Here is a 72,089-nt window from a genome sequence, read left to right as displayed (position 1 = left end):
ATTTAGCAGCACCAAGCAAATAGATAAGATCAATAAGGGTCTTGTCATAGTCTGTTTCATAGGAGTCCCAAGGAACTCACTATGTGACTTAGAAAGTGATTGAACCACTAACTTTCTTAAGACTTTGACACCTAACTCTCCCGGCTTGTCAGTATGTGACTTCATCTCCAAGATGTGATCACACCTAGACCTTGCCTTGCCAATAGGGCTTGAGTGACCTTGAACTTGTGGGTTAGGGAGAATAATTGGAGGAGGTGGAGGAAGTGAAGTTCCAAGATATTTAGGAAGATCATAGATGTCTGAACTAGACATCTTTTGCGAGATATTCAAGATAGTTGATTTAAAGTCCTTAATATAACACCCAATATGAAATATTAAGGCTAGGACCCAACAAAATATTTTATAACTTGGAAGAGGGATGTCGTAATCCAAGCTATAGAATATCTGAAGGTAGGTGAATGACGATTCACCAATTTCCACCATGAAAAACGAAATAATTTATTAGGTTTTAATTGGATTTGAAACTCCTAGATCTTTTGAGATTCATTGAACTTTTCAATGGCATGTTTCAATATTGAGTGTGCCCTTCAGGTTTTGTGACTGGGATGCCGAGGATCACAAAACAAGGTGTGAAGTAACCATGCAAATTACTTGACACCCTTAAGTGTTTACCCCTCAATCGATGTGTCGGTTAACCACACACGCTCCATCGATACTATGATAAACATTAAGTTACCCTTTGCCTACCTTGTTAAATACGAGTTATTGTACCGGTTAACCACACACGCTCCACTAACCGACTTAAACAAAGTGCAAAGTGTAATTTCATGGATTAGCACCTTATTCCCATTTTCCTAAGTAACTAAGATTGGGTATTTATAAAAGGTTTAGTTACTTAGTATTTATCATTAATACTTTTAATGATGGGAGAATTATAGTTCTTGTCCTACCCGTTCGGCTAACGACCCTCCACCGGTCAAGGAAGCGGTGGGTGAGAGTGAACACCCATTAAACTGCCATTTTATAGGCAGTAACCTTATACCCCCTTATAGACCGGCTTCGTGAATGAGGCCTACTAACGGTAAGACTGGCTTTACTCTTATACATATATATAAATATTATTAACTTATAATATTATAAAGTATAAGGGTTGAATTTTAACTTTTAAAATTCTAAGGTCTAGTTTGGAATTAAAGTATACATGGGGGGTAACTTTACAAATTTCAAAACTTGAGGACAAGTTTTGAAGCCTTTCAAAACTCTTGGCTTTTTCATAACTTATGAGTTTAATTAAGGTTTAATGAAAAAAAAATCAAGTTCCATAACATGAGGACAAGTTATGGAAGACATTAAATCATTTAATGATGACATTAAAAATAGAGACTCTTCTATTTTCATAACCTATGAGACTTAATGACACTTTAAAAAGAAAAACTCTTCACTTTCCATAACTTGAGGACAAGTTATGGAGTTCATATAAAACATTAAGATCAAATATTCCAATTTACACAATAATCAAATAATTTTTCTATGATCTAGATTAAACTCATAAGTAAAGATAATTCACATCAACAATTTTCAAGAAATTAGATAATCATATAAACTAATACAAATCTTGAAACTTTGACAATTATCCTTTGAAGACTTTTGGACTTCATAACCTAAAGAGTTAATAAATGAGACATTTCACATCTATAACTTGTTTCAAAACTCTTAAGATCATAACTTTAAAAAAAAAACTTTTGAGTTCCAAAATATTATGAAAAAATTTGTAACTCCTTAAAACCACTTAGATCAAACTTTTAAAATAAATAAAATAATCATACCATTCTATCTTTTAATAAATTGACCTAATTCAACTCTTGTAGTAAAGTTACTCAAATTTTACAAATAATTAGTTTTTCATAAAATCAAGTAATTATCATAAAATATGACAAACTTCATGTTTTTTTTTCTTTTTTTCATCAACTTGAAAAAAAATACATTTGCATCAAATATAATAGAAAACAACCCATGGCTCTGATACCACTGTTGGGTTTTGGTATAATACAACATCCTATGGTGCACATACAACCCTAAATACCTTGGATCTATGTTTTCACTAATTATACATGCAAATGGTTTCCAAGGCATTAAACCTATAACTAGCATGCATTTGACATAAACCATAGAATATACTAGTTAGGGAAACATACCTTTTATGTGGCTTGAAGTCTTGATGTATTTGGCCTTAAGAGCTTAGCACCAATAGTTTGAAATGCCTCAAATGGAATCACAACACATATAGGACAAAGGTGGCTCTTTAGAGAGAATTCCATGCACTAAAACACCTCCATATTTCTCTAAGAAAAGAAGTGGTGATTTTGGCTATGGAGTAACCTATTTATATGTAGGATTCCAAGGGTCATGGGTATAACCCATAATCCATACCCATGGGTTTTATGATCCATGGTTCATGTGGCCCAACTCTTTATGTATCCATACATAAACTTGGTCTAACATGGGTCATAAGCCCAACACATATAAATATAACTAATTATCATAATTAGTCCCCATAGATTTAATTAGTCTCTTTTGATCACTAAATATAACTCTGGATGCTGCTCCCGCATCTCACGCTCCGGCTCCCAAGTCAACTCTGACCCTTTACGATGTTGCCATTGGACCTGCACCAGAGGTACCTCCTTGCTCCTCAGAAACTTGATCTTCCGATCCCTAATCGCCATTGGCCTCTCAATATAGTTCAGGCTCGCATCCACCTGAATATCTTCTAGTGGCACCACTGTCGACTCGTCGGCTATACACTTTCTCAGCTGCGACACGTGGAAAGTGTCGTGGATCTGACCCAACTCTGCAGGTAACTCCAAACGGTAGGCTACACTGCCTAACCTTGCGATCACCCTGAAAGGACCAATATATCGGGGCCCCAACTTGCCCCTCTTCCTGAATCGAATCACTCCTTTCCAAGGAGAGACCTTCAGGAGCACGAAGTCGCCGACCTGAAACTCGAGCTCGGACCGGCGCTTGTCCGCATAACTCTTCTGACGACTCTGAGTGGTCAACAACCTCTATCTGACTAGTTGAATCTACTCTGTCGTCTAAAGCACGATCTCAGTACTACCCATCACACGCTGCCCTACTTCTCCCCAACAAATGGGGGTCCGACACCTCCTACCATAAAACAGCTCAAAGGGTGGCATACCAATGCTCGAATGATGGTTGTTGTTGTAGGAAAACTCTGCCAAGGGCAAGTACGTGTCCCAAATCCCGTCGAAATCCAACACACATGCTCGGAGCATGTCCTCGAGCGTTTGAATCGTCCGCTCACACTGCCCGTTAGTCTGTGGGTGGTATGTGGTACTAAAATGCAGTCTCGTACCCAATTCCTGATGAAGCTTCTTCCAGAATCTGGAAGTGAAACGTACATCTCGATCTGAGACAATCGAGATCGGCACTCCATGTCGCGATACCACCTCCCTCACGTACATCTCTGCCAACCTCTCCGCGGAAGAGCTCTCACTGATAGCAAGGAAATGAGCGCTCTTTGTCAACCTGTCCACAATCACCCAAATTGCATCGACACCTCTCGCAGTCCTTGGCAATTTGGTGATGAAATCCATGGTAATTTGTTCCCATTTCCACTCGGGAATCTCTAACGGCTGCATCTTACCATGTGGACGCTGGTGCTCGGCCTTAACCCTGCGACAGGTCAAGCATCTTTCTACAAACCATGCGACATCCCTCTTCATACAGGGCCACCAATACTCCCTCTTCAGGTCCAAATACATCTTAGTGGCCCCGGGACGGATCGAGAACTTCGATCTATGAGCCTCTTCCATCAAAATGGTATGCGTCCCGCTCACAAGCAGTACCCATATCCGACCCTGAAATGTCATAAGCCCCCGGCCATCGGTAACGAACTCCGATACCAGCCCGACAACTCGCTCTTTCTTCTGGCTTTCTGGCCTCATGGCCTCATCCTGGCCCCCACGAATAGTGTCCAACACCGGAGTCATCACTGTCAATCTCAAACAAACATCTCGCATCGGGGCGCCCTCCGCCCTTAGGCTCAGTGCATCGGCTACAACATTAGCCTTGCTCGGGTGGTACAGGATCTCACAATCGTAATCCTTCACCACATCCAACCATCTCCTCTGGCGCATATTCAGGTTGGGATGATCCATTAGATACTTCAGGCTCTTGTGGTCCGTGTATATGGTACACCGAACCCCATACAAATAGTGACGCTAGATCTTGAGGGCGAACACCACCGCCCCCAACTCCAGATCGTGGGTGGGATACCTCATCTCATGAGGCTTCAGCTGCCTCGATGCATATGCTATCACATGACCCTTCTGCATAAGCACCGCTCCCAGCCCAGATATCGCCACGTCACAATACACTACGAAGTCCTCCATCCCCTCCGGGAGGGCTAACACCGGAGCTTCACATAGTCTCTGGCGAAGTGTCTCAAAGGAGGCCTGCTACTCTGGACCCCATGAAAAAGCAACACCCTTCCGGGTCAACTTGGTGAGTGGCACGACGATCTTGGAGAAATCCCTGATAAATCTCCGATAATAACCAGCCAACCCTAGGAAACTCCTGATCTCGGTAGGTGACCTCGACTCCCAACTCATCAGTGCCTCAATCTTGGCCGGGTCGACCAATATCCCTTTCTGGTTCACGAGGTGCCCTAGGAACTGGACCTCTCGCAACCAAAAATCACACTTGGAGAATTTGGCATAAAGCCTCTCCGGTCTCAGAACTCCGAGGATTTCCCTCAAATGCTCCTCATGCTTCTCTCTGAATCTCGAATACACTAATATGTCGTCGATGAACACGATCATCGAGCGATCCAACATCGGTCTGCACACTCTGTTCATGAGATCCATGAACACCGCCGGTGCGTTGGTGAGTCCGAAAGGCATCACCACGAACTCGTAATGCCCATAACGAGTCCTGAATGCTATCTTCTGGATGTCCTCATCTCGCACCCTCACCTGATGATATCCAGACCTCAAATCGATCTTGGAGAACCAAGATGCCCCTGCAACCGATCGAATAAATCGTCGATCCTCGGCAACAGGTAATGGTTCTTGACCGTTAGCTTGTTCAACTCCCGGTAATCAATGCACATCCTGTGTGAACCATCCTTCTTATTGAAAAAAAGAATAGGCGCTCCCCATGGCGAACTGGTCGGCCAAATAAACCCCTTCCCCAGCAGCTCCTGGAGCTGCGACGATAACTCCTGCATCTATGGAGGCGCAAGGCGATAAGCGCAGCCCCCGGAACCAAATCGATACTGAACTCTACCTGCTGCTCCGGAGGCACACCCGGCAACTCTTCTGGAAATACATCCAAAAACTCACGCACTATCGGGACCTCATCAACTGACTTTGGTCTCTCTGAATCAACCCTCGCATCCATCACATATGCTACAAATCCCCTACAGCCCTGCTGTAGACTCTGTCTCGCTCTGGCGGCCGAACAAAATGTTGACCCAAAATGTGTACCCTCGCCATACACCATAAGAACTCCCCCACCGGGGTATCGTATGGTCACCAGCTGTCTCTCGCAGTCGATGACCGCTCCCACTTTGCTCAACCAGTCCATGCCCACGACGACACAAACATCTCCCATCGCAATAGGAACCAAATCAATCGAAAACTCGACGCCGAAAATCTCGAGTACACATCCTCGGATCACTTCGTCGGCATACACCATCCTCTCATCAGCAATGGAAACTCTCAGAGGTCGACTCAACGCCTCTCGACTAATACTGATGTGCTGACTAAAAGCCAAAGATACAAAAGACCGACTCGCACCCGAGTCAAATAACACCAAGGCAGGTACAAAATTCACAAGAAAAGTACTTACGCATAACATAAAATAAACACAATATCCCAACATCAAAATAAATACAAGAAAGGATACATACCAGCCACGACGTCGGGCGCAGCGCGAACCTCCTCCGCAGTCAACTGAAAGGCTCTCCCTCGTACCTTTGGTACCTCGGCCTTCATTGGCCGGCTCTCAGCAGCTCTTATAGCATCAGGGGCAGATCCCTGAGGTGCTCCTTGGGCTGTCCCTTGCAACTGTGGACACTCTGCCTTGCGGTGTCCGGTCTGGTTGCAGTGAAAGCATACTACAAACCCCTTGGGGCAATCCTTGGCCATATGCCCCTCCTTGCCACATTTGTAGCAAGACCCCGCTCTACACACCCCATCGTGGCTCTTGCCGCACTTGCCACAAGTGCGGCCCTTCTGACTCCCAGATCTCGAATCAGCGGGCTTAGCCCGCTTGGCTGCTGGCTGAGACTGCGTCGGTCGTCGATCCTTCCCCTGAGACTCAGCCTCCTCCCTAGCCTGAGTCTCCAACTCTATCTCTCTCTTCCGGACATTTTCCTGAAGCTCAACAAATGTCCGGTACGTTGAGTTCGCCACGAACTCCCGTATATCCCTCCTCAAAATGCTCAGATATCGGCTCATACGTGCCTTCTTGGAGGACACGTGCTCTGGGCAGAACATCGCCCGCTCATGGAACATCCTCGTAATCACTGTGACAGACTCAGTACCCTGCTTGAGGGTCAAAAACTCCTGGGCCAAATGCTCCCTCTCCACCTGGGGAACGTACTCATCTCGAAACATAGCAGTGAACCTCTCCCAGGTCACTGCAGCAAGCTCAGCAGGCGTATAGTGCGCCGTCACAAACTTCCAGCAGTCCTTCGCTCCTAAGCGGAGCTGGTTCAACGCGAACCGAACTCTCAAATACTCAGGAGACGAGCAAGTAAAGAAACACCCCTTAATGTCTGAAATCCACCTCATCGCTGCAATCGGGTCTTGGGTCCCATCAAACTCCGGTGGTTTTGTGTTGTTGAAATCCCGGAACAGCAACGCATCACCACCCTACGGTCTAGCCGCAACTACAGTTGCAGTGGCCGCAGCAACAGCAACATCAGAAAGAGCAGCGTATCTCTCGTCAAATGTCTCTATCAGGATGGTCTTGATAGACCCAAACATCTATGGAATCTCAGCGCGGATGGCAGCAGCCACCTCATCATGAATCATCTGGAGGAGCTCCTCGTCGCTCACACCCCCTCCACTAGTCCCTGGTCTGTGGCGCGTTCCCACCATGATACCTCTCTGAAATACAACACAAGATATCAAGGACTCGCTCGAGTGTGCACACACTCGATACCCCCAATCCTACTTGGTTTCTGGTACCCTAAGGATTCTTACTTGGGTTGCGCACTGACCCGGTGCCTTCGGTAGTACGGGCCCAATACTACCGACCACACCGACTCGACACTCATTCCAAGTCCTCCTCCCAGAGTCCCAAATTTCCAAGCACTCTACTCTCTTAAACCATGTGCTACTCACTAGCAGATATCTCACAAGCACCTCGTTGTTATCTAAACACTCTCAAACATTTCTAGCAGCAAAAGCCCCTAGACTAAGGCATCATATATCAGGCCACTCTAGTCCTAATAAGAATACCTAATCTACTCTAGCATGCATATCATAATTCGTCATATAGCATAACATAACATATCTGATAGCACTTATTGTAAGGGTATTTTGGGAAATCACCGTTCGGGTGCTGGCTGATCGTACACACGACTCTGCTCTGTTTGTCTCAAAACTCTTTTTACTCTTTTCAAAAATTTTACTTTATTATCAAAATTTTCCTCAAATCCTCAGTTTGAGTTCAGATACCCCCGAAGATGCATCTGAATCCCTCAAACCAAGACTCTGATACCAACTTGTAACACCGTAAACAGTTAAACAATTTTTTGCATTTTAAAAATCATATAATTTCATTCACATCCACATTTTAAAACATTGTATCATCATTATCTTAATACAAAACCCCAAGATCAAAACATATAAACTCCAGTGTGCGTGTGTACGAGTCATGCCGGCGCCTTCCCGTGATCATCGCTGGTACCTGAAACACCACACATAACACTATAAGCATATTTGCTTAGTGATTTCCCCAAGATACCATATAAACACATATCAGCCACTCAAGGCTGTAACTCTGTTGACCCTCTAGTCGAATATCTCCGTGGGACCCTCTTGGTCCCATAACTCTGTGGACCCATTGGTCCTAACTTTGTAAACCCTGAGTCATGCATATCAACATATCACAATAAATCACAACACATAATAACATGCAAATACCCTGACATATAACTCTAAAATACTCTGTCACATAATTTTGTTACCACACTAGGTAAAGTATAGTGAGAAGACTCACCTCAGATGTCTCGGTAAATCTCTGACTCGGTAGAAATATGATCTAGCCTCTGCCTAATCACATAAAGTAAATATTCTCATAAATATAACTATCGGGACTAGACTCAACCCTCTCTAGGCACCCTCAGCAGGCAAAAGACCATTTTACCCCTCTTTTAGCTCAAAGGCCACATTGTTGACCAAACCCTAAAAGCCAACAAAATTCGATGGTCAAACTTTGAACCGACTTCTCGAGTGCACTTGGGCGACTCGGCGAGTCTACACGTATCCACTAACTCTTTAGTCCCGCTTGGTACGTCGAGTTCCTCCCCTTGCTCGACGAGTCACACCTGGCATGAATCGCGGGGCCACCCCGACTCAACTCGCCGAGTCTCAAGAACAACTCGGCGAGTTTCGCCTTGAACCCCAGTCCCATAATCCCCCTCTGACTCACTGAGTTATTTCCCCAACTCGGCAAGTCTACTCACTGAGTGATTTACGGGAAACCCTAACCCTCATCGCCGAGTCTGATCTTTGGACTCGGCGAGTTCATGCCATGCACAAACTCCATAGACCTCCTGAGGTCAGATCTGTTCCTTTAATCCATAGATCTGACCTTCCTAAGCATGCTAATCACGTAAAGTTCAGACCTTGACACACATATAACATCTAGATGGTCTCACTTGGTGATTTAGCCCCAAAAATAACATCCTAAGTTCATGGCTCCCAAAATAACTCATAAAGCTCCAAGGGTTAAGGTCTCTGGACCTCTTTGAGTCCAAATCTAAAGCATAAACTCGAGAGGGGACCAATTGCTCCACATATCCATCCTCTAAAGGGGGTTAGAAAACCCTAACTCTAAGAATCAACACCAATCTGAAGAAGGTCCGAATAAATACCCCAAGATGAAGTCTATGAACTCTGAATCACCAGAATCGCACCTCCTTCAGCCTCATCTTGCCTTGGTCACCTCCTTCTTGCAATTACACCAACAAAATGATCAAGAATGGCCTCTCCTTCCTCACAAACGCTCTAGATATCTTAGGGTTTCTCTCTGGGTTTGGTAGCTGCAAATGACGACCCTAAGGGTCTTTAAATAGGTCCCAAACCTAGGAAATTGGGGTTTCATTAAACAGCGTGGACTCGTCGAGTCCACTCATGAACTCATCGACTCCAGTTGTGAACCCGGATACGAATCCGCGACCATACTCGGCGAGTCTAAACACCAACTCGCCGAGTCCCCTCCCAACCTCCAAAAAGTAAAGGAATAAAATAATATACCTGAGAATCCGGGTGTTACAGATTAGGTGTAGAAAAGGATGGAAAAATAAGAAAGTTAAGAGAATAGAATTAATGTTATTTGAATGGGGTGAAGAGTGAATAAGGATGAAATTATTTATAGTTGAAGATTAAAAATTTGAAATTTTGAAAAAAAAAACGGTTATATTTTTGAAATTATGTATTTTTTGGAAAGAAGACAATTTTTGAAAAAAAAAAAGTTTGAATAATAAAGAGGTAAAAAAATTCTCTCTCATCGGTGAACCATCATTGAGTTGTTGAACCGAGCTCGACATGATGAGGCCTCGACACGGTATTCACCGAGGTCATCGAGTTCGTAGCCGAGTCCACATCCAAAGGTGTGGCAATCAGATGCAACGTTGACATAAAACCCACTAGCCTAAAAAGGGGTAATTCCAAATACACCAACAATTGATTGAGTTGATTTCCAAATACACCAACAATTGATTGAGTTCATATATGTCAGTCAACAAATTTGACTATTTTAATTCTATTAAAATAAAATTGGCTTTATTTAAAATTGGAAGATATTAATTTTCAATTTACATTAAGCGCCACTTATATTTATATCAATTTTCAAATAAAACTTTATTCTTTTTAAAATTTAAGTTTATATATATATATATATATATATATATATATATATATATATATATATATATATATATATATATATAAAAAGAGAGAGAGAGAGAGATATAGATGTAAGTTTAGTTGAAACAAAAAATATTGTGAAAATAGGAATCATTATGACTTCTAAGACAATAATTTATTTTTATCAAAATAGTGTTGTCGTGTAGACATGATGGGAGATGGGTAATATTTATATGTGATTATAAATATAAGTATATTCATATATAAATCCACCACCTTTCATCTGCCAGCAACCACTACCACCGCTACCAACCACCACCACTGTCGCCACCACCACATCTATCGTCGTCATAAACACATTTACCACCTACATACACCACCACCACCAACCACCATTGCCATCGCCACCACCAACCACCAACCACCAACCACCGTCATCGTCATCAACACATTTACCACCTACAGACACCACCACCACCAACTTCGTCACACCCAACCGGACAGAGAATTGAAAATAACCGATATAGTGGGAAATGAAGAATCGAAAGCATAACAAATAATAGGAAAAAATTAATTGCTTTATGTTTTAAAAAAGTAGCAATGATAAATTATATAATTTGTTTGACAACTAAACAGGAAAACGGATATTATGTTTTATATAATATAATGAATTTTTTTCTCTAAATCTAGAAGTATGATTGTAAACAAACTGAACGATCATCAATTCAGTCGTATTCGTTTATTTGTTTGGTTAAACTTAAACGAACATATATAAACAAAATTACATTCATGTTCATTCGTTTTGTTTATAACTTTAGTTATTGGAGTTTTCATTTTACTATTATAGTTATACATTCTTTTATATTTAACAAATTTAACAAATCGTCAAACAAATCTTTTAACGAATATTAATTCAATAAAAAATAATTTTATAATATTAATGTATTTTTTAGCGTATGTAATCGATTGTGATTTCTTAGGTTGATATACAACTTTTATTTGTTAATTATTTTAAAATTACTAAAATGAAAAGATACTAAATATAAAATAAAAACGGTACGTATACTTATAATACTAGTATACTAATTTTGAAGTAATACACGAAAACTCTTTTTTTTTTTTTTCAATTCCACCATCTTGTCATTTTTTATTTGTTTATTTTTGTTTATTTTTATTTTTGGTGCTTTTAACTCCTTTTTAATTTATATTATTACTATTATTATTATTATTATATTTTCACATTATTATTATTGTTATATATTTCACACTAAATTTTAACATTCGGACGACATTATAAATTCGAACGGCTATCTAAAATCGGTTTTTAAATATTTTTTATATTTTGATATTATTATTATTATTATTATTATAATTTTTGAATAATATTTTATAAATCGGACACTATAAATTTGAACGACTATATAAAATCGAAACAAAAACAAAGTTTGTCCCTTTTAATTGTAGATATTAATTGGTATGATATTACAATTGCGTGGTGCTAATGTAAGTTCAAAGTGTGTCAAAAAAGAAAAAAAAAAGGTTTTTAAAATTGTTGTATATATAATTTTTGTAAAAAAAAGAAAAAAAAAACGATGTCAAATCAAATGTCAAAATTTGATTTGATTGACTTTAAGGGGTAAATATGGCTAGGGGTTGGCTAAAAAAACACCATATTTTAACATATAGACATTTTAATAAATTCTTAAAATATTTTTATTAAGAAGATACTTAGGCTGTGTTTGACGCGCCACAGCTAACTGATAAGCTAACTTATTTTTCGAGCTTTTTTGGACGTGTTCGGCAAAACTAGCTTGTAGCTGGTAGCTTGTAGCAATTAACGGGTAGCTTGTATCTTGCAGCGTTTTGTTAAACGCTACGTGAAGTAGCTTTTGGATTTAGTGCGTTTTGATTAAACTAAACGCTAGAAGCTTGTAGTGTCAAACGAAGCTTTTTGTTTTAAACGGAACGTTTTGTCAAACGCTATAAGCTCCCAAACGCTCCGTGCCGAACACGTCCTTTATGTTGTCGTGTTTGATAAGCCAAAAAGTAGCTTATAAGCTGGTTTTTTGAAAAACTACTTATACTAGCTTTTTAGGAGCTTTTTTAAAATTTTCCAAATACACCCTTTAATTAATTATAGAAACACATACTCTTACACGTCTTTTTATGTAATTTTATATATTTCAGCTAGTTTTACAAAACGTTGTTTTTTATCAGCTAGTTTTTCAACTATCAACTAGCTTTTTATCTAACAGCTAGTTTTTCATCTATCAGCTAGTTTTTCAACTAACAGCTAATTTTTTAGTTAGGCTGGACGGAATCATAGCGGGAAGAGGGGGCGGGAACCTTCCCGCATGATGGAACACCGGACCGTCGTTGCGGGTGGCGGAGGTGCTGGAACCGGAGAGGGGAAGATACCCCCCGTTCTCTCTTCTTCTATCATTGGCCTGAACAAATTTTTAAATTTTTTTTTTTTTTTTTGTGAAATAGTCGTTGATTAACGGTAATAAAATATCTTTTTTACCAACGTATATATGCATTTAAACCCAAACTTTTGTTTTTGTTTTTTGGTTTTTTACCTTTTTCAACACTTATAAATGCTTAACTATTTACCTTCAATCAACATTCAAACAAACCCTTTATTCTCTCTATTTTCTTCTCAAAAAAAAAAAGAATCCCGATAATCAAACCCCAACTTTCGATCGAAGGAAAAAAAAATCATGGTTCGAGTTTAAACATCCCTACTCGAAAGATTTTTGCCATCGATTCATCACCACAAGGAGTTTATCGCCCCCAACTCGATGCTCCCATTCAGTCCCCACTACAATTTCAATACCAAAATGTTGGACAATATTACCTGATCAAAGTTCCAAATGATACACCGCAAATGTTTTCAAACTTTGTTGAGTTTCCGGATCAACAATCGCCAAATCAATCTCAACCCCAAACCCAAACTCAAACTCAAACCCAAACCCAACAACAACGCTAACCTGTCAATGAGTCGGATGACTCGGAAGAATAAGAGAAGGTTCCCAAAACTTAACCCACACCACCCCCACAAAGACGTAAAGGGAAAAAACAAGCGCGCGAGGGTGTCGCACAACCGGGAAGACAAAAGCCGACAACATGACTTCCACAAGAAGAGCTAGTTTTGGTCAAAGCTTGGGCTGACATTTCTGAGGATTCGATTCAAGGAAATGCACAATCGGGAGAGCATTTTTGGGTTCGAATTTTAGAGTACGGTTTCGGGAGGAGATAGGAAAATGTGACGACTACCGTATGAAACACCAACTGAATTCGAAGTTTCGAGAAATAGCAATGGGGTTTAAAAAATAAACGGGTTGTACAACAACCTAAAAACCCAACGAAAAAACGGCCAATCAGACGAAAAAATACTTCAAGAAGCTTTGCAATTTTACCTTGAGGAAGTCGGAAAACCATTCAAATGGCATGATTGTTGGAAATTATTGGTTCGATGTCCTAGGTGGAAAAAATACAAACAATATTTTATTTTTGGAGTCCAACAATCAAAGCGAACGAAAACGGGTTCTAGTGGTTACACAACTTCCTCCGATGCTCGGGTCGGTAAAGATTTAAATCAAGACGACGAACTCGAGCTAGAAGAAATTGTCCACCCGATGAGTAGGGACAAAGCAAAGAGGAAGGGGAAAGGACTTCTTCGGGTGCATCGAATTTCAGCTTGGACGTTGACGAAATACAGAAAATAACAACGTCGTTTGATCGATATAATCTTAATTTCTCCAAACGTTTGACGTTCGACAAAGAAAAATAAGAAGCAAGGAAGAAAGAGCGGGCAATGAGACAAGAAATGGAGGATATGAAGTTTTTGATGGAAAACATCGATCATCTCTCGGGATCGGCTCTCGAGCTCGTGATGAAAAAGAGGGAAAAAATTATGAAAAAATATTTTATGTAGGTCGTTATTGGTTTGTTTGATCTTTTGTTAGTGTTTTTTTTTTAATTTCTATTTTTTTTAATTTTAGGTTTATTGTAATTTTTATTTTAATTAATGAAATGCATTTTCTTTTTAATTAAAGATTTTGGTTATTTTTAATTTAAAAATTATAAATCATAAAAATCAATTAATTTTATTTAAAAAAAATGAGAGAAGTCTTCCACCCATTCTTTGGGTTTTAGGTGAGAGAAAGAAAAGTGAGGAAAAAGGTAATGTGACCCATAAAAAAATAAACAAACAAAGATAAAATGAGAGAAGTCTTCCATCCACGAACGAGTTTTCTTGTTCATGTTCGTTCGTTTAACAAATTAAATTGTTCATGTTCGTTCATTTATGTTCGTGAACATGATAAACGAACATAAACAAACAAAGATAAACAAACCTATATAAACATAAATGAACATATAATATAGTAATGAATTCAAACACAATTAAATATATATGAAGATAAAAGGAGTTTATATGAACGGACATAAACAAACGTAAACGAACAATATAAACGAACGTTCACGAACATAATTGAAAGAACGAGACCATTGTTCATGTTCGTTTATTAACTAAACGAACAAGAATTTATGTTCATGTTCGTTTATTTATTAAATAAACGAACATAAATAAACTTCCCGCCGAACAATTCATTGAACGTTCAATTCGTTTACGGGGTCAAAAGACATTGTAACACAACTCTTAGTACTCTAACATATTGTAACACAACTCTAACGGGAGGACCCTAAAAAGGTATCGGATGTAACGTTGACATGAAAAGACAAAAAGGTGCGGCTAAGTGACCCCTCTCGGCTAACAAAATGGATAAATTTGTAATTCTTTTTTAAAATAAAAAAAGAGTGCGCGGGAATTTAGAAAATAGATACTTCTCTCATACTCTTCCACTATAGACCCTCTCGCTCCCCCACTAGCGTATTGCAGAACCATAGGTAAACCCTCTAACCTCTGTCATCATCAATGGCGCCGACGAAGCGTAAAAATGACGGGAAAGCAGACATCGCTTCCAAGAATCTCAAGTTAACAAGAGCGACTCGAAGGTCGACGCGCCAAGCGAGTCATGGGGCTGCGAAGGTGGTGCTTGAGGCGGCGCCGAAGATCAAGAAGGCTAAGCTCAGCTCCAAGGAGAAGCCTGATACAAAGGCTAAGCCCGGTTCCAAAGATAAGCGACAACCAAAACCTAAAACAACAGATGAAGCAGCAGCAGCAGAAGATCCACCGTCTAACGGCGTAAATGGTTCAAAGACGATCGTGATTGAGCACTGGTAAATTTATCTTTCTTCTCTTCGATTTACCCCTTTTACTTATTTATTATTGTCCAGAATCAGGTTTGATGATACAAAAGACGTAATGTAGCAACCATTTTCGCTATTTGAAAACACAGAATGCAATTTTTCTTAATAGTCGGAAAAATGAAGTAAAACGAGATAACGGCGAAGGACTGAGAAACCCAAGACTATGGATTTCAAATCACAAGAAATGAATCAGCTTTTAAAATGGGAATGGTTAGATTAGGGTTCTTTTTCCTGTTTGGCTGAGAGGTGTGCAATAGGGTTTCTTAACATAGTCTTTTGTACTCCAGCAAACAGTGCACTCAATTAAAAAAATGGGCTGCGAAGGTAAAGCTTGGTTTAGAGACTGCTGTATCTGGCATTAATGTACTCGTCAACCCAGAAAAGGTATTCCTATCCTATTAACACCTGATTGTTAAAGGTGAAAATGTAAGGTCTTTTATTGAAAAAACCCTCCTCTCTCTCTCTAATGATATGGGGAACTGATTTGATAGATTCTGTCCAGAGATCTTGAAGAATTCTTATCTTCTTCATCTAAAGTAAGTACTTGCGATCATATTTTGGTTCTTTGTTTACATCATCATCCAGGACCTTAACTAAGGGTTTTTTGGTGATGCCCATGTCAATGGTAAATCATCACTAAGGTTCACTTGTTTTAGAAATAAATTTAAGGGGTTGGTGATTTTTTTTTTCCATTTTCAGATGAAGCATATAAAAACCTCATCGATCCCATGTTCAATATCTGAGAGTAACAGTAACAGTAAAAGTGTCGATCTTGATTCCACTTCAGGGACAATGAATTGGCAGAAAGATTTGGTTAAAGCTATTCATGAGTTGGTTTCATTTTACGAATTAAGGTTCAATCATGTTGTAAAATTGGAAGATAATCTATTCAAAAGCAAGAAAACAGCTCAGATTTTTTTGCTCCAACAAGATCGAAAAGAAAGGCTCCGTATGATCCAAGAGATTATAGCAGCCGACATAACTGCTAAAAACTAAAAAGCAATAGGAGGGGCAATTTTGTAAAAATGGTGTTGGTGGGGCATTTTGGGGGTGTTATCATTCAAACCTAAATCTCTATATAATGTGTATTTGAATCTATTTCTCTGTGGCGATAATCGTTCAGTTTTCAGTCTTTTTGAATTCTGAGTTATTGTAGCCTTCATTCATCAACCCTTAATAGTCATTAAGTGCTTAGTTCATCAACCTTAATATCCATTACATATTCAGTTACTATTCATCATGAACCCATTTATGTACATTAGATACTCACTTACATTCTTCATGACCAATTGGAAGCTTATGAAATTCATGTGTTACATTCTTGTATAATGCTTTTTTTTCCGCCTAAATAAGAAAAAAAATCAAAAGAAAAATGTTGTAATTGAAAGAAATGAGAGTAGGATGCCATATCAAACAAATAAATGGAAAGTGTGTTGCTATTTCTTGAATATGAATTTTAGAATATAGTTTTGTGAACATCTTTGTATGTTAAGGTCTTTTAAATCTTACTCGTGGACATGAAAGTTTAAAAGAATGAGATAAGTGATTGGATAAAGTGATGAAACAAATCAGTTAAGAAACAAAAAGTTTTTCGATGATTATGACCATCTGTTATCACTGCATGTTATTTGGAGAAAAAATGTTCAAAGAAACTGTTTTTTTGAAGTGACTATAAATTTACTCCATTATCTCAAATTTTAAACAAATTATTATATGAATTAAGATAACTACTCAAATATTCATTTTTAAACATTGTCCTTCATCGCATTTCTTATAACCCGACAAACGTAGAAAGCACATTGCTATTCTTGTCGCAAATCACAAAACATGTTGCATTCTATAAAAATAACCAGAAAACAGGCACCTACAGTCCGGTTCTTACTCATAAAATCTAGCAAAATTGGTTCCGGTTCCAAACCGGTTCGATTTCGGACCGGTTCAAAAGTCCATCCCTATTACCAATTCAACAATTTCCAATTTCAAAATATGGTTACAAATAGTTCAAACTAAATTTAAATATGAATTTAAACCCACCAATTTATAATTCGGTTTAGAATATATATATATATATATATATATATATATATATATATATATATATATATATATACACACACACTTAAGAATATTTTAAAAACAATCACATCAAATAACTTTAAGACGTTCTTCAAGTTATATCCCAAGGCAAGGTATCAATCCATCACACGGCAAAAATATATGATACAGAAAAAAATTGGAACTTATGTTAGGTGTAGTGTAAAGAAAAAAAATGACTATCCTATCGAGTTCAAAAATTAACGAAATTTACTCGATATTGACATAACATAGTCGTGTCCTCTAAATTAACTATGAGTTAAATAAAATAATAGTTTTTTTTATTTAATGTCTCACATGTTTTCTTTCTGAGAAATTAAATATCTTTCTACATTTTATTCATACCAATTCTCCTACCCATTTAAATGATTACATATTTCATACTAGTATCCTAAAATATCATTAGATATCATTAAATGTTACACATGTCACCATTTTATTGGATAGAAAGATATGTAGAAACAAAAATATAATGATATTTAATTTCTCTTTCTATATTATCTTTGTTTATTTGATAAATTTAAAAGGTACTTCCAGTTCAATTCTAAAAAAGTTCAATAAAATAACAAAAAAGATCTTTATATTTTAAAAAAGATTATATATATATATATATATATATATATATATATATATATATATATATATATATATATATATATATATATATATATATAAACCTTAGAAAAACTCATTGTATTTTCATCAAATGCTTAAAAAAACGACTATATTATTTTTAGTGCACCAAACCCTTATATTTTCTCAAGTTCTTATTTAAGGTTTTATGACCTTAAAAAAACCTAATATATTTTCATGTAATGCTTAAAAAAACCAATATATATTTAGTGCATTTAAACACTCATATTTTTTGGAAACTTTTTTAATCTATTGAATTGTAACAAACCAAACGTTGAGAATCGATTACCTAGCATTTTTGGTTATCTAGGATTACCGGACTCAATGTCTTAAATGATACATTTTAAAAGATATAAGTGTTTTAACATACAAAAAAAATAATATAATGGTTTTTTTAAGACTTTGATGAGTATATATATATATATATATATATATATATATATATATATATATATATATATATATATATATATATATATATATATAATAGTAGATAAAATATATAAAATTATTAATTATATACAAAATTACCGCCTTAAGTCATATTTTACAAATGACTTGGCTTGCCACAACTCAAGAAAGCTTGTGGTTTGACATTGTCGTCATGTCACGTTTTACGTTATTTAGAACCATTTATTGTATCTAGGCATGTCAAAAAGTCTTGTGAGACCACGTTCCTGTGGGGGCCCGTCCTGTTCAGGGAAAAAAAATTAAATATCAGGGGCGGGGACGGGGACGGGAGCGAGGGCAAAGTGAACCCCAGTTTTAATTTCGGAGGCGGGGGCGGGGGTAGGCAATTTCGTCCTGAAACCCCCATAGGGACCCCGTTAATAAATTACACATATATTTACATATATTAATTATATGAATATAATAAAGACAAAATTGCAAAACTGGTCCCCGTGGTTTGCAAAAAATGTGGGTATGATCCAAAAAGTTTCCAACTTGCACCACTAGTCCAAAATCACAAAGATTTAGTAACAAATTAAAATGACTCTTTTACCCTTTTCATTTGCTTTTTCATTTTTTAAAATCAATTTTATTATTATTTTTAATTAAAAATTCAAAAACCCTCCCACGCCTTTCTCCTTAACTCTTCTCAATCACTCGTTCATCATTCTTTCGTTTTTAGCAACGTCGAGCTGCCACCTTCTCGTCGGAGATGTAATCCACCGGTTCTCGTCGGAGCCGGGGACAAAATCTACAACTTCTCGCTACTTCCAAAGATGAAATCCACCACAAAGAGGAAAACCACCACCATCATCGTTCATCAGAAGCAAATTATATCTTTACCGGAGGTTCCAACATTGACAACGATTTGGTTGTAGCACCATTGGAAATCCAAATTCATTTATAGCCCCAATAGAAATCCAGATTTGATTGTAACACCACCGATGATTTGGTCGTAGCACCACCAGAACCTCAAAATGGAGATTTAGTGAAATAAGTTATAATCAATTTTTGTATACATGTTTCATCTTCTCGCAGAAGCATTTGGTCGAACAACTTGAGGGCAAATTCAGTCAAAGAAGTTGATTTTGTTGTTTCTTCACTCAAAACCTGAACAAGCACATACTAACGAAAATCTATAAGCAAAATTGAATATAAAAAACCCACCAATCGAAAATCACAAATCAAAAATCACAAACCAAAAATCAAACCTCTTGTTTTAGACGATAACTATGAACAAACAACCGGTGCTCATCTTGTTCAATCGATTCATCCTAATCATACAAACATCAGTGTGATTAGGGAGAACGAGAGACAAAATAAGGGAAAACTTGGAGCTGTTTGGTATTAGCCTACCACTCATTATCGTATTCTTCCTCATGTTTCGTCTGTCCAAAGTCGATCTTGCAATTACCTTTCTTCATTTCCATTTTCTTCATCTTGGAGGTTCTAGTTGCTTAGGTGTGTGCCTTTCTAGAAATCGGAGAAGATGAACAGATAGGAATGCCCGTCGAGAAATAGAGAGATAATAATGCCTATGTATATGATTGGAGACGGGGTGTGATGGATTCTAATTTTGTTTTAATATTTAATAAAAATAGAAAAATAAATGAAAAAAATAAAAAAAATATTTTAAGGGCATATTAGTAATTTCAAGTGGGGTTTGGACCAAATACACATAAAATCAAGTTTGAAAGGGACCAAATCTATAAAAAGTTTATGATTTTGGACCAGTGGTACATGTCGAAAACTTTTTTGACTCTATCCACAAATTTTTACAAACCATAGGTTAATTAAAAACATGATTTTGAACTTCCAAAATTTATAAAAAAAAACATGTTTTTAAATTGTTAGTATAATTATGTGTAAGACCCATGTAGTACGTGGGTTAATTAAAAAAAAATATAAATGTCTAAGTATTTAAGAACTTTAGATTTATAGAAAATAAGGAAATTATTAAAATTGATATTTTTTGTCTTTTAAATTTAAATGAATAAACTAAATAAACTAACGAGCCTTAATTTGAGAATTTTGAAATAAGAAGTTAAGTCCATTAATGAAATTGATATTTATTTATTACTACATTTATTGTAGTTATTACATTAAAGTATTATGTGAAATTTATTAAAATAGAAAAACTCATGAAATGACACGTGAAAAAGAAATTAATTCAAAATAACCACAAAATGACATTTGACAGATTGAATGAGAGTGACATGTAGCAAAAAAAAAAACTTTCATTTATTATAGTAGATGTTTTTAAGATGCCATAACTTTTTTATTTTTAACATGTAAAATTTTACTATAAATAATTATTTTTATCTAAAAAATAGCTTATTTTAGCGTAAATAACGACTTCTTTTAGCAAAAAAAAGGCAACCTAAAATCAATCGGGAGCAGGGGTAATAAAGGGGATTCGGGGGCAGGGGCAGGGATAGAAAGGCTGAACATTTCGGGGGAGGGGGCGGGGGTGGGTGATGCACTTCCCGTCCCATTTGCCCCGTTGACATCCGTAATTGTATCGACGGAAAGGGGAAATAAATACATATGCGTTTTCCAACTAAACATGTTTTCTTAAACTATGATAAACCTTACTTTAATATATACAAAAACATAGTTTTTTTTTTTAAATATACTTTTTAAGGAGCTATTTTTATCGAAAAATTTATTTTAAATATATCAAAATTCATAATTTTTTATTCTCTATAGATAGACATCCATATTGATATAATTTTAAGATAAACTATTTTTTTATTTGTTTATAGTTTCAGCTCTCGTTATTCATAAGTGCGGCCTTATGGTTGCATGGTTGGATTGCCACTGAGGTTTCACAAATATTGCAGGAAGAGTTGCCTGGTATTGTGGGTCGGATCACTGACAGGCTAATTGACAAATTCGAGGAGCGAACTACAACCTTGTATACTATAAGAGGGACTGTTAAGGCGACTAATGGGGAAGATCTTGATGTGGGCATGAGAATCGGAAAGAGAAAGATGGCTCATTCAACAATAGACGAAGAGTTTTAGGCTACTAACTCGGGTACTGGTAGTCAGGGGGACTTTAATATCTGTGAGAAGTGTGGTGGAACCCAAGGATTTGCTTGACACAAGTTCAAATGCTACAACCGTGGAGAGAAAGGGCATGTCGTTCGCGACTGCAAGAAGGATCAGACGTGTTTCCGTTATCATAAGTCGGGTCACATTCGAATCTAATAGACCTCAATATCAGACTTCAATATTAAGTACATCAGATTCAAAAGTTTGAACATGACAATCATTTTGTGTTTTTACCAAGATTTGATGACTATAAGAGGTCACATGGTACATGGTTGTCACATGTGACTGGGTTGACCATCCATGTCCCCATCCCTAAGCGCCTAACCTCATCCCTATCCCTGACGGATGTAGGGAATACCCGTTCTTAATTGTAAATGGTCAACCGGGTTTTATCGAATCGGATGAAATTTCCATGTCTAATGTATAGTGAACATGATTTTATCATTTTAAAGGGAACAACCCATAAATCTAGGGGTGAGCAAACCCAAACCAAGAAACCGAAACCGAAAAAACCGAAACCGAAGCAAAACTGACGGTTAGGGTTTGAATTTTCTAGAAACCGAAAAGTCGGGTTTGGTTTTGGTTTTTACCTAGAAACCGACCCATCCAACCCAAGAAACCGACCCATACTTAAAACCGACAAACCGCCCCAAGAAACCGATCCATCAAACCCAAGAAACCGACCATACTTGATTGTGTTTTTTGTTGTAATAAACTATTTGAGGTTTTGGTTGTAACTTATAATAGACTATTTGGTTATAAGACTCATGTTTCTTAAAGTAATTAACTTCAATTTGGTGTTTGAAGTATTTAACTTCTTGCTTTATTTTTGGAAAATGGGTTTGAACCCAAAACCCATGGGTTTAAACCCAGAACCCGTCGGTATATGGGTTGAACTTAAGAAACCGACAAACTGCCCTCAGAACCCAAAAAACCGAACCGATTAAAAACCGATTCTATTGGGTTCTGAAAACCAGAAACCAACCATTTATGAGTTGAGTTGGGTTTGGGTCCAAAACCGACCCATGCACCCTACATAAATCAGTTGCACAAAAAAATAATACAAGAAATAGAAGCCCTAAAATAGAGCTATCCCAAGGCCCAAGAAACAGAGATTCAAGGGACAGAAGAGGGGCAAGATGCCAATAAAACAAACAAAGAGTGCGCGGGAAATCGAAAAAGAGCTACTCCTCCGTAACCACCGTAGAACCTCTGCTCCCGAGTTCCCACTAGCGTATTGCCGAAACCCAAGGTAGGGTTCCACCCTTCAGCCATCTGTCATCATCAATGGCGCCGACGAAGCGTAAAAATGACGGGAAAGAAGACGCCGCTTCCGAGAATCTCAAGTCAACAAGAGCGACTCGAAGCTCGACCCGCCAAGCGAGCCAAGGGGTTGCGAAGGTGGTGATTGAGGCGGCGCCGAAGACCAAGAAGGCTAAGCTCAGCTCCAAAGAGAAGCCTGATACAAAGTCTAAGCCCAGTTCCAAAGAGAAGCCACAACCAAAACCTAAAACAACAGAAGAAGCAGCAGCAGATCTACCGTCTAACGGCGTAAATGGTTCAAAGACGATCGTGATTGAGCACTGGTAAGTTTATCTTTCTTCTCTTCGATTTCCCCCTTTTAGTTACTTATTATTGTCCAGAATCAGGGTTGATGATACAAAAGAAGTAATGTAGGAACCATTTTCGCTATTTGAGAACACAGAATGCAATTTTTATCAATAGTCAGAAAAATGAAGCAAAAGGCAAGTAGCACATGAAATTCAAAGGACCGAGAAAATCAGGACTTTAGATTTCAAATTACAAGAAAATGAATCTACTTTTTAAATGGGAATTGCTAGATTAGGGTTTTTTTCCTGTTTGTTTGGGAGGTGTACAGTTGTACGCTGGGTTTTCTTACATGTTCTTTTGTATACCAGCAAACAGTGCACTCAATTCAAAATAAGGGCTGCGAAGGTGAAGCTTGGTTTGGAGACTGCTGTATCTGGCATTAATGTGCTCGTCAACCCAGAAAAGGTATTTCTATTAACACACACACACACACTCACACACACTGATTCTATTAAAGGCTAATTTTGTACTAGATTATTACTTTATGATTTACTTTCTAGCGTTGTTTTGTATTACTTGAATTCTGTCTGTTGCAGCCTAGAAGAGGATGCTTTGAAATACGCGAAGAAGGTGGCAAGCAGTTCATCAGTCTTCTGGTAATCTCTTTACAAACTCTCAATCTGTTGAGATTTTTATAAAATAATATTGTTCTTTTTTTGCCCTTCAAATGTTCTTCTCTTCTGAAATTTTTTCTGTTGTATACCTTGTTATATTCAGGATATGAAGCGACCATTTGGACCTATGAAGGCATTGGACATGGATGCTGTGATATCGGATATCGTTGACCAGGTCAAATGATCTAACAAGTCACCCATATATATGTTATATGTACCTTAAATGGCTTGTTGAAGTTGCAGCAGTGTTTTCTATTTTGATCAATGTTTGTTAGTTTTTGTGACCAACTTGAAACGGTTTCCTAGATGTAATCCATTACTTTTCACCCCCTCAGTGTTCTTTGTTGTGTAAGCTCAACGATTTGAGTTTATGAAACTGAAATTTGAGATCTTTCATTATTTTGGAGTGCACACCAGTATTTCTAATAGAATCTAGAACAAAAATACATGCATGAATCAAATGCATTTCTTCTCAGTTTTGTATGCAATTAAGACATCCAAGCTTTGTAAATCAGGGGGAATAACATGTGGGTTAATTATGTTGTGGTCTACCTTGATTATCATTCTATTATAATCCTCTTTCTAAACCCTTTTCTGACACTGTTTGATCGAAATAATGATCAATTTAGATTATATTTTGTTGTTCCAAAAGGGAATTTGTATCAAACAAAATATCAAATGTGATGATATATCAAACTAGCAAAGAATCAAGTGTCTGGACTTTCTAGTCATTGTTGTTAAGGGCCTACATCTTTTTCCTCTAGTTTTGTTAAGTTCATAAGGTTTGCTTTTCTTCTAAACCGAATAAACAGTTGGAGTCAAATGACATTGTATGACCAGTTTACCTTTATATATATATATATATATATATATATATATATATATATATATATATATATATATATATATATATATATATATATATAGAAGTTGCGAGGAAGAAAGAAAAACAAATAGGTAAATGGATAGTGGGTTAACTAATTAAGCTTGGATTTTTTTTTTCTTAAACATTAAATTATTATGTTCAAATTAAAGTAAAAAAGAAACTGGCATTTATTTATGGTTGTCTAATATATAAATACAACCTATTAAATATATTAAATCAGAAAAAGGCCTCTTACAACATGACTTATATTTGATGGTTGATACATTAAAGGTAAAAATATGGAAAAGAAAATGTAAGCAAAACGATGAATACCAAGATTCAACACAACTATGAATACCAAGATTCAACACAAAGAACAAGGTGGGCTTGGGCAGTATTACTGATGAACACAGCACATATTTCTAGTCCAACCATATCACATTTTGTCCTCTCTTTTTTAAAATTGGAATGTGAAATTAACTTTGGGCCTGTTCACTATTTGGATAAAACCAAATTGTCCAATTGGACAATTTGGATTTAACTATTTGGTTCGGATATTCGGATTTTTTGATTGGTTTTCAACAAAACCGAATTATTATTTTGGACTGGTTTTGTTTTATAAAATAAGAACCGAATAGTCCAAAAAAACCGAATAACAATTTGTTATGTTTTTGTTTTCAATATATCTATAATTATTTATTAATTTTATATTTTTTTTAAACAAGTTCAAAAGGTTTTACCTATAAAAGACATTAATATGTACTTGTTGTCAAAAGTTTTTTATCTATTAAATAATAAAATATAATATGTCTTCTTAGTGGTTGTTTATATATTTTAAATAACAAGTAAATAATTTGTTTTTGTTTCTTCTGTAAAATTAGATTATATTATAATTCAATGTCCTTTTAAAATGTTATGGTTTTTGAAAACCGAATTATAAAAACCGATCCAACCGAATTGTAATTGGATCGGATCGGATCATATTTTAATTTAGTTTGGACTATTTGGATCCATATTTTGAAAACCGAAATCCATTTGGATTTACTTAATTGGATCGGATCGAACCGATCCATCCAAACGAACACCCCTAAAATTAACAATAATTAGATAATTTACTTTTTTTTTTTAATTTATAATTAATAATGATCGTGTGGTATTCCATGAGATTGGTCATAGACTCATAGGTAGGGATGGAAATGGGGCAGGTTTGGGGCGGGATTGACCATCCCTGTCCCCATCCCAAGTGTCTAACCTCGTCCCCATCCGCATCCTCATTCCGGAAGGATGCGAGGAATCAAATCCCTTCCCCTTTGTAATTTGGGCGTTTCCCCAACTCATCCTCAATCTATCAACATAATAAACTCAACTTAAACAAAAAACCAAATTTAATAAGTGATCAAAACCAAATTTAACAAGCATCAAAATAAAAAGTGTCGATTTGGTATACACATCGACAAACAAAATGACGATTGATGAACTCTTGGAATTGGGAACATAATTTGGTATATGAACTCTATTTCTAACGGTCTAAGATAGATCAATTCATTTTAGTGGACTTAATTCAAATTCAATAAATGATCGATATATATATATATATATATATATATATATATATATATATATATATATATATATATATATATCAAAGTGGGGGCGAGGCGGGTTGGGGATTGTTATACATGGCCCCGGCCCCATCCCCGGTTTTAGCATAATGGGGATCCCGACCCCGTACCTGGTATCTGTTTTGGCGGGGAATACCCGTCCCCGATTAGAACGGATCAACCGGGTTCCCCACCGGGTCGGGTGGAATTTCCATCCGTACTCATAGGTGCAACAAGCGAGTCTGAGGCCCAGAAAAAAGCTTCAATAATAGAGGGAATTGGGCTAAAACTTTATAACTGATTTGGTTAGGCCCGAGTCTCTTCCTAAACCAATTTTGTACAGAAATTAGGTCAGGAAATCGCTAATCATATACCGTTTCAATATTTTTTTTCAGTTTTTCGAAGGTTTTCTTTATACTTTTTAAAAAATCTCAATAGTCATATTTAGATGCAAACTTAAAAATTGGATCTATTGTATTTTATTTAGAGTAAATCATGTGGTTTGTTAAATTTTTTTATCATCGGTCTTTTTTTATTTTGCATTTCGCAACTAAATTAATATAACAAGACTAATCAACACAATTTAGTAGGAAAGTGTAGTGTTATGAATATAAGAGGAGAATATTTAACAGAAAATAAGTGGCGGGTCGAAAGGGTTTCAAGATTAAGCCTAATGCATGAATTGGATGAATAAGATGGGATGCATAGTTGATATATAATTGGTTAAATCCAAACATAATGAAATTTCAAGTTGACATACAGTAGATATGAATTTCAATACTTGTTGAAGTATTAAATAGGAAAATGATTAATAAAAATTATGGCATATATTTTAAAAAATGTTCCATTAAACTATGTGAAATTAATAGATCGTAAAAAATAAATGACGAAGTTGTATGAAAAATAAAATGCTAATCGACAATTCATTAAATTTTTTAGGTTATTATGTCATTTTAGGCACTAAATAGCGTGACCAAAGTCTTTGCCAAAGATGTCAAAATGACAACATCTAAACTCTAAATCAATGCAAACATCAAAATAACGCCCAAACCACATCATTGATTAAGATTGTAGGATTTTTATTATAAGGGGTCTAAGAAGAAGATTGTTTACCTCTAAAGCACTCTGATGCTAGATGCAATACCAAGTATCAACGTCACATTTCTTGATTGCAAAAAATCACCAATTTGGCAATTTGGCCTCTTGCATTACTCTTGATCGATCAAAGCAACAAAAAAAGTCATTTATTTATTTTATATTTATTTGTTTGACCTTTTGCATTGTCTCCAATAATTTTCTATTTAATAATTAAAAAATAAATTGAATATCTTCTAGATATTTACTCTTCGGTCATTGACCTTGAAGCAAAATTATAATTGTTATCACGCTTCAACAATCTTTTATAAATTAATAAAATATAAATAATATGCGACGTATTTAAGATTTATCTACATCTCACCTCCATTATCCTTGATTATACACTTCACAACTTTAATACCATGTTATCAATATTAACGTCATTAATAATAATAGAATTATAGAATAGGTATTAAGTCGAGAAATGGTCAAAAAGTCCAAGCTCATTTTGTAGGTGTTACACTAATTAATGTTAGTAACTATTCAAAACTGTCTAAAACTACCTCTTAAACGCCACTTGTGATACAATTTATATGTATAAATGTTAAATTTATAAATGCTTTTGGATTCTCTTAGAAACCAATTGAATGTTTGGAATCGTAATCCAATTTACCAAAGATTTATCGTATTCAACCTAAACATGAAGTTGCCAACTTTCATATGGAAGCTTATTCTTAACTTTTTTTTTGGTGACAAACTGTTATATATCGTATCAACTCATTTTCAAATAGGTAATCACTTATCACACAAAAATTTAGTGATACACAAACATATATCATGATCATATATATGGATATACAAGTTCTATGGTTATCACGCTATGTTCTAACATAACATCACCCGATCTAATTGACTTATGTTAAAATCGTTGATTCGAGTGGTTGCTTTAACGAAAAATTGCGAGTATTGAGTGGGATCACTACCAATATGAAACACCCACGCAACTTCTTGATCTGGTCCACACAAACCAATCGCATAAATAATTTCACATCGACGGTCAGGATCACATCAAAAGTAGGCCCACCCATATGATCATAATCTAACGGCCCATCTTAATGCGCGTAGTTAACGAGAAGAAAGTAGAACAAACAGCATTCAGTCGGTCTTCTTCGTCTCCACTCCCTGCTAAAAAGCGCCTCCTTCCCTTCCCTTCGTTTCCCCTCTTCTCCAGTAGTAACGTACCCAGCGATATCTTTAATTTAATTTCTTGATTCATTAACACTCTCAACAAAATCCAAATTTATTTTACTTTCTTGGAAATTGTTTATCTGTGATTGATCAGCTTTTATTTTTTTATTTTTTTTCGTTTTTCATCAATTATGTCGACAACCCTAAATCCCTGCAAGCATCTTTCTGATTACAAGCTCAGGTATGGCCTGAAAGGTTTCAATATGATCCAAAAGTGGGTCAAAGCAAGCCCTTATAGAAAAACCCTGATGGAAAAATCGAAATCAGAGATACCCAGATGTAGTTTTTGTTGTGGGTATGAAGGTAGATTATATATCTGTTTGATCTGCTCATCAATGTCTTGTTCTTTGTCCCCAGAATCAAATCACGCCCTTTTGCATACGCAAAATCAGATTGGGCATGAGATTGCTGTCGATATCCAAAGATCTGAGCTGTATTGTATCGCTTGCGATGATCAGGTATACGATCCCGATTTCGATAGAGCCGTTATGTGTGAGCAGATTGTAGGATTAGGAAATGGGAATCTTGAAGGTATTAGATCTAATATTAAGAGGAAACGATTGAGTTCTGAGGCCGGATTGAATTCCGATTTCAAGAATCTGAAAAGGGTTACTGTTAGCGGCGGCGGTGAATGGGATCACGATAGAAGGATATCGAAATCTTGTTTTCCGGTGGGGTTGAGAGGCTTGAACAATTTGGGCAACACGTGTTTCATGAACTCTGTGTTGCAAGCATTGCTTCATGCTCCTCCTTTTAGAAATTACTTCCTTAGTGGTAGACATAACAAGGATTCTTGCCGGAAAGCTTCTAACGACCGGTTTTGTTTATCCTGTGACATCGAGGTCATCTTCTCCGCAGTGTTTTCCGGTGACCGGGCACCCTACAGTCCTGCTCAATTCCTATACAGGTCTTGATCTTTCCCATTTTATTCAATTTTTCCATATTCTTAAATCTTAATCACATATCCTTTCTTCAATTTTTGGATACTTATACAATCGATCTTCTGGCTCTTGCAGTTGGTGGCGGCTTTCAGAAAATCTTGCTTGTTACGAGCAACAAGATGCTCATGAATTCTTCATGTCAGTGCTCGATCGGATCCATGAGAAAGAAGGGAAAACAAGAAACACAAGCAAAGGTAATTTTGATTCGATTGATTATATGGGTAAAGATTCTCATGATGGCAAAAACCATAGAAAAATGACTAGTTTCTCTCTCGATTTTTGGGTTTAAGGAGGATCAACTTTCTGTCAAATTATTACAGATAATCCCGCCGGAGATTGCCATTGTGTAGTTCATAGAGCGTTTTCTGGGTTACTGAGATCCGACGTCACCTGCACAACCTGCGGTTTCACTTCCACTACCTACGATCCATGTGTAGACATATCTCTTGATTTAAACACAAATATCGATCATACTCTTCATATCGCAAGTAACAAAGCACAAAAGTCAACAGACACCGGAATTTCAACTTTGACTAGTTGCCTGGACCTTTTCACCCGGCCGGAAAAGTTGGGCTCCGACCAAAAACTATTCTGCCAAAATTGTCAAGAAAGACACGAATCTGTTAAACAAATGTCAATCAGAAGACTCCCGTTAGTCTTATGTTTACATGTGAAACGATTCGAACACTCTCTTGCAAGAAAAGCGTCACGAAAGATCGACAGACATTTACAGTTCCCGTTTTCTTTAGACATGACGCCGTATGTGTCGTCGTCGATTGTCAGGAAAAGATTTGGGAACCGGATTTTTGCGTTTGAGGGGGACGAATTGGACATTTCAACAAATTTTGAAGTTTTTGCTGTGATTACTCATTCGGGTATGCTTGAATCGGGTCATTATGTGACTTATCTTCGGTTGAATGAGCAATGGTACAAGTGTGATGATGCATGGATCACGGAAGTCGAGGACGAAATTGTCCGATCATCACAAATTTACTTGGTGTTTTATGTTCAGAAACCGAACGAGCATAAATCCGGCGAGGATTCCGGTTGTCATCTCCGGTCGGCTTCCGGCGAGTCCTATAAGTCGGTTGCTGGTTGTTGCTGAAGATGGATGGAGTGTGGAAGGTGTTTCGTTATGCTTTGATCGGTTGTACCTTTGACTTTTGGTAATCTGTTTGAGAAGTATGGTGCAAAATAAGGTCCATTGAAAAAAGAGCCATCAATTTTATTGGGTTTGGCTTTCTAACCTTCGTGTATGTACAGAGTAATTCTTTTGCTCGGAAAGTGAGAGGGTATTTTTGGTATTTTGCATTTCTCTAACTTGGAATCTCCTTTCCTAATTGATAATTGAAGTTTTTACTTAAGTCCAAGAGCTTGTGGGCATTTTTTTGATGGTTTGGATTTGACTTAACATATCAAAATGACTAGAATGGAAATTTTTTTAATGAATGATTCAAAACGGGTCGTCTAGTCAAGAGTGGCGTAACGGGTTAGCTTGACTCTATATATGTTTTTCTTTCATTCATTTATTGCATAAGATGACTATGGTAAAAAGAAAATTGATAAAATATTAAATTCATGAAGATTGTTTTTGGTATTTTTGTAGAACAGGAAGGATGCTCTTTGCTTATTTAAAACAACTTATGCCTTTTTGTATAAATGTTTATTATCATTAGACATATGCATTTTTCTTTTGAGAGATGAAAGTTGGAATAACATAGTTTGAAATTTTTAATAAAAATTTGAGGATGTAACGTCGCATTGACATGACACATAATTGAAGAAAGATGAATGGAGGTGTATAACACGTTGCTTTATAAGATGTTTTTAGCGTATATAAATACTTATTACCTTATAAGTTGCTATTTAAAACATGCCTTTTTGTATAAATGGAGTTAGGAAGAAAGTGTCTGATTTACCTTATAATGCTGTACGGAAACAAACTGCATTTAAGCTGTTTTCAAGGGGGTGATTGACATTGCATTTGAACTCTAAAAATGCTTTTAGATAAAAATGTTTATTGGTTATGGTAAAAAAAAAAGTTAAAATGGTTGGATTAGTTTTTATACCCAAAAAGTCAAGAATCAATTGGTTTAAAAATCTTTTTTTTTTTAAGTTTCGATGGTTAAAAACTTAAAAACACTTTCAATAAACCAAGTTTTATATGTTTTTAAAAATCTGTTTTTTGAAGCTAATGAAAAAACTATTATGAAAAATGTTTTTGAGTTTGCCAAACAATTTTCTTTTGACTTATTGGCATGTAAGTTAATAAATTAAAAAACAATACCAAACACCCCTTAAATGTTAGGCAAATTATGTTTATCCAACATAAAATGACCCGGACCAGCAATATAAACAAATATGTGTATTGAAGGTATAGCGCCTCAAAGGTGTTTATTGGTGATACGGAATCTTAGTAAGGCCTCGTTTGTTTTTCTACAAAAGTACTTTTTGAGCACTTTTCCCTTCTGGCGGGTAGACGTTTTGCAAGTGCACGTCTTCTTCCGCAAACTTGGAAAAAGACAAAAAACATTTAACCACTTCCAAAACAAATAGCACCTAAGCTAATAAGCTGCTTAAGTAATAAAAATACCAAACACCCCTACAAAGTAACAGAATTGTTGAAATGTTAAGATTTATGCAATTAGTTTTGACTTTTGAATAAGTGATTTAAACTCTCATTAAGGTCAAACAACTAGTTTTTAACCAATTCAAAAAAAAAAGTTAGGTATATAAGAAAAACTTTTTTAAAACTTATAATAGTGATATTTTTATTAGAAAGAAAAATAACTCTCATGATCACAGATAACAACTAAAAAAAAAATAATAAAATATCAATAAAAATAAACAAGCAAACAACAATACCCAAGTATCATAATAATGGAGTCCGATGATTGTGTAGGATGTAAGCAATTTCTAGCTGGGAGCAGGAGATTGCTTTCATCAATGACCTCTTGCATACAGAGAAAATGCAAGCCAGTAATTGAAAACAAATACATTTAAATAACAAGATATGAAAGGCCATTTTTCATATAAGCTCATGTTTTTTAAAACGCGATTCCCAAATAACTAACAAACAAAACACAAACATGCAATTGAAAGAATAAAAAGCAGAAACAGTAAACCCAAAACAATTTCTACTGATGCATTCAACATTAGCAACAAAAATGGTCACATACTTCAAATATATCCGTCCAGCCTTGCAATAAAAATATGATAAAAAAGAAAAGAAAATATAAATTCTTCTGCTTCACCTAGCATACACATAGGAGCCACATGAAGACAACTTGATAGTAGTAAAAAAAATCATTAATTATACCTCTGGCTATTAAATATGTTTTCCCATACCTGTCAAAATCGATAGAAGACCATGAAAAACATTACTACTTTTTCTTGTTCCTGAATTTCTCCTTAAGCAAAGTAAACTGCTTTTTGCAATCATTAACCGTCTTTCCCGGAACAGCAGCCGCAATCCGCTCCCACCTTTGACTTCCTTCTTTCGGGAATGTCTTCACAGCTTGAATCAATGCTGTCACTTGAACACTTGACCACACATCTTCCTCCCCATTAGCAACACCGTTTTCAACAACTTCATCAGCCTTTTCACTACCATTTGTCAAAGACACCCCCTCACTTTCCTCCTTAGTTGACAAAGGAGAAGAAATCACAGGTCCCGGTTTCCTCTTTTCAAGAAAAGAATCAAACGCTTTTGTGGCATCGGGTTTTTGAAGAAGAACTGTTTTAGTTGCTTTCAGAATCTCATCTACACTTCGATTAGTCCCAATGTATTCAGATATCACCTCCCACCTTCTAGAAGTTCCTTTCGGATACTTTGCAATCCCTTTCCTCAACAGCTCAATCTCTTCCTTCCCCCAAGGTTTGGGACTATTATTTTTGGGAGCATTTCCATTCACCTTCACAGACCCATTCGGGACATTCTTTGGGATATAATCTTTATCAGAAACATCAGTGTTACTGATCGCCTCTTGTAAAAGTTCAGCTTGTGAACTCCCTTCTTTTGTCTCCAGATTGTCGCATAAGTCTTTTAATTTCAAAATATCGAGCGACATGCAGAGATTTTCCACGTCATCGTTGGTAATATTAAGCAAACGCTGACTCACCACATTGTTGGAAAGGGTTCGAAGACGAGTTCTTTCTTTACGCAACAATTTCTTTTCTTTTTCTTTGATTTTCTTTTGCTGTGATGCGGCTTCAGCAGCTTCTTTTTCGGCTTCTTCTTTCTTACGTTTTTCTTCTTCTGCGATTCTAATCGCTTCCTCTTCTTGTAGCTTCTTCGCCATAAATTTGGCTTCTTTTTTCTTTTGTTTTTCGGCTTTCATCAATTCTTTTCTTTTTAAAACTCTTGGGTCTCGTTTATACGCGTTGTCAACAAGAGCGCGTATTCTCACGTATTCTTCTTTTCTAGCCTTTTCTGAAAGCTTTGCATTCTGCCTTTCCATCCATCTTTTCTCATCACGTGATTCCGCTTGATCAAGATCGTGTTCATCCGCATGTGGGAATTCCCTCCAGCTTTTGAATCCATACCAAAAATCATAGAACAAATCAACGTCTTTAAGAGGGGTATTTTCGTCTCCCAAGAAAGGGATCGGCTGCACAACAGACCACCTTCCGTTCCTCAAAAAAGCAGGTCCAAACACCTTGAAGAAATCTTGAGGGGCACAATCGGAAGGAATTTCATCATCAAACTCATCTGTTGAGTCATATATTCTTCTCTTTACTGGATCGATTAACACTTCATATGCTTCTTGAATTGCTTTGAAACGATTCTCGATTTCATCTTTTTTTGCTTGTTTAGCAGATTCGGTTTCTTCAACAAGAAGAAGTGCAGCTTGTTTATCGGGGTGATGCTTTAAAGCAGTTTCCCTGTAGCTTTTTCTGATTTGATCTTCGGTTGCTAGATACCTTAAGTGACCTAAACCCAATAATGCATAATGATCTTGCTTGTTGGGTCCATCACCAGATTTCTTTTTGCCTTTGCTGCTGTATGAATCTGATGATTGCATGTAATCATGTTCTTTGTCTTTGGGTGAATTCTGGTTATCATCATTATCATCTGTGTTTTCTTCCATGAAACAGCCACGGAGCTTAAGTGCAGCATCATGAAATGAATGGCCAGCAGGTTCAAAACGTGAAGCCTTGACTGGATAGCAATTTGAGGAAACAAAGATTGATTCTCCATTTAGAAGCTCATTTGAGTAGGTGATGTAGAGAATGCTTGTTTGGGCTGTCATGATTACAGCAAATCAAGCATCCACAGCTCTGAGCTACATTAGAATACAAAAAAGACAAAAACCATGTGAGTCTAAAGATATAAGTTTAGATAGATATGTTTAACAAATAGTATTTCTCTTTAAATGGACTATGACATGAGCAAAACAAATAGTAAAATTCAAGTATTCCATTGTTCATAATGCTAGAATTTCTTTGATATATGTTTGTAAATGGAGGATAACATGATCAAAACTTCAAAGATGGTTCATCAGTAAAGCATCCTTAAGGAACTTACAAAAATCTTGTAAATAGTACATCAGACTCTTAGAATGGGATTTTCCCAGAAGGGCAAATGAAAACTAAACTTCCCTGTTCACAAAACCCAAATAACCAAAAGTCTAGTCGTCGACTTCAGTTAACGCCCAAAGCAATCAAAATCTCAAGTAAGTTATTGATAAAAAGTACATGCAATTTACAACAAAGAAACCAGTAGAAGATTTACTTTACTTATTTTCCAAGGGTTCTTTCAGCACCTTCTAAGACCTTAAAGTAAAACTTTCCAATTACACATCGTAACAACTAACACGCTCCATGGGTTATATGCGAAGTTCATAAGCATTCGATGCATTGTTTTTAGCAATATTCTTGTTTGTAAAGCACGCGTGAACAATTAGCACGTAGCAGATGACTTGCAATAGGAACATTCAAACAATAACATGATTTTTGTTAGTATTTCTATCGGGGAAAAAAAGGTTTTCATTACCTGATAGACGACGAGATGATGCAGTGAAGGAGATGAAACTGCGGCGCAGAAATAGATCGAATTAGGGTATGAAGAGCAGATGAGATGAAGGAGAGGGGGCGACCGAATTGAAATCTTGAGAGGGAGAGGCGCAGAAAGATGTAAAAGAAGGGGTTTAGGGTTGTTAGGTTTTGGCCGCAACTCCGTGCCTTAAGTTAAAGCTTAGCCTTCGCTAAAAATGCGTCCTCAAGTTTGGAGGGAAAAGAAAAAGTGAATGAAAAAAAAAGTAATCATTTCATATAACTTTTTATATTTTACAAAATTTTGTAAAAATCAAGATTGAATTTAATTTTTAACAGGAAAAAAAAAATAGATTTGATAACTTTCTATTATTAGTCGGTGTTAAAGGCTTTACCAGCTTTCATGTGCGTACACGACATTTTTTTTTTTTTTTGTTATTGTTGGAAAAATGATTTTGCATATGAATTTTATTTATTATTAAGGTGGCGGATATGATCATCATGTCACCTCTCATCCACGTATGTCACTACAACAACATCACGTGAAGGAGGGTCGGTGTTCACCGGCATGGTCAATGTGAAAGAATAAGAAACAAAAAAGAAAGTTATATGGTCATATGTGAAAAGGTCATGGGACACCACACGTGGAGGAGGTGGGGTTCATATCGTGTTTCTTCGTCTAACTCAACATCATGTGTGAGGTGTGATGCCCACACTCATGAGCTTTATTAATCGGTTTGTTACATCACCAAAGATCATCTTCACCTTCAGTGATATTTCTCTCCGCGTCGACTTCATTCCCTTTTTCTTTCTCTTCACTTTTTCCCTTCCCTTCCAAGCTTAGTGACTCTAAAGACGTGTTCGGCAAAACTAGCTGGAAGCGGGTAGCTTGTAGCTTGTAGCGTTTTGTTAAACGCTACATGAAGTAGTTTTTGGATTTGGAGCATTTTGATTAAACTAAACGCTAGAAGCTTGTAGTGTCAAACAATACTTTTTGTTTTAAACAAAGCGTTTTGTCAAACGCTAGAAGCTAGAAGCTCCCAAACGCTCTGTGTCGAACACGCCATAAATCCTCTTTTCCTTCTTTGCTAATTGAATGTGATTATTTCATTCAATTGCATGGCATATAGGTATTACATTTCATGTATTTTTTATATCTTTGGGACATTTTATGTGGATTTGTGGAATCTTCTTGTTGGCATAATTTTTGGATGATTTTATTGATTTGTAGGGCATTTGAAATTTGGTTCGTGCTTAGGATGATGCTCGGGAGTTTGAGTTCAAGTTTCATGAAGATCGGCGCAAAATTGAAAGTTATTTTGAAGATTACATGCTTACAACATTTTACTCGGTTGAGTGGCATTTCCAGTTGAGTGGCCTTTCCCTTTACTTCCATTCGGTCGAGTCGTTGAAGAAAAAATAGATGTTTTGGAAGCACATGTCTAGCAGAATTTTAGGCAAAATCCACTCAGTCGAGTGGATGATAACTGATTATTTTTTGGGCTTATAAATACCCCATTAGGTCATAACTGAAAACACTCTCGACTTCTCGTGCAATAAATCTCAATTTGGAGAATAATAAGCTTGAAGAACTCATTCATAATAGAGTTTTGGTATTTTTATTAGTTTAATTAACACATTATACTTGTTGAATTATATTTTTTGATTGTATATTTAGCCACTAACAGCTAAAAACCCTATTTTTTTGGTTTCTTGTTCGATATTCATATATGTGTGGTTGATTGCATTTGATTGATGTTTTATGTTGTGTTTGATATAGTGATTCATGTTTAGTTTGATTTAGACACTCGAATTTTTTACTTTGTTCATGATTTAGACATTTGAATTATCTTGATTCTAGTAAAATTATTTGATTTATAAAATTCGTAATATTTTATGAATTAAAACTAATAACAAACAATAAGATAGTTCTTCGTTTAGATGTAATTTCATTGTAAATATGAAAACCACATGTAATCACACTTACAAGTCTATAGTAAGTATCGAACATTGTTATGAATACTTGTGAAGGACTTAAAACAACTTTTTGATCAGTTGGACTAAGAGTTTTTTTTAAATTAAATTAATAGATATATGTTTGGTTAAAAAACTTATTTTGACTAAATACCTTTGACAGGTAAAATGACATTAAAGTTTATTAGTTTTGATTAGCATCAACTCAAAGTAATAAACGGTCTATAATCAATTCATTATTATCTTACAATGTTAAATGGAACCCACATTGTTTCATAGTTTAATTCTTAAAAATTTAGTATTTCATGAATGCTTTACTTTTATTTAATGGGCTACAAAAACCACCCTTTTCTTTTTTATTATTTGTCTACCACTGTCCACACATGTATACCTTACGCAAAGAGCTATTAAATCATTTATATGTGTCCATGTAAATTTGAACCCTCTTCCTTTTGTATACATAAAAGTGAATTAATTTTCTTATTATACCCTTTTTCTTCATTTTTTTCATGACAACCCTACATGCATAAATTGAAATAGCAATTTTAAACCCTTTTTTTAATATTTTACAAATCTTTCAATAATTTGAAAGTCCCAAATTTAGCAAACCTTTTAAACAAAATATGTTATTCAAATGTGTAAGGGAACCAACAACCACCATAAAGACTTTTAGGACTGTAACATTCCAAGAATCAAGGTGTTTCGTTTAAAATAAAAAAAAAACACAAGACCATAAATGTTTACAAACATAGTTTCCAAAGTGTCAACAGTCACAAATCAAGGCATCCCAAAATCAAATCTCATAAAAACATAAGGATGTGCACGATCAAGTATTCGCCTTTCCCCGGTCATCTAAAGTACCTGAAAACATGAAACCAAATTGTAAACACGAAGCTTAGTTAGTTTCCCTCAAAGTACCACACACAACATATAACAACATGCATATTGGGTACACAACTAACAGACTGAATTACCCTCGAGTCCACAACATGAGTCTTGTTAGCCTTCAAGCCCACAACATAAGTCTGGCTTCCCCCTTGGGCCCACAACTTATTCTTGGCTTGCTCCCAGGTTTATCGACTTCTGCACAAAGCAGTAATGCCTTAAGCCCTTAACCCAACCATATTATGTCGACATAACAGATAACATATAACGGTAACAGATAAACATATAACCAGTCAACAGACTATCAGGCCGATCTACAGATCACTATCGCATAACAACATCCTATATACTAAGAATCAATTCTAACATATCAATACAACATAGAAACATTCCCTAAACCAGGGTACATAACTTAGTGGGTCGGCATTGGTGTCTTCGACCCATAAGTACAGTGAGGAAAACTCACTTGAACCACTTGACAAAAGCCCAACCGCTACCTCAGGAACAACACAACCAACCCAAGCTTCATAAAACCAAAATGAGACCAACCTGCTAGTCAAATACTCAGTTATGCCCAAGTTTGACTAAAAGTCAAACTTTGTCAATAAGTCAGCTCCAGTTGACGTCATGTCGTGACCAACCCAAGGCCACGTTGTGGTCGCTCAATCCAATCTCGGTCAAAATCTGGTACCAGTGTACCACATTGTGGCTAACATGTCACCACGTCGTGGCCATGTCTGGAAAAAATAGGTGTGATAAGTCTCGCCACTACACCGTGTCTTCCTTGGCCACGTCGTGGTCTTCAGTATGAAAGGCTTTTCTTAAATATAGTCTTAATCCGTGAGGACCAAGGCTAAAATTATCAGATCTGATCCCTAATAGTTTCACAATGGATAAAGTTTCCAACTTTATCCATTAGGATGGTCCAAGCCACCAAGATCAAGGCTTTACATCTCAAAGGGACCCAAAAATGCATCTTGCTCAAGTTAATCCATTAAGTCCAAGTCTTCCACTTTCATATCTAAATCAATAAGGTGTCCAGAGGGATAAAGTTTCCAACTTTATCCATGATAATGCCACAATCATCCAAGATCTAAACTATAATACACCAAATGGCTTAAAGGACCAAGATAACTTTCATGGCTAAATGGGAAGGAAAAAGATCATAACTTTTCTAGTCTAAGAGGTCCAAGAAGCATTCTAATATGATCAAAATATTTCGGAGTCCACTCAACTCCATGATCACTCATAAAATGGACCAAAAGTGCAAATGACAATATCTAAAAATCTAGATAGCAAGATTGGAACTTTATGCTTACAATAGTCTAGAAATTTATTGTATTTGATGGATCCAAACTTGAAGCATCATTCCTTGCAACCAAATAAACCTTATTGATCTTTAAACTTCATCAAACTATCAAAAAAAGCATCCAAAATAGGAGAGAGGAGAGGGGAGGGGCTCAAATCTTGAAGGTGGAGGCTAGGTTTTCTCCCAATGGGTCTTAGATGTGGTGGAGGCTGATAAAATGCCCAAAATGCAGAACATTAAGCTTAAATACGTTGAAAACCCTAAAATCATGGGCTTGGGACTGACAAATCACCACCTCGTGGTCCCGAATCACCACTCTGTGGTGACCACCACCTCATGGTCCAACTCACCACTCCGTGGTGATGACCACCATGTGGTCCCGTCTCACCACTCCGTGGTGACAGTTTTCGCCTAAATCTTTTCCAGCTTGAAACAAGCATAACTTCTTCGTTTCAACTCCGTTTTCGGCGATCTTTATATCCACAAAAAGGTATTGATGAGCCCCACACTTCTACCTCATTAATTTTGGCTTAACACATGCCGAACAAAAACCATAATCCATAAAGGAAGCACAAAACATCACTTCCCACTTTCCCTTTTGACTCCAAAACACAAAACCAAAGCTTAAATCACATAACCAATATTATCAACATCCAGTAGGTTCTAAACCCTATTCTCTTGAATCCCAAGGCCTTTACTTAATCCATTTATTGTCCAAAATTCTTGAAATAAGAAACTTCTCGAAACCGGATATTACAAGGACCAAAATGTTTATTATGTTATTTCAAAGAACAACCAACATAGAGACTTTAATGGAGAGAGTAAATGTTATGTTATGTAATGCCCAAATACTTTTCTAGTTTCTTCTTGCGATAACTCTTATATATCATTTTCTACAACTTGTATGCTTGTCACTCGATCTTATGTAAAATATTTTGTTAGGTTGGAAAGCCTAATAAGCTAGACATGAGTTAGATATCTCAAATATTATATGTAAACAAACAAAAATTTATATATGTTGAATAAGCACATTTCATAACAAAATCCCTTACAACCCATTTTTGGGAAAATCATTGCATTTTAAACATAATAATACAATAGTAGATAATCTTAAATCAATTAATAGTCAATGTATAAAAGATGCAATGCATTATGTGAACACTTATACACAACTCTAAAGTCTTATCAGTTATGGAAGGGAATGGTGAAGTGTTTTTTATGCATTTATACACTAAACTTTGGCAACGGGAACAATTAAAATAACTATATGTGTACATGCAGCACATGATCTAGGTTTTAGTATATAGAGCCCTACTTTCAAAACTGTAATATTAATGTTACAAAGTGGGATATGATTTGTCACACCCCGACCGTCAGCAGAAATGCAGGGTTGCGATGTAAACGTTAGATCACAGTTAACAACACATATAGAATAATAGAAGGTTTTACAATAAAATTACATTATTTCATGACTCTAGTACTAAGAATTACATCGTTATCCATCCAAAAGGCGACCCTTACTAGAACAAGTTCAACTAGAATGTAAGATAACATAACCCAAAAAGACCTAACATGTCAGCCAACCATTCAAACAAAGAAATGCAATATTCCATGACACACTAGGTGTGTCTTCCAACTACTAAGTTGTAACACCCAAAATCTAGAAGGTTAATTAAGGAAATAAAATTATAAATTAAGAGTCCAACCCGTTGAGTTCAAGGGTGAGAACTCGACGTGTTAGAATAATTGGGCACGCGGAAATTCAAAAACCAACTCAACGAGTTGGACAGGGTTTGGGAAACCCTAAATCCGGGAGTTTGCACCCTATTTAAACACCTTAAGCTTTAGGGTTTGGCCTCATTTCCAGCCTCCATTGTCCTAACCCTAAATGTCGAAACCCTAAGCCAAATTTGGTGACTGTGAGCTAATATTGTGCATTTTTTGTGAGTTTAAAGAAGAGGTAGCTTGAAGGAGGAGCAAGAACGTGTAGGAGGATTGTAGATGCAGAAGTTGGGCTTCATTTCTAATTCATCTGAGGTATAAAGCTTCAACCTTGTCCATGGAATGCTTAGATATAGTCTTAGGATGCTTTATTTCATGTTTTGGTCCAAGTATGATGGTTTTTGAGATTTGGATGTCCCATTTGGGCAAACCCTTTCAAATCTAGGGTCTTTAAGGGCTTTCATGGCATAAAGGTGTCAACTTTGTGGCCATAGTAGCCACATGCAACCTCTAAGCTCTTGTTTTGGGCCTTTAAAGCCCCAAATGGCCATGCATGTGAACAAAGTTTAGGACTTGACATGATATCTTGGTTCTTATGGTCCATATCTATGACCTCATGGTCTGCCTTGTAATTTTGGTGGTTTTGGTTTAAGATTTTGACCCTTTTTGGGTTAGGGTTTGATCTTATTCTCTTTAGGAAGGGATTAATGGGTAAAGTTGGAAACTTTACCCTTCTAAAAGGTATTTCCAATCTAGATCTAGATTATCGGGTTCAGATATGAAGAATACAGGCTTAATGCATTAAGAAGGGGTTAACAGACTGAAGAACTCAACGAGTTCATGGAGGAACTCGACGAGTTGATTTGAAGTGTCCCGATTATGTTAAAAGGGAGAGAACTCGATGAGTTAAGGGAGAACTCGATGAGTTGATTCGTTGTATCATGATTATGCGGTTTATGGGAACTCGCCGAGTTGAAGGACAACTCGACGAATTGAGTCAACTCGGAGCATTGACTTTGATTTTGAATTGGACATTAACTTTGACCCTAACTTTACTTTGACCAAGGTTGACCCCTAGAGGGTTATGAAGTACTGAATGGGTTCTAAAGGGTAGTTCCATGTAAGGGTTTGGGCCCAATTTGGAAGATTGGGCCATTGATGGGCTTTCATGGATTTTATAGTTTGGGCCTTGATGGGTCGGGGGTGAAATGGTCATTCCTACCCAAGTAAGGATTATGGATCATGGTTGAGACCCAATTACTAATTAGGTGATATTTTGGTATTGATAGCTCGGGGAGTTGTCAGGGCAATAACTAAGGATTTTGTAGTGAGCTTCAACATTCGAGGTGAGTCTCCTCACTATTTGTATGGGTCGAAGGCACCAATGCCGGACCATTTGGTTTATGTATTGTAGGAAGACCCGAGGGTTAGCCCTAAGCATTATGTATGAAAGACCAGAAGGTGGCTCCTAGAACACTGTATCCTAATTATCTAAGTAGAACAATATGTATGCTAGTTGTCTGTGTGATGCTTACATGGAAGACCAGGAGGTGGCTCTTGGCATTTGTCTGTAAGACATATGGAGTGGCCCCCAGCTTGGCAAGAAAGACCACGAGGCGTCCCGTGGCATAATGGCAAGACTATTGAGACTTTATTGGACTCCCTTGGGTGAAGGCACATGAAAGGGATTGGGCCCAATTTGGAAAATTAGGCCATATTTGGGCCTTGAGTGCTTGTGTTAGATTTTGGGCTTTTGGGTAACTCGGATTGGGTCTTGGCCTTAAAAGATCTTTTACCTTGATTTGGACTCTTAGTGTGAGTCAGGATATAGTTAGTAATGGTTGATAGCGCATGATTTTGACTCTTAAAAGGTAGAGGAAGGGTAAAAATATATTTTACCTTGATTTGGACTCTTAGTGTGAGTCAGGATCTAGTTTTTGATGGGTTGTCATTTTGGTATTTGATAGCACATGGATTTTGGCGGATCTGCAGTTAGATTTTTTATATGTGGGTTTCGGCTGTATGAGGTGATTCTTCTCCCGGTGCTCGTGAGTCGAAGGCACCAATGCCGACTCACTAAATTATGTATGTAGGATGCTAGTTGTCTTTGTGACTCTCGCATGTTTGTATGAGCCTGTGTGGTAGAATAATTGTATTTATGATGACCAGCTGGGTCTAGCTGCTATTATTTAGTTATATTGTTTATATGTGAATGAGACTGCTGATAGTCTTCAGGGTTGCTGATAACCCACCAGACGTGCTGTTAGCCCACTGGGACGACTGATAGTCCCAGGGTTGCTGATAACCCATAGTTGTTTAGTTGTGATGTTTTGTGTGTGGCATTTTGGGGAATTCACTAAGATTTGTGCTTACATATGTTGTTTATGGTTTCAGGTACTTCCGGTTCGAAAGGGAAGGACCCGACTTGATCGTAGCGTGTACACCCATATTTTCTGCAACCTAGAGATTTTGGGATTGTACTATGATAACTGTTTTTATTATAAAATACCTTTAAGTGTTTAAGTAAATGACAAATGGGTGTTTTGGTTGTTTTAAAAATGAAATGTTTACCTTCATATTTTGTGGCGTTACAATCATATATTTCCATTTTAAGAATAAAAGATATTATCTTCTCACAATTACTCGTGATAGAATCCATGAGGTAATTCTCTAAACGTGGGTTTATCCAATACTCAAAATCTCCATTTTTAAGTACTCATGAATATTATAGCAACCATTGCAATGTCTAATCTCCATAGACAATCTACAATTCAGTTCATGACAGTCTTAATTCACTACTTACTTCCAAAAGTAGTAGCGACTGTGGAATTTCGAATAATCAAACCATTCAGGAAGTAAAACAAAATAATAAGCTAATTAACTATAGTATCAAAACTATAGAATATAAAGAATCTCTATTATTTAATCACCAAGATAATTAGGACTTTATCCATTGTGTAATGTTTCAACTTATCAACCAACCACTTGAATCAAACATCAGTAATGCCATGTTATGAACATCCATACTATGGCTCTCCACGACCCTTCCTTTGCGAAGAGATCATCTGGACATTATTCTAATGATTTTTTTTTTCAGAAATCCAAATTCTTGTTGTTGGATTAATGTCTAAGTCCATAACTATTTTGGTGTGTACTTGACCCGATGGTGCATGTTCCTTTTGGGTTGCCTTCACCAAAGCAACTTGATAGGATGAGTTATGGAGAGAAAGGATTAATTATGATTTATTAATATATTATGAGAATAATATATTAAAGGAGAAATCATAATGTTTAATTAATATTAGTCAAGAATTAATAAGAATTAAGTTTGTGGCTAAAAGACATTAATTAAACTTAAGGGACTCGAACTGTCAATTGTGTGATAGTTGAATATTGAGCTAATGGACTCCATATTAGAGGGGTGGACGAATTCTATGGGGAAACCCATTAGAAATCGTCCTAGGACTCTAAGGAGGAAGTTCATGGGTTGCTTAGGGCCTAAGCATCCAAATTAGGGTTTCCTTGTTAGATAACCCTAATAGCCTCACTATTTAAAGGGCCCTTGAGACTCAAAAACGTGGTGAACTAATTGATTAGGGTTTCCAGCCGTTTTTGGGTGTCTCATCTCTCCTTATTCTTCATCCTCTTGCTCTTGGTGTTTGTGAACCATTAGAGGAGTGACACTTGTGACTCTAAGCTTTCTAACGTCGTTACAAGGAGGATTTGAGATTGTTATTGCTACATAACAATCAAGGTAAGATCTAAAACCCTTTCGCATGTTAATATGATTAATTGTATGCTAGAACTAGGGTTTAAAGTCTTGGATGAATTGCATGTACAATAGAGAAACCTAGATCCAAGCATTAAGGTTGCATGAGCACATAGGATGTTCTTATGGCTAAAACCCATCAGTGGTATCAGAATCTAGATTGGTTTCTATTGTATTGATGCCTTTTGTTATTTGTTCAAGCTTCAAAAATTGATTTTTTGGTCCCCTGTGTGATGAACTCGGCAAGTTCCAATGTGGACTCGGCGAGTCCATAGAGGAACTCGGCGAGTTCGAGCGTCAGAAGAAGGCAGTTTCGGGATTTCTTGCTGTTTTACTTAAGGATACTTACCTTATCTGTTTTGGGTCATTAAAATTCGATTTTAAACATATTTTTGAGTATATCCTTGATTAAACAAAAGATAATTACCAATTGATTAGATAATAATTTCCTTATATGATTAAAGTTGATTATTTGTATTAATTGGGTAACTTATCTTACAAGAAATTGATTTTTAGGTCAAATTTAGATAATCATTAAATTAATTGTTTAATTTAAATTATTTGCTATTTGATCCTTTGTGTTTTGAAAAGTTTCAAACTTGCCTTCAAGTTTTGGAATTTAAATGTTGATTAAAAGTTTAATTTAGAAATGTTAAATTCTAAAACTCTAGTATTATTTTGAAAAGTTCAAATCACACCCTTAGGGTTTTATTAATTAATTAAGGTGTATAATTAAAGGAGATTTAATGAATCCATAAAGTCTGGGTTCACATTTAGTTAAATTAAAAGTGTAATTTATTAAACTAGACCACCTAGTATTTTAAAAGAGTAAAACACACCCTATACTATATATAACATTAAAAGTCTAACACATTATATATATATATATATATATATATATATATATATGTATGAGTAAAAGTCAGTCTTACCGTTAGTAGGCCTCATTCACGAAGCTGGTCTATAAGGGGTGTTTAAGGAAATTGCCTATAAAATGGCGATTGAATGGATATCCACTCTTACCCACCGCACTCTTGACTAGTGGAGGGTCGTTAGCCGAACGGGTAGGATAGGACAGAAACCTTCCATTATAAGTATAATGAAGTACAAAAGTAACTAAATGTTTTACAAATTCCCAATCATAGTTACTTTAGGCAAAAGTGAATTCATGCAATTCCATGAAATTACACTTTGTGCTCTTGCGAAGACGTTAGTGGAGCATGTGTGGTTAACCGCACACTAAATGGTTCTAAGCAAAGGTAGCAAAGGGTGACTCAATATTTGTCATAGTTCAGTGGAGCGTGTGTGGTTAACAGGCACATCGAATAGGTGACTGCAACATGTGGGGGCACCATGTAAGTTTGCATGGTTATTCACACCCGCTTTGTGATCCTCGGTATCTCAGTCACAAACTAGAGGGGCATATCAAGATTTAAACATGCCATTGAAAAGTTCAATGAATCTCAAAAGATCTAGGAATTTTCAATAGATTTAAAACTTAAATTTCTTTTTCGTTTTTCATGGTGGAAATTAGTGAATCGTCATTCACTTACCTTCAAATATTCTGCAACTAGATTACGACATCCCTTTTATAGGTTGTAGAGTATTGTGTTGGGTCCTAGCCTTAATATCTCATTTGGGTGATTTATTAAGGACTCGATCAATCAGAATCAACTAACTTGAATTTAATTTTTCTCCCGTTTTGTAGATGTCAAAGTATGACAACTATGGTCTTCCTAAATCCCGTGGAACAAGCTTTTCACATGAATATGATATTCCACGATTCGATCGAGGAATACGAGATCATGCTTCAATTCCTCCACATCCTCCTATTATTCTCCCTAACCCACAAGTTCAAAAGATTGAAAAGTTCAAACTCACTCAAACCCTTTTGGCAAGTAAACATAAAGAAGGAAAGTCAGTGTGTGCACACATCCTAGAGATGAAGTCACACATTGATAGATTAAGAATGTTGGGATCTGTTGTCTGTGAGGAACTGGCTGTTGACTGGGTTCTTCAGTCACTTCCTAACTCATATAGTGAGTTCGTAAGAGAGTACTATATGATGAACCACAACGTAACCCTCATTGATCTCACCTATATGCTTATTGCTTCTGAATCAGCAATGATTTGGCGCACTGGAAAAGCAAAGTTGATTGGTGGATCTGCCTTCCAGACCTCTATGGATATAGGAAATGGAAACGAAAGGCATGCCATGATCGAAAAGTTTGATCATAAGAGAAAGTCAAAGTCAGAAGTAGTTCTGTGTGCTATTCCAAAAGAGTCAATTTGCTTTTATTGCCAAGAGAATGGGCATTGGAGACGAAGCTGCCCAATTTACCTAAGAGATCTAAGAGATGGGAGAGTCAAAACGTATGGCTCTGCTTTATGTAAAATCCATTAACTAACTCTTTTAAGTTCCTATTCTAGATTCTTAATACATGATGTGATAAGATTACATTTCGATGTCTTGTAGGATCGAATAAAAGAGAGGAAGCTTAAGGGAAGAAGTGACCGGAATCTAATCGTGAAGAAATGGATTTCGATCACATTACTTGAAGATTAGATTTTTGAGCTACTACTTGGAGTTAGAATAAGATTGCTAAGAAATATGTATTAGCATAATTTTTCAAAGAATTGCATTGTAAGGACAACTTTTTCCGCAATAAAATAAATTTTGATTTTATATTATTTTTTTTATTCTTGCAATGGTATGTATGAAAAATTGATGTTTGAATGTTTCTATTATTTGAAATAATGGATTTGATTCTTAATTATGTTATTTGTGTAAAGGTCAAGAATTTACCAAATAGGGAAAGTTTCTCATCACCCAAGTTTCAATTGGATAGAAACTTGGAATCATACAACTTGGTTGCATGATGAATGAGAAATTTCATATTTGGAAATTAGACTAATTCGTTGACAAAGTGTCAAGTGAAGGACTAGGAGATCAAGTACACAAGGTTGTGTGTTGATCAAGTCCACCACAAGAGTGACAAAGATATTCGTCATGATTTACTAAAGGTTTAGTGGATATGATTATACTTATAAGATTAAGTGTAATTCCGAGTTGATTTGAAAGAGTTTAAATCAATAGCAGAACGAATAAGAAGAATCAAGTAGGCAGAAAGATAAAAGTTTCTCTATTCTAAGAAGAAGGGAGAGTACCTTTTATTATGTTTTATGATAAGTCTTAATGATTAAGAACCATATTTCAATTGATCCTCTAAGTGAGTCTTAGTACAATTGTATGTCTGAGAAGAGGAATCAAGAGTTGAAGAAATGGTTAAATCAAGAAGTCAATCATACTTCGTTCCAAAACAAGTCTTAGAGTTAAGATTGTGACATTGAGTGACAAGTATTAAGAAGGTTTATAACATTCATCAAATGTAGAATTTGGAAAAAGGTTTTCTTATTCTTGCACATTTGAAATTGATAAGTTGTGATGTCTTGGATTAGACAAAGACCAACGAGGACCAATTTGTGAAGTGTTTCGTCTTGATAAAAGCTACACTAACTCTTGAATATTTGTTTGTCAAGAAATGTTTATTGACAAGAGAATCTTATATGGCATGGAGTCAGTGGGAGTCTTAATGGTCTTGAAAGGTTTCAAGAACAAATCAAAATAAACCTTATCGAACATCACTAGCACACGACTTGAGGTTTACGACCTATCGAGTTGACACTATCTTGTTTCTGTGCCGTTCCAGTCGAGTTAATTATGCATGTGAGTTCTATGAGTTCTCATTTGAACGCATAAAAGGCAAGCACCTTAATCAATGAAAGTACATTGATAGGAAAGGGTAAGCTGCTTAACTACTTGGGAGACATGGTGAGCACTCGTGTTACCATAAGGCAAGAAATCAAGATTGAGAAGGTTCGGTCCATATGAGTTTGGATTTGTCGCAAACTTTGGTTTTGACAAATTCGCATGGATAGGAACACATACACCATTAAAAATCTAAGTGTCATAAGATTCCTTCCTTCATGAAAATGACTGTGAGGAAATGCTTTCACTAAGAGAGATTTTAAGAAGATAGTGATTGTGAAAATTGTATTCTCAAATCCGATTATGGTTACGGTATCCCTTTCCATGATTCGAATTGTGAGATTTGACAATTAGTCTGAATTGTTTAGACACACATATGAACTATCTAAGGCAAAAGTGTATAATTTTTAAGAAGCTTAGATAAAGGATTATCAAAGCATTAGAAATATGAACTTAAGAAATTCAATAAGAATTGTTTTCTGGAAGTTATGCTGTTCTAAATACATGTCAAAGCTAGTGGGAGCATAAAAGTTATGCTTATGTGATAATAATCATCATAGTGGGAGCATCAATGTTGTGCGTGTATGATTATTAAGACAAGTATTGAAAGTTAGCAATATTATTTATCGAAAACAAGAGTTATACTTTGCAAAGTCGTAAGGATTGAAGAGTTGTTTTGCTATAATTAAGGGAGAGAATATTATGCTTCATTTCAAATCTAAAGGCTTAGGTTGTGGAATGTTAATAAATTTAGTCAAGGATACACAGTGCGTTCTCAAAATTTCGATTATGATTGTGGCATCCCTCTTTATAGTTCCAATTGTGAGAATGTGACACATAAAATATTATGGCAAAAGATTGATAAAGTATCGTATCTTTATGTAAGAACATTATGCATCGTGTCCCATACGCTTCGGGTAAAGGATCGATTGCAAAAACTATAATATTTGACCATTCTAAAATTTTCCAAATGTCTAGCGCATTTAGAGGGAAAAAGGACAAGAATCGGTTTTGACTAAGATAATTAAATAACTATCAAAGGACAATCCAAAACTTGCTGAGGATTGGTCGCTTGTGAGTAGTTGGAAGTATGATATTGGATGGACCATATCGAAATTATTATGAATAGAAAAGATTCTATTAAGAATGAGTTGTCATATGGAAAATATGGAAATGGTTCCATATTGGAGTTGGATATTGAGAGTCTATGTCTAGATTAGAAATTTTATGCAAAAAGGATGTTCAAAGGAATGTACTTTGAGTGAGAGACATCATGTCTATGGAATTGTATTGTAACAATCTCAAATAGTGGACTTTGTAATTTCATTGGCAATAGTCATTGTGACTTTTGTGCTATGACATTACGAAAGGATCATTGCATAAAATGTTAGAATCTAGCATATTCTATAAGTGGCAAGAATTTGATATTCTTTCACTTGTGGAAAAGGATTAGGAGTTGTGAAATGAGTATGATTGGAAATGTGTTCATTTGATCTATTTCACAAAGTAAGAACCATAGGTAAACAATGTGTGCATGCTAAGAGCATGAGACAAGTGTTGTAATAATTCAAGTAAGAAGTTGATTACCCGAAATAACAAATAATGAGTAATCGATATGGTGATAAATAAAAGATGTTTTATTTATACTCAAAGGTTTGAGGCCATATGGGATTAATATTATTCTTGTGTTTCACTTTGCATGTTTTGACTTCCTGAATAATTTAATTGGTTCAGAATAGTTAAATTATTCGAACGGGCCACAGTCGTTCATATGTTGGAAGTAGGTATCAATGAAGACTGTCGTGAATTGGTGTGTGGATTGTCTAAAGTGTATTAGACATAAGCAAATGTTTGATGCAACGTTCATGAGTGCTTATGAGTATTATTTGAGCATTGGATTAAACCCACGCTCACTTGGATCACTTCATGGGTTTTATCACGAGTGATTAGTGAGACGATAACATCTTATATTCTTGAAACCGAGATATGTGAGTTGTATCTTGCGAGTCGGTTGCACATTGATAATATGTAAACGCACCAGTAACTTGGTGTTATAAAACATATTGTTGTGTGTGATTCGATAAGTGAGTGCAAGCGAGCATTGAGTAAAAGTTTATCCGTTCCTTTTATCCAAAGTAGGATAAAAGCGATATCTTTGGGCTCCTCGATGATTTAGTGATGGCACCTAAGCGCTTGGCCAAGCCGGGACTAAATTGATGGTTCAATTGTAGTCTGTTGTCAGTCGTCATAAATCGGAAGTCGGGTGTAACGCCTGTGTTTCTGGGCTTGCCATTTTTAGCAATGTAATAGTCTAGGTTAAACTTTGTAACCCATTTTGAAGTAATAAGATTTTATTATTTGAGTATTGTGTGTTTTGTGCTTAATTGCTTAATTATGTGGTTTGAATAATTAAGAATAAAAATAAACGTCAAAATTTAAGTGTAAAATAAACTTACTATCTTTGAATAATGTTGTAGTAGTTGAAACGAGGTTTCCGAATATATATAGAACGCCCAAATCTGACTTCGTATGAGGGAGTTATGATTTATCGAAGTTTCGGCTTAGCGGTGTGCAGCCTGTTTTACTCGATTTGAGATCGAGGGGTTTTTAGCCGAAGCAATCTAAATGAGAATCGAAGATCTCATTGTTGGTATCGAAGCGATAAAAAGTTAGGCGAGAACGGACGTCAAACGAATAAGTTATGAATTTATAACGAAAGTTTCTGTCCCGGCCTATTAAAAATAATTAATAAAAATAAAGTCAAAATTAGCCGACGGAGTCTAAACGAAAGTCGTAGAGCATGGTCTCACCTTTCCGTGGATATAAAGAACGTCGAAAACGGAGTTCGTATGAAGAAGTTATGAATTTCCGAAGTTTATAAATCATTTTGTATTTAAATTTAAATCAAAATTCGGAAGCATTATCCGAAGGAGTCACCGATCTGATCCGAGGTACGCCCCGCGTACTCGAGTACGCCCCGCGTACTCCGAGGGATGTCGACACTCGCACTCGAGCACTTCGGATACATAAGCAATGACGTTTTGGGCAGTACGCCCCACGTAACGCAGTACGCCCCGCGTACTCCGAGGCTCCAGCCTCCTATAAATAGGAACCGAAGGCAGCCGACCCAATTGCCAATTTCTTCTCTTCTCTCTCCCGTTTTGCATCGTTTTGCGTGCCATAAATACCCCGAAGCCCCGGTATCATACTCTAGTCCCGAAGCAAGTCCCGAGATCCCGAGAAGTGCGGTTCCCGAGTCGAAGCTCTGCCCGCGAGAAGTTCGATTTTTGTGAAGATCTTCCAGATCTGCTGTGGATTACTACTTCTATAAGCCGTAGTGTTGTCCGATCATCTTCTGATCAAGTGAGTGTATACTACCTTTCATAAACACAATAATAATACGAGTTTGGTTCGAGTGTATTAAGAGTATTGTTGTTTATAAGTGTGAGTGTGTAGTTATTTTCTTTCCAAATACAATAATACGAAGTATTATATATAAAATACGTGCTATGTGTATATATTTGGTTGTGTTATGTGTGAATGAGTATTCACTCTCTTCTATCTTATAGATCTGCTTATTTCTTTATGAGATATGTGTTATGTGTGTGTGTGCCTCATCTGTTATGTGATATAGGTGTTGATTAAAGCATGCTATACAGGTTTTCTTTAAACTATGTATACAAATGTATATTTTTATCTACTAATATGTTGGGTAGAACATGGGTAGACAGTTGGTGTGTAATAAACAGATGAGAGGCCTCGTTGTTGTTTGATTGAGTCATCTAGCGGAGTTTAGATGACGACCACTGGCTATTCTAGACAGTCTTGTGGAAACATTAGCAGGTTCGCCACCTGTAGGTGTTAATGAACTTGGGTGTTCATTCGCTGTACTCCATCCCCCTCATGGTTGCCTTATTTGACTTATATTGCTGAGGTACCCCCGAAGCATGTGTTGTCGCCCCGATGAAATATTCTTAGACTAGGTCCCTTATGTTAGTTGTTTTAGGGACATTAAAGTGAGAATAACGAGAATGGGTAATTGGGTTATTGTTGGTTGGTGAAAATTAAATATGATATTTATTGTGGGTTGAAAACCCTATATGCTCACCAGGCTCCCAAGCCTGACCCACTCAGTTTTAAATTGTATTACAGGTAGTGGCGGAAGGGCATGAGATGGATGAACCATCAAGTTGTTTTGTTTACAAGTCTGTATATGTATATATTTGTTGAAAGACTTGTAATGCTATCGTTTATGCTTTATGATCTGTATCGGAACATGACATCCCGACTTTTGATTATGAAATGAAATCATATTTCTTTATGAAATGTTTTGATAAATATCTATTTTATCATGTTTTGTTTTTGGGAACAAATTTCGCATCTCTTTTAAAATTAAAAGGATTTACTCTGAAAATTATTTTAAAAAGCATAAATGAAAATCGGTCTTTTCTGGCCGAGATTTTAGGGGATGTCACATCGGGAAATAGTATAGAGAGAATGATTAAGTTCATGTCTCATATCTATACGATATCTAGATGGGAGGAATATATGATCCCTTATCTAAAGGACACGTGTATTTGATAAGATCAGAGTTGACAGCGGCTTTGAAAAGCTACGATTGCAGATCAGGATCTGAAGACATACGCATAATGGTTATTAGACTTATCCAAGTGGGAGACTGTTGGATTAGTGTCTAAGTGCATAACTATTTTGGTGTGTACTTGACCCGATGGTGCATGGTCCTTTTGGGTTACCTTCACCAAAGCAACTTGATAGGATGAATTATGGAGAGAAAGGATTAATTATGATTTATTAATATATTATGAGAATAATATATTAAAGGAGAAATCGTAATGTTTAATTAATATTAATCAAGAATTAATAAGAATTAAGTTTGTGGCTAAAAGACATTAATTAAACTTAAGGGACTAGAACTGTCAATTGTGTGATAGTTGAATATTGAGCTAATGGACTCCATATTAGAGGGGTGGATGAATTCTATGGGGAAACCCATTAGAAATAGTCCTAGGCCTCTAAGGAGGAAGTTCATGGGTTGCTGAGGGCCTAAGCATCCAAATAAGGGTTTCCTTGTTAGATAACCCTAATAGCCTCACTATTTAAAGGACCCTTGAGACTCAAAAACGTGGTGAACTAATTGATTAGGGTTTCCAGCCGTTTTTGGGTGTCTCATATCTCCTTATTCTCCATCCTCTTGCTCTTGGTGTTTGTGAACCATTAGAGGAGTGACACTTGTGACTCTAAGCTTTCTAACGTCATTACAAGGAGGATTTGAGATTGTTATTGCTACATAACAATCAAGGTAAGATCTAAAACCCTTTCACATGTTAATATGATTAATTGTATGCTAGAACTAGGGTTTAAAGTCTTGGATGAATTGCATGTACAATAGAGAAACCTAGATCTGAGCATTAGGGTTGCATGAGCACATAGGATGTTCTTATGGCTAAAACCCATCACTTATCACTATTCAATATGTGATGGAATTCCAACTTAACATGCATTAATCTGCTGCGATATCAATGTTCCAAAGTCTCAAAGATTGAGTCTTTGATATACAAAATATCCTATTGGAACTTTGTTGCTAAAAACAATTCCATGGTAATGAAGGTTCTAGTTCAAGGTACACTCTTTGAATACTTCTTTTGCATTAGAGTTTCCAACTCATATGTAGACTTTTCAACCATCTCCCATTATGAAAATATTTTCATATTTCTATATGACCATCATTCTGATCAAGAGCCAGCTCAATCCATAATCATGTCACTATGGTCTATCCAAATTAATATCATACTTCTAACTATCCGTAAGCTACCAGTATTTTGGTATAATCGTAGAATGTTATTGATAGTTGTTTAACAACTTTAGTAACACAAAATTCTAGTCCTTTTTCTCACAATCTTTGAGCATTTAAAAAATTAGAATAAGTGAATATTATATCATATGTAATCTGTAACGCCCGCGTTTCCAGGCTAGGCATTTTCGTCGATGTAATAGTCTAGGTTAACCCTTGTAACTCTTTTTGGAGTATTAATGATGAAATATTTGAGTATTATGTGAATTATGTGTATTTGTGTGCTTATTACTTAATTATAAAGATATAATTAATAAAAGATAAAACTAAGCGTCAAAATTAAAGTGTGAGATAAGCCCTATATCTTTGAATAAAGATGTAGAGGTTGAAACAAGGATTCCGAAGATATAAAGAATGCCGAAATCCGAGTTATAACGAAGAAGTTATGACCTGTCGAAGTTTCGCGACAGAACCGGCAACGCTGAATGACGTAAAAAGTGAAATTTACGTTAGAGCAATATTTAGCCTTAGTGATCCAAATGAAAGTCGTAGAGTTCGTTAAACCGAGAGCGTGCATAAAAAGAACGCCCAAATCTGACTTCGTATGAGGAAGTTATGATTTTTCGAAGTTTCGACTTAGCAGTATGCAGCCCGAATACTCGATTTGAGACCGAGCGGTTTTTAGCCGAAACAATCTAAATAAGAATCGAAGATCTCATTAATTTTAGTAAAACGATGAAAAGATAGGCGAAAACGGACGTCGGATGAAGAAGTTATGATTTTATAACGGAGTTTTCCTGTCCCGGCCTACTAAAAATAAATACTAAAAATAAAGTCAAAATTAGCCGACATAGTCTAAACGAAAGTTGTAGATCGTAGTCTCACCTACGCGGGGATATAAAGAACGTCGAAAACGGAGTTCGTATGAGGAAGATATGAATTTTTGAAGTTTATTAAATATTTTCGATATATAATTTAAATATATATTAACCGATATTATCCTTGGGGGATTCAGCGACCTTATCGTCATTACGCCCAGCGTAATTTCATATTACGCCCAGCGTAATTTGAAGTTCCAGCCCCTATAAAAGGAGGTCGAGGGCAACCGAGTTGTTTGCTCATTTCTTCCCTTTTTCTCGCGTTTTTGCATCGTTTTTTCATGCAAGAATTGTCCCAAAGCCCCGGTATCATTCCCGAGCCCCGAAGCAAGTCCCGAGGTCCCGAAGATCCCAAGAAGTAAGATTCCTGAGCCGAAGCTCTGCCCGCGAGGACTCCGGTTTTTGTGAAGATCTTCCAGATCTGCCGAAGAATACTACTTCTGTAAGCCGTAGTGCTGTCCGATCATCTTCTGATTAAGTGAGTGTGTAGTTACTTTCTTCTAACGCATAATTATGAAGTATTTTATACGAAATACGTGTTATGTGTATATTTTGTTGTTATGTGTGTGAATGTATATTCACTTTCTTCTGTCTTATAGATCTGATTATTTCTCTATGAAATACGTGTTATGTGTGTGTGCCTCATCTGTTATGTGGAAAATGTATTGATTGAGCATGCTATACAGGTTTTAAAGCTATGTATAAAAATGTATATTTTATCTACTAATATGTTGGGTAGAACATGGGTAGATAGTTGGTGTGTAATAAACAGATGAGAGGCCTCGATGTTGTTTTGATCCAGTCATCTAGCGGAATTTAGATGACGACCACGGACTTTTCTAGATAGTCCAGTGGAACGCTAGCAGGCTCATAACCTGTAGGTGTTAATGAACTTGGGTGTTCATTCGCTGTATTCCATCCCCCTCATGTTTGCCTTATTTGACTTATATTGCTGAGGAACCCCCGAAGCATGTGTTGTCGCCCCGATGAAATTCTTAGACTAGGTCCCTTATGTTAGTTGTCTTAGGGACGTAAAGTGAGAATAACGAGAATGTGTAATTGGGTTATTGTTGGTTGGTGGAAATTAAATATAATTATTTATTGTGGGTTGAAAACCCTATATGCTCACCAGGCTCCCAAGCCTGACCCACTCAGTTTATTTGTATTACAGGAAGTGGCGCATTGGCATGAGATGGATGAATCATCAAGTTGTTTTGTTTACAAGTCTGTATATGTATATATTTGTTGAATGACTTGTAATTTTATCGTTTATGCTTTATGGTCTATCTCGGAACATGACACCCTGAGTTTTGATTATATAATGAAAATACATTTCTTTATGAAATGCTTTGGTAAATATTATTTCAGCACGTTTTGTTTCTGGGAACAAATTCCGCAACTCTTTCAAATCAAAAGGATTTACTCTGAAATTATTTTAAAAGCATAAATGAAAATCGGTCTTTTCTGGCCGAGATTTTGGGGATGTCACATAATCGATCCTATATCCGAAGCATATGGGACTCAACTCATTATATCTTATATAAGGATCTGACATCTGTTCAATATCTTGCTATAATGTTTCCATATATGGAATTTCCTATGTTAATCCATTTCAACACAATATTCATATACGTCTATGACTAAGTTCTATTAAACTATACGATCTAAACCTTTAGATTCAAAACGAAGTATGAGTGTCATCTCCCTTAAGTCTACTATAGTGAAACAATTCCTAAACTTTGTAATTTGTAAATTTGGAAACATTGTTCCCTACAAATAGTATTGTCAACATGCAATACTAGCATAATAATTATGCTCCCACTAGCTTTAACATGCACCCGGTAATCAAATGGACTTATAGAAATCAATACTCTTGACTTTCTTACTGAAGTACAAATTCATGTTATGCGATGCTTCGATAAGTCTCCAACTAGACTTCTTAAGCTTATACACCTTCATTGGATATATATATATATATATATATATATATATATATATATATATATATATATATATATATATATATATATATCATGAAATTTCAAACAATTCCTTGCCGTTCCACACAATTCAAAATATGAAGAGGTATGTCGTAATCATGTTGTGAATTTTAGAATGCAATAAACACAACCAATATCCATATTGATCTTTATCGGATCTTTAAAATCTATTAGCGAAAGTATTTCGTCATAATCATTTTCATGAACTATAGTAAAACCTTTGCCACCTAGATTTTATGGTGCATACGTTCCCATCCATGTGAATCTATAATTTCCAACATATAATCATAAGAAAATGTTTATGACAAAACCAAATTCAAATTTAGCTTTCCTTCATGGACTGGACTTTACTATTCTAAATTTCTTTCCATCTGGTAGCTTAAGGGCCTACCAGTGCTTCCATGTTATTAGCAAGTCACCCATATTGATCAATACAATTTCACTAACGACCCGCTTTGCTTTTGTAGTTAAGTGACAAAACACAAAACTCATAAGCATTGCCAACTCAACTAGAAGTACACGTAAATAAGCATGTGTCAACTAAACATGATAGGTTCTCAACCTTAGGTTGCGTGCTAGTGATATCTAAAAGGTTGAATGTCAGTTGACTCTTGAAACTCTCAAGATTAATATGACTCCCACTGACTTCTTGACATATGAGTTTTCTCTCAAGGAACATTCCTTGATGAACTATAACAAACTTTCAAAAGTTTGTGTGGATTCCCGAAAAGAAAACACATCATAGAATTGGTCTCAGTTAATCTTTTGTTTATCGATTACTGAAAACATCACAACTCCAATTCTAAATGTGCTATAATAAGAAAACATTATTACTCCACATTTCACGAGGTGTTATCAAACTTCTTAGTTTGAAATGAGTTTGAAGATACGATTCATAGTTACTAGAGCATGGCTCTAAAACTTGATTGGAGCAAAGTATGACTCATCTATGATCGAACCATTTACAACAATGTTCGATTCCTCTTCTTAGTCATACAATTGAACTAAGATGTTCTTGGAGGATCAATTGTGATATAAATCCACAATCACTAAAATGATCATAAAACACGATACTAAAGTACTCTCATTTCCTTTCAAATTTGAGTAACTTTTATCTTTATGCCTAATAGATTCTTCTTATCCGTTCTGCTACTCTTTCAAAGTATCAAAATTATGCTTAATCTTATAAACACAACCATATTTACTGAAACATCAGAAAATCATGACGAATAGAGTTATCGTCCTTTGTAGTGGATCCGAATAGTGCATATCAACATGTACTAGATCCATCAGTTCGTCACTTGACTTACATACACATGTGATCAATGAATTAGTCATAATTTGCCAATGAACAAAATTCTCATGCATCATGCAATTCAAATTGTATGACTCTAAGTTTCTGTCTAACTGAAACTTGGTGATGAGATTTCTTTTCACTTAGTCAAATATAATAATACCACAAGTGATATCATGAGAATCAAATCCACAATTAATATTGATAATAATAGAAACGTAACCAACACTTTCATAAATGCCATTGCAAGGAAATATAAAATTAGATAATCAGATAAACCAAAATTTCACTTTTATTGAAAATAAACAAAAAGTTGGAACTTGTCCTTACAACGCATAAAATGAAAACTATGTTTCTAGACATAGCAATTTATTAAATTATCCCAACTCCTTAGTTGTAGCTCCAAATTCCAGTCTTCGAACCATGTGACCAAAGTCCAATTCTCATGATCAGATTCAACTCACCTTTCTCAAGCTTCCTTATTTCTCTCAGCTCCTTTAATACCATCAAAATGTGATCATCACATCATGTATTAAGAGTTTATGAATAGGAACTTGTAAAACAATGGAGTCAGATAATGGATGTACCTGAAGTAGAGTCACATGAATTGACTTTACAATCTATAAGATCTTTCAGATATTTTAGGCAGCTTCGTTTCCAATGTCCCTTCAATTGGTAGTAGAAACAAATGGACTCTTTAGGGTTAACACTTGGAATGATCCCACAACTAGCTTTTCCTTTTAGCATACGATCAAATGATTTGATCTTGGACGACCCCTTTCCATTTATCACAATTGTCAATGTCCATGGAAACCTTGGAATTAGACCCAATAAGCATCTTTACTTTAGATGTGCTCTTAAGCATTTATGCTTCAACAAAAATCAACATTTGGGGCAAATTAATAAGGGTCATGTCGATATTCCTCATATAAAAGTTCTCAATGAACTTATCATATGACTTTGGAAGTGAAATAAGAACCAAATCAATGGCTTGCGCCCTTGGGAAAATGACACCCATTATATCCAACTTGTCAATGTATGATTTCATTTGTAGAACATGCGTACACATAAAATTTCCATCTTGATGTCTACATGCCAATAGGGCTTAAGTTGTCTTATATATATCAACTTTAGGAAAACGTGATGTTGGAGAGTCACAGGAGGAGGAGAAAGAGTTGAAGAAACATGATGTCCAGTTCCACCAATTCCCAAAGAAGGGAAAACATTTTCACATTGATTAGAAGGTGGAAGATCATCTTATGAAGGAAGAGAAAACCATTTCCAAAAGAACGAGGAAGACCATTTCTATCTTCATAAGACATTTAAAATTACGAGAAAAGATAATTCAAGTTAGTTGATTTTAATCCTTAATTATTAACCCAAAATTTAAATTAAGGTTAGGATTCATATTTTTGATTCGTACTTCGAAGAGGGATGCCGTAATCAAATTCGAATCCATTTTAGGTAGGTAAAGCTTTTACCAATCCTAATCTTATGAAACTCCTAGATCTTTTGAGATTCATTTAATTTTATCAATGACATGTTTAATCTCGGATTATGCTCTCACTTTTGTGACTGGGATGCCGAGGATCACAAATGATATGTGAATAATAACCATGCAAACCCGCTTGACAACCTCGATGTCATTTATCATCTCATATTGATGTACCGGTTAACCACACATGCTCCATCAACAATGATATTTTTTCGAGATGCCCATCATATCTCTTTATAACCCTTATTAGCGTGTCAGTTAACCACACACGCTCCACTAACGACATATAAAGCTTGATGTGTGTTTTCATGGATTATCATACTTTTCATATTTTTTCTAAAGTAACCATAGTGAGATTTTTTTAAAGAAGGTTCTAGTACTTTTATATCGTTATACTTTTAATGAGATTATGTCCTATCAAATCCGTTCGGCTAACGACCCTCCACCATACAAGGGAGATTATGTCCTATCAAATCCGTTCGGCTAACGACCCTCCACCATATGGCTTCACGAATGAGGCGTACTAGCAATTTGACTAACTTTGCTTATACATATAATAGTTAACTTTTAATAATATATAAGATATATTTAAAAAAATTCAAAATATGAGGTTCAAATATTAATTATTTAAATTAATATTTTTAATTAATTAATATTAACAAGTTATAACTTATCTTTATCTTTTAATAAAACAATTAATTAAATTAATTAAACCATTGTGGATTAAATACTTATTTACTATTAACTAGTTAATAAAATAATTTAAATTTAATCCTAATCCAAAACCCCCTAATTTTCAAAAATAGGGCTTGGGTTTATCAGGTTTTAATTATTCAAATTTTAACGCTCTTAAAATAACAATTAAGGAAACTAGATAAACCTTATAAGGGCTCTTTAAATTTTGAAAAAGGCTAAGGAGGCTAGGGTTTAAAGAACCCTAACAAAATTCGAAAATCCTAAGGGTGGAGGCTAGGGTTTCAAGAACCTTAACAATTTTTGAAAAAATGCCTCCCTCAGGGTTTAATTTCTATAAACCCTAATTTTGATCTATTTAACATCGTGCAAGATTAATTGAAAACAATGGCTCTGATACCATTGATAGGTTTTATAGGTTACAAAAAAATATGTGACGAAAAAACTTAACCCTAAGTTCACATGCAACTTATTGGATCTAAGTTTTTCTCTATTGATTTGCAACAAAAAAATTGAACATCAAGAACCCTAGGAAAACCTTATTATTATCGAAATTCACAACGAGATTAGGGTTTGCATACATTTTGATTATTGTTGTAAATAATCAGTCAAATCCTTTTTGAGCAAGCTCTAAAAAGCAAGCAACAGAAATCTCGTGCCTCTGATGACTCACATCCAAAACCCTAAAAAAACCTTAGAACAAAGAGGAGAGAGATGAAGGATAAGGAAATTTCATTCCTAATAATCTTAGGAATGTCATGAACCAAAATTGATGGCCTTACAATCCTATTTATAGTTTTGGTAACTTGCAAGTAAAGCAGAATATGAATTGATTAAATAATAAATTTAATCATAATTCAAACCCTTTTCCTTTTATGAAACCAGGAGGCTTCTAGAAACCATAGAAAGACTCCCAATTCCGTCCACCCATTGGATGATTTTAGAATTGCTTCTTTTGTTTAACTATTGAATAATTACAATTCACCCATTGCACATTTAATTAATTCTAATTAATCCCAAATGAATTCCAGATTAATTCTGATTAATAATTAATTAATTCTAATTGATTTCTTATTAATTTATTAACCATATAAATTAACAAATCAATTATTTAACTATTTATCTAATGTTAATTTATCAATCACATAACAAATTAACATATCAATTATCCATTCCCAATTAATATATTAGTCACATAATATATATTTGTGCTTATGTTATTTTTTTTCTCTCTCCTAATATCATTTCTAGTTATTTTTGGTTATGAGAGCAATAAAAAAGGACTTTGTTTATATATTTTCAAGTTTATACCAATTTAGTTATGAGTTTAGACATATTAATCCAATTAATTATATAATTATAACAAATTAATTATAATATTATGGGATGAAAACCCTATATATTCACCAAGTTTCTCAACCTGACAAACTCGTTATTTTTGTATCACATGTATCAGTACGAATGTATTTGATGTTTTGATCTGATGAGAGATTAAAAGAAATGCAGGTGATTAGATGTTGTAAGACCAATGATGATTATGTTTATGCTTATGTTTCTTGTATCAGTTATGACATTTTAAGTTTTTATAAATCAATGAAAAACATTTATTTGAAAATACTTTCACGAGACAAATTCTGCAATATAAATAAACTCTATTTTTAAACACACATAAATATAATTTTTTTTTCTGAACATGAAATTAAGGAAATTACAAAAAATTATTGATTTTGGACCGAAAACTTTTTTTTATCCTATCTGCAATTTGTAAAATATTGTCTAAAGTTTTTAATTCAAATCCCATTATTTTATTTGGAAAACAACTTAAAATCAATCAATTTGGACAAACACAGTTATCTGCAACGGATCACGTCCAAATAATCAAATATCTCCAACTTCAAAGAAAACCAGGATTGTAGTCAACAATGGCATAACATCTTCCACCTACTTACAGAAAATTTCATATTTTGCCATAGATTTCTTCGGAACTTTCAATATTTCACCCCCAAACATCAAATTTCTGAAGTTCTGCCATTCATGCTTAAGTATGATAATATTGTGATTTGCGCTTTCTTTACAAGCTAAATCTTGTTTTACATCCATCTCAGCAGATATTTTTGAAAAAAAAAATCCTTCTGTTTTGCCTGTAAGTAGTCGTTCTTGCACTGGTAAATGGGGTTAAGATGTATTCACACTCACTAATCAAAACCCATTTCATAAATTTTTCCAGAAATCTGGAAGAGAGCGCCAATCAGATCCAAGATCCACATTTGATGAGCGTTGACTTCGACTATTGATGTTTCTTCAAAGGCCTTCAATGCTTTTCGAGTGATGTTCATACCTATCGGATAAATCTTAAAATACCCATTTCAAGAAACACGTTGTTCAAGTTGAGAGAAAGCTGAATTTGATGGTGGAGGAAGGGAAAGATAACGAAATCTATAACAAGGAAGAGCAAGTTGAAGCGGATGAAAATGGAAGCCCCAAAAGAGGGATCTTTGTGGGGATTAATATCAGGGGCCCAATCGATTGGCTGAGAATGCTATCAAGGGAAACACATTGGAGTTCTGTGGTCGCTGTTGTGGTTGTTTATGGAATAAATCAAGGATTCGGTGGATCTCTTGCTAGAGTGGGCACAGAGTACTACATGAAAGATGTGCAAAAAGTTCAACCATCTGAATCACAAGCTTTCACAGGAATAACAAATATTCCATGGATTATTAAACCCATTTGGGGTCTTCTTACAGATGTCGTTCCAATTTTCGGGCATAGACGCAGACCTTATTTCGTTCTTGCTGGTAAAACCATATATCAATATATGTTCATTCATATACTTATTTAGTTTGTAATCAATCGATTTATTGATTAAATATTGACAATTTTTCCAGGTATTGTGGGAATTCTATCGATGTTTTTCTTGTCGTTCCATGAAAAGCTGCATATTGTGCTAGCACTGGCGGCGCTAACAGCCGGAAGTGCTGGAGTTGCTATAGCCGATGTGACTATTGATGCGTGTGTAGCACAACATAGTGGAGTTCATCCTTCTCTTGCTCCAGATATGCAAAGCTTATGTGCCTTGAGTTCTTCCATTGGAGCTCTAATTGGATTTTCTTTGAGCGGTGTCTTTGTTCATCTAATTGGTCCCAAGGTTGCTTTCTTGTACTTTTTCAACACAAATTGCAACATCTAACATTTATTGACAACTGACCTGTTTCCTTTTAAATTAAAGGGAGTTTATGGGTTGCTAAGTATACCATATGCGCTTGTGGTACTGGTTGGTGTTGTGCTAAAGGAACCCCGATCACCTAGCTTTGCTTATAGACAGGTACATATAACTAGCCTTTGTTTCTTTTTTGAATGAGTACTACTATTTTTGTTTGGATAAATTGTTCTTTTTCAAGACTGAAAGAAACCAAATGCCCTTAGTTTCTTTAAAATAAAGTTGACAATATTCATCAATTTTTGGAAAAAGGAATCGGGAGGAAAAAAGTAGAAAGACAAAAAGGTAAATGGTTAGTGTCTTGTTACATTAAGCCTGTTTTTTTTGGCTTAATACATTAAGTCATTATGTCCGGAGTAAGTAAAAAAGAAACAGCCACATATAGCTATCCAGATTAAGTGCTTAACCCATTAAGCCCGTTAAGTAAAAAAATAAACATCCTCTAATTGTAATTTTTATACTATTGACATTTGTCTTAGTCTTTTGTCCAATGCATGCCAAACACAGTATATGGATTTATACTTTTGAGGTGTGAGTTTGTTTATTGTTGAAAATTGACTTGTTTGGATATCATCAATCAGATCCGTGAGAAATTTGTTGATGCTGCTATGGTTATGTGGACTACTCTGAAAAGCGAGGATGTATGGAGGCCATGTTTGTATATGTATCTCTCGTTTGCTTTGAGTTTGAATATCTATGAGGGCCTCTTCTATTGGGAAACTGATTCAAAAGCCGGCCCATCTTTCTCTCAGGTGTTTATTGACATATTTGTTTTTACATATAATCTATAATAATATTTTTGACAAATACTTATATCAAAAACATATTTTTTATAAATACAATAACTATTTATATAACACATTTTATCAAACCGCAATAAGTTGATAAACACTTTAAATAGGTGATTAATGTATTTAACGACTATATTGTGTTTGTATGCAGGAGGCTATTGGTTTTGTTTTATCGATTGGCTCAGTGGGATCCCTTTTAGGCGCGATATTATATCAATACACTTTAAAAACTCATCCTTTCCGAGCTTTACTATTTTGGACTCAATTATTTTTCGGTTTATCTGGAATGCTAGATCTTGTCTTCATCCTAAGACTTAACCTTAAACTAGGAATCCCAGATTACTTCTTTGCGGTTATCGATGAAAGTGTGTTCCAATTGGTCGGGCGTTTAAAATGGATGCCGTTACTTGTCTTATCTTCACAACTTTGTCCACCTGGCATTGAAGGCACGTTCTTTGCTTTGCTCATGTCAATTGACAATTTTGGCCTCATGTCTTCAACATGGTTAGGTGGTTTACTTCTTCATGTATTGAATGTTACAAGGACACAATTTGACAACTTATGGTTGGCAATTTTGATACGAAATGTGCTGAGAATTGTACCTCTTTGTTTTCTGTTTTTGGTGCCTAAAAGTGATGCTGAGTCATTGGGGTTTTCACGTATGGAAGTATTGAGTGTTTTAGAGGATAGTGAAAATGGTATACAAGTATCGAGTAGTTTAGAAGAAGATAGTGAAATATTGTTGAAACATGCGGAGGAGGTGGAACTTACGCCACTTGTTACTAGTGTTCGTAGTTGATATAGGGTTTTGAATGTGTTGAGAAACATTATTCTTTTTGTTTTTTTGTTACATTTATTTAGAGTAAAGAGGGAAAATCAGGTGACAATTTTGTTATATGTTCATTGAGAAAGACAATAAAGATATGATGTGTAGAGAGTTTGAAGATGAACTTTTTCAGGCCTTTGGGTTCATGAAAATACAGTGTATGTGAGAAAAACATTTGTTGAAGCTGTTTTTAAATACTACTATATAATATGCGACTCTTTATACAGGTGACAATTTTGTTACTAGTGTTCGTATCTTGGGTATCTTATCGTAGTAGTATGTCTCCACTTAGCTTTTCCAAACAATGCAAAGGACCTAACTGCAAACAAGTTTTTAAAATTAGATTGGCAGAAGAAAAATATGGGAAATGTGAGGTTTATATAATATCCAAAACTTAACAAAGGACCTAACTGCAAACAAGTTTTCAAGCAAGGACCAACCTGAAAAGTCCATGGTCCATATATGCAGATTAGCGCAGGTCGATTGACTATTAATACAACGATTCATCAACCCTAATTTCTCGCTCAATCGCCGTCTTTACTTTGATGGATCGAATTCTATTAAACCTTGAATTAGTGGCGTTTTCGACTTCTAATGATTTCAATCATTGCTGATGAAATCTATGGTAGCTGCAGCTATTCAAACTCTAGATCTTTGTTCATCAAAACCTACTAAAAGTCGAGCACTGGTAACAGAAGTTCTCGTGAATTGTACAGGTATCTCTAATCTTTCATGTCAAATTCGCTATAAATACATGTTTGTTACATATAAAATCTAGTTTCTGTAAAAAAAATGATTATTTTCGATTAGTTTATTTCTCTTTCTTTTATGTTAACTACATATCGTCGTTTTAGGCATCTTAAATAGATCAATTCACCATTGGTACTAATAAGTGTATTGTTCAAGAGTACTTTAAACATATATTAGATATTTACCTCAGAAATCACGAGCTTAAGATCTGTTTTTTTTTTTACTCCCAAAAAGTCAATTCGTTTGGATTATGTTTTTCTCATCCCGTTGAAGTTAATTACATTTACATAAATAGCTCTAATTACTGCGGGTATTGCTATGTATTTACACACTGTTATTAGATTCATCAGAAAAGTTAGTTTTGTTTGGATCTAGTTTTTGGTTTCACCATACTTTTTGGCTAAAGAAAATTGGTAATTTATGATTTTGTTTTTGGTGATCTGTTTGCAATTTGTTAGTAAATTTGAAAACATATGATTTAGCACTAATCCCAGATCCTCAAATCTTTGGCTTTGCAGATATGATCTGTCATTTCAAGTTTAATAAAACAGAAAGAATCGGCAAGAACTACTACTCCAATGACAAAGAGTGGTTCTTGAACTTTATATGACATCATCAAGGGGAGTTCTTCACAAAACAAGCTTATCCTATAACTATCAAACTTTGAACATGTGATTTGTGTGGATTATTTTGAATATGCTAAAATCAGAAATCTTGGCTTCTTGGCTCTTTTTAACAAAGATGTTCACACTAATAAAGGGATATGATTGTACTATAATCCTCGGGCAGCACCAATGCATATCTGGATATGTTGTGCTCATTTGAGACGGGTGCATGCAAAAATATGTGTTGCACCCGTGTCACATGCGCTCAACTTATCAAGATGTGCATCTGGGCTGCCCGTGGATTATAATACTTTCTTAACCCTTTGTTGGATGAAGAATTGTGAAGCCAAGGTTTCGGGTTTTGGCATTTCCAAAATAATCCCCGATTTTGGAACCTAATTTGTATAGGTTAGGTCCCTATTTAATATGCATTATCTTGTTTGTTTACTGCACAATTGAATACAGAATCTTGTTTACTTTTGCTTGGTGGTAGATTTGTATTCTGGGGTTTATCTTGAATTTTAAATAAGAATTTATCTCTTCATGTAAGCTGTGGGGGAAATTGATTGAACCAACAGAGGTTTGATAAACACAAATCAATTGAACCATCAATGGTAAATACATGTCAACCGAAACAAGTGAAGATGATGACAGTGGTCTCGAACCACTACATTCATGTAAATATAAAGAATAATATCAATATTGAATATCAACTAGGATTTTGCTGGCTGCATGTTAAGGCGATGCCAATCCGTTATATTTGTTGTTGACTAACTTCTATATATATAACCAAATAAAACGTTCTATATGTCACCAAATTCATACGTAATGTATATAAAAAGAAGCACGGAAACGTAAGAAACTGAAATTTATACCGACACATACATAAAAATAAGTAAGATTTGTTTTTAAAGTTGACAAATGAAAGTTTAGATAATAGTAGATGTATTATATGTGACTTGACATATATGTAGGAAACATACACAAAAATATAAGATTTGTTTTTTAAAGTTGACAAATGAAAGTTTAAATAATAATAGATGTATTATATGTGACTTGAATATACACGAAAACGTAAAAAAAATTATGTTGAAATGTAGATAAACTTGAATTTATAACGACATGTACAAAAGAAAAATGAAGTATTTTCTTTAAAAAAAATAATGAACAAAGTTCTAAGTTTATACCGAAATATTGACCACCTCAAATTTATGACGATACATACATAACAATAAGCATGTAAAAAAAATAGGTTTTTAAGTTAATGAACCAAAATTATTGAGAAAAATCAGATTATCTATAGTAGAGGGGATAAAAAAGAAAGTTTATAAATTGAGGTGATGAAAATGATATTTTATAAAGTTCAAATCGAGAGGTCAAAATGACATTTAAAAAAATAAAATGGTAGAAAATGTAATTTTAAAAAGTTGAGGGGTGCCAATCGTCGATACAAACTTCCACCAAGATGTATTTATATACTTATATTAATAGACATGGCCATTAGGAATAGAAACGATACATAGCTTAACCATCGACATGCAATTTTAAACTTTTTTCAGTGTATGGCATCGTACAATGAATCATCAAGTTTTATGATAGAAGACATTGTGAGAGAAAATGATGGCTCAGTGACATAGAGGAGTAATCAGTATGAATCATAGATAGTTTCTAACTCATCAACCGAGAGTGGTTCAACTCCTAGCATCATAGAGTTAGGATTACAATTTCAGTCTAGAATCAATGATTCTCCATCAATCCCTTTGATATGGTACACGACTGAAGTAAGAAAATAAGTAAAGACAAAAAGAAACAAAAGAAAAAGTCAAAAAGAAAAATGTGCAGGTTTGTAATTAATCTAAGTATAAAATAGACATACAATGTATACTCCTTTGGTAAAGAGCAAATATTTTTGCAATTTTCTGAAAGCATATAATGAAAGTATGTTTTTGTACTTTTGTAATTTTTCTGAAAGCAAAGAAATTTATACTAAAAATACATTAAAACACTCGAAATATTAAAAAACCTATTCATGACATTAAATAAGTTGAAAAACGTCAGGACATGGAAAACATGCCTAGTTCACCAGTGAGAAAAGTAATCTTCTGCTCGTCCAATGGCTTGGTGAAAACTATCAGCGAGTTGATCATCAATGGGAATATACATCCGCTCAATCTTCCCTTTTTGAACGTTGTCCCTGATGAAATGAGGTCAAATCTCTATATGCTCTGTTTTGGAGTGCTGAATTGGATTTTGAGTAATGAGAATAGCAATGGTGTTATCACAACAAATATGAGTCTTGAGAAACTTAAAAACATAGTCAAGAAGCTTATTCTGAATCCAAAGGATTTGAGCACAACATCTCCAAGTGGAAACATATTCAAATCCAGCAATAGAGCACTCAACAAATGATTGTTTCTTGTAAGACCAGTTAATCAATCTGTTTCCCAAAGGTTGACAGGCACTAGAAGTACTTTTCGATCTAAAGAAATCTTGCAACATCAGAGTTAGTGAAACCAACTAATTCAATTGGGGAATCATGAGAGTGCCACAGTCCAAGATTTGGTGAATGCTTTAGATATCTAAAGACGCGCTTGACAACTTTAAGATGTGACTCTTTTGGATTGGCTTGATAACGAGCACACATGCTGGCGGCAAAAATTACGTCAGGACAACTAGCTGTAAGATGGAGTAGAGATCCGATCATTCATCGATACATAATTGCATTTACATCAACACCATCAACGTCAACAAAAATCTTTGCACGAGAGGACATAGGAGTTTTGGCTGGCTTACAGTCAGTAAAAGAGAATTTATTTAACATGTCTTACATATATTTGCTTTGACAAATGAAGATACCATCTGGAAGTTGTTTGAATTCTAGTCCCAAGAAGAAGGGTGGTTCACCCTGTTGGAATAGTGTCTAAGGCTACAACTATATTAGACAAGTGTTTAACCCGGTTGTGCATGGTCCTTTTGGGTTGCCTTCACCATAGCAACTTGATAGGATGATTTATTAAGAGAGAGTAAATATTATTAATATATTATGAGAATAATATAATGAATAATATATTTGTTATTTGATTAATATAAGTCATAGAATTAATTAGAATTAATTTGGTGACTTAAAGAGATTAATTAAATAAAGGGGTATAAACTGTCAATTGTTTGATAGTTAAGTTTTAGACTGTAAATCCATTGGGATATGCTTTAGACGAATTCTAAGAGTGTTAGGATAGCCAAAATCGTCCAAAGGCTTATCTATGGAATGGATTTGGATAGCCTTAAGAGAAGATTATCCAATTAGGGTTTAGGTTGTAACCCTTAAGGAGTCTACAAGTATAAATAGACCCCATGGCATAGGGAATTCGACACATCTCATAAAGTAAGAGAACCCTGGCCAAATTCCTCCCCTCTCCTCTCTCCTAAATCATGCTTCTTGCTATTGGTGTTAATAAGCCATTAGAGGAGTGACATTTGTGACTCTAGAAGCTCCAAGATCTCAAGATCAACAAGGAACTCAAAGGTATGATTCTAGATCTGTTTCAATGTTGTTATTTAACCTAATTAGTCATTAGAAGACTTGGATTCAAAGCATGTTTATTAGAAAGCCTAGATCCAAGCATTAGGGTTTTGCATGCGCACATAGGAAAGTTCTTATGACTAAAACCCATCAGTGGTATCAGAGCCTAGCTTGGTTTTCTTTAAATTGTTGCTTGATTAACTGAAACAAACCTGCAAAATTCGATTTTTAGGTTTCTGAGTCACTGACTCGGCGAGTCCCAAGGTGGACTCGGCGAGTAGGCCTGACTCGGCGAGTCCCCTTGTGCACTCGGCGAGTCCAGGCGTCAGGAATGGCCAGATTCGGGATTTTTTCATAATTATCTTATGGAAACTTACCTTAATCATAATAGATCAATCTAAATCCGATTTTTTGATATATATGACTATTATCTTGATCTAGTTAAAGGTATTTATCAACTAATAAAATATTTAATTTCCTTATATGATAATTAATTAATTATTTTAATTATTTTGGTAATTATTTTTAATAAAATCAAATATAGATAATTAGGATATTAATTGTTAATTGGAATTATTTGTTATTTGATCCTCCATGTTTTAAATGTTTAAAACCTACCCTCAAGTTTTGAAATTTATATTTGTGATTAAAAGTTTTAATTTAGACAACTTAAATTTCAAACCCTAGATTTAAAAAGTTTTAAAATACAACCCTATACTAATATGATATTACTAGAATAATATATATGTATAACTAAATGCTAGTCTTACCGTTAGTAGGCCTCATTCACAAAGCCGATCTATAAGGTGGGTATAAGGTTGCGGCCTATAAAATGGCGCTTAATGGGTGTACACTCACACCCACCGCTTGCTTGATTGGTGGAGGGTCGTTAGCCGAACGGGTAGGATAGGGCAACCTCATCCTCTCATTAAAAGTATAATAAGAAATACAAAGTAACTACACATTTTTTAAAATTTTTCCCAATCCTAGTTACTTTAGGAAAAGTGAATTGATGCAATCCCATGAAATTACACTTTGCACCTTGCTAAGATGTTAGTGGAGCGTGTGTGGTTTACCGACACACTAATTGGTTCTAAGCGAAGGTGGCAAAGGGTGATTCATTGTTTCTCATAGTTCGATGGAGCGTGTGTGGTTTACCGGCACATTGAATAGGTGATCGTTACAATGAAGG

At 35.5% G+C, this 72,089-nt stretch overlaps 5 protein-coding genes and 1 long non-coding RNA gene across 10 annotated transcripts; 4 read left to right on the top strand and 2 right to left on the bottom strand.

Moving 5' to 3' along the window:
* The first annotated feature begins 14,975 nt into the window (after positions 1-14,975).
* LOC145094329 (uncharacterized) lies at positions 14,976-16,607 on the top strand. 2 transcript variants are annotated; one of them, XM_079032575.1, is made up of 4 exons: positions 14,978-15,374; positions 15,692-15,788; positions 15,896-15,940; positions 16,104-16,607. In XM_079032575.1, the coding sequence occupies exons 1-4, from the start codon at positions 15,070-15,072 to the stop codon at positions 16,398-16,400; spliced, it is 744 nt and encodes a 247-aa protein (XP_078888701.1). In that variant the 5' UTR covers positions 14,978-15,069; the 3' UTR covers positions 16,401-16,607. The 2 variants fall into 2 exon arrangements, with proteins under 2 accessions (XP_078888702.1, XP_078888701.1); XM_079032576.1 differs by lacking the exon at positions 15,896-15,940 and having other exon boundaries at positions 14,976-15,374.
* Positions 16,608-19,042: 2,435 nt separating this feature from the next.
* Positions 19,043-20,077, bottom strand: LOC145094328 (uncharacterized). Its single transcript, XR_013703292.1, has 3 exons — positions 19,938-20,077; positions 19,793-19,855; positions 19,043-19,691 (listed from the first exon to the last, which is right to left on the bottom strand). It is a non-coding gene; the product is annotated as an uncharacterized LOC145094328 (long non-coding RNA).
* Positions 20,078-22,792: 2,715 nt separating this feature from the next.
* On the top strand, positions 22,793-24,261 carry LOC145091808 (uncharacterized). Its single transcript, XM_079029617.1, has 4 exons — positions 22,793-23,223; positions 23,557-23,653; positions 23,785-23,844; positions 23,966-24,261. The coding sequence occupies exons 1-4, from the start codon at positions 22,925-22,927 to the stop codon at positions 24,044-24,046; spliced, it is 537 nt and encodes a 178-aa protein (XP_078885743.1). The 5' UTR covers positions 22,793-22,924; the 3' UTR covers positions 24,047-24,261.
* A 4,294-nt stretch (positions 24,262-28,555) lies between these two features.
* Positions 28,556-30,964, top strand: UBP22 (ubiquitin-specific protease 22). 2 transcript variants are annotated; one of them, XM_079029616.1, is made up of 3 exons: positions 28,556-29,560; positions 29,670-29,788; positions 29,915-30,964. In XM_079029616.1, exons 1-3 carry the CDS (start codon positions 28,785-28,787, stop codon positions 30,697-30,699), a joined length of 1,680 nt encoding a protein of 559 aa, XP_078885742.1. In that variant the 5' UTR covers positions 28,556-28,784; the 3' UTR covers positions 30,700-30,964. The 2 variants fall into 2 exon arrangements, with proteins under 2 accessions (XP_078885742.1, XP_078885740.1); XM_079029614.1 differs by having other exon boundaries at positions 29,885-30,964.
* A 1,750-nt stretch (positions 30,965-32,714) lies between these two features.
* LOC145091806 (uncharacterized) lies at positions 32,715-35,790 on the bottom strand. 2 transcript variants are annotated; one of them, XM_079029612.1, is made up of 2 exons: positions 35,590-35,790; positions 32,715-34,879 (listed from the first exon to the last, which is right to left on the bottom strand). In XM_079029612.1, the coding sequence occupies exon 2, from the start codon at positions 34,844-34,846 to the stop codon at positions 32,978-32,980; it is 1,869 nt and encodes a 622-aa protein (XP_078885738.1). In that variant the 5' UTR covers positions 34,847-34,879; positions 35,590-35,790; the 3' UTR covers positions 32,715-32,977. The 2 variants fall into 2 exon arrangements, with proteins under 2 accessions (XP_078885738.1, XP_078885739.1); XM_079029613.1 differs by having other exon boundaries at positions 32,715-34,874.
* A 27,239-nt stretch (positions 35,791-63,029) lies between these two features.
* Positions 63,030-67,926, top strand: LOC145091805 (putative folate-biopterin transporter 2). Of its 2 annotated transcripts, none has more exons than XM_079029611.1 (7): positions 63,030-63,230; positions 63,416-63,983; positions 64,074-64,333; positions 64,415-64,510; positions 64,987-65,157; positions 65,348-66,738; positions 67,291-67,926. In XM_079029611.1, the coding sequence occupies exons 2-6, from the start codon at positions 63,596-63,598 to the stop codon at positions 65,993-65,995; spliced, it is 1,563 nt and encodes a 520-aa protein (XP_078885737.1). In that variant the 5' UTR covers positions 63,030-63,230; positions 63,416-63,595; the 3' UTR covers positions 65,996-66,738; positions 67,291-67,926. The 2 variants fall into 2 exon arrangements, with proteins under 2 accessions (XP_078885737.1, XP_078885736.1); XM_079029610.1 differs by having other exon boundaries at positions 63,030-63,331.
* The last annotated feature ends 4,163 nt before the right edge of the window (positions 67,927-72,089 follow it).

This window comes from Lactuca serriola, chromosome 3 (genome assembly GCF_051521515.1).
Source record: "Lactuca serriola cultivar US96UC23 chromosome 3, Lser_US96UC23_V15, whole genome shotgun sequence".
NCBI classification, from domain to species: Eukaryota; Viridiplantae; Streptophyta; class Magnoliopsida; order Asterales; family Asteraceae; genus Lactuca; species Lactuca serriola.
The sequence above is the reverse complement of the archived record's forward strand: the minus strand, read 5'-3'. Positions and strand labels throughout refer to the sequence as shown.

Bases quoted from the DNA above. Each gene is read 5' to 3' on its own strand.
- LOC145094329 (XM_079032575.1), top strand. From the start codon at position 15,070: ATGGCGCCGACGAAGCGTAAAAATGACGGGAAAGCAGACATCGCTTCC. The intron at 15,375-15,691 runs GTAAATTTATCT...TTTGTACTCCAG, and splicing joins ACGATCGTGATTGAGCACTG to CAAACAGTGCACTCAATTAA. The intron at 15,789-15,895 runs GTATTCCTATCC...CTGATTTGATAG, and splicing joins TACTCGTCAACCCAGAAAAG to ATTCTGTCCAGAGATCTTGA.
- LOC145091808 (XM_079029617.1), top strand. From the start codon at position 22,925: ATGGCGCCGACGAAGCGTAAAAATGACGGGAAAGAAGACGCCGCTTCC. The intron at 23,654-23,784 runs GTATTTCTATTA...TGTCTGTTGCAG, and splicing joins TGCTCGTCAACCCAGAAAAG to CCTAGAAGAGGATGCTTTGA. The intron at 23,845-23,965 runs GTAATCTCTTTA...TGTTATATTCAG, and splicing joins AGCAGTTCATCAGTCTTCTG to GATATGAAGCGACCATTTGG.
- UBP22 (XM_079029614.1), top strand. From the start codon at position 28,785: ATGTCGACAACCCTAAATCCCTGCAAGCATCTTTCTGATTACAAGCTC. The intron at 29,561-29,669 runs GTCTTGATCTTT...TGGCTCTTGCAG, and splicing joins CCTGCTCAATTCCTATACAG to TTGGTGGCGGCTTTCAGAAA. The intron at 29,789-29,884 runs GTAATTTTGATT...TTTGGGTTTAAG, and splicing joins AACAAGAAACACAAGCAAAG to GAGGATCAACTTTCTGTCAA.
- LOC145091806 (XM_079029612.1), bottom strand. From the start codon at position 34,846: ATGACAGCCCAAACAAGCATTCTCTACATCACCTACTCAAATGAGCTT.
- LOC145091805 (XM_079029611.1), top strand. From the start codon at position 63,596: ATGGTGGAGGAAGGGAAAGATAACGAAATCTATAACAAGGAAGAGCAA. The intron at 63,984-64,073 runs GTAAAACCATAT...CAATTTTTCCAG, and splicing joins ACCTTATTTCGTTCTTGCTG to GTATTGTGGGAATTCTATCG. The intron at 65,158-65,347 runs GTGTTTATTGAC...GTTTGTATGCAG, and splicing joins CCGGCCCATCTTTCTCTCAG to GAGGCTATTGGTTTTGTTTT.